Source organism: Chrysemys picta, chromosome 12 (genome assembly GCF_011386835.1).
Source record: "Chrysemys picta bellii isolate R12L10 chromosome 12, ASM1138683v2, whole genome shotgun sequence".
Lineage (NCBI taxonomy): Eukaryota > Metazoa > Chordata > Testudines > Emydidae > Chrysemys > Chrysemys picta.
Window position 1 is genome coordinate 6934519 of NC_088802.1, and position 70222 is coordinate 7004740.

Below are 70222 nucleotides of genomic sequence, written 5' to 3' on the forward strand. Positions count from 1 at the left end.
CAGTAACTTCCAGTTGAGTGGGCGTTATAACCATTTGCTTAAATGTAGCTCTGCAAAACTTTCTGCGGTTTACTTCTTTTCAACTAACGGAAATGCAGGGTGTCAACAATACAACTGTACACTTCAACATGCAGTACCTCAAGCTCCTCAGCTCAGCTGCCTTTTTATAAAGACACCTTAACACTGGTCAGTTCAGTGGAATAGACTTGTTTATGTACTACTACTAAAAGCCTGTGTGGCCATGCATACCTGTGTTACCACTTGTTAACCACTAATATTGCACATTTCTTTGCTGCCTGCCTCTAAGCAACCAGAGCGCTTGCTGCTAGCTGTTCTGCCCAGTCGCTCAAAATCTTTCCACAGAGCTTATGGTTTTGTTTAAAAATGCACAGTTGCTTCCAGCTATATGCTGTTCTGTTGTTCATTTTAAAGCTTTGGTTTTCAAACTGTTAGGGTGTGTCCTCCTGGGTTATCAAGCAAGTGTGAGGACCTGACTGGTTAACAATGCTGAGGCTCCTACTCTACCTCTTGCTGCTGCTGCCAGGCAGGAAGAAGGAGGCGGAACGAGGAACAAATATAGCACCTATATTTAAGAGAGGGGCAGAAGCAAGCCAGGAAACTAAAGGCCCATTAGTTTGACCTCAATTGTATGCAATATCTTAGAACAAATTTTGGGAGAGTAATTAAGACAGAGGTAAATGGCAATTGGGATAAAATACAACACGGTTTTACAGAAGGTAGATGTGCCAGACAGCCAGACCAACCTGATCCGTCTTTGAGAAGATAACCAGTGTTCTAAACAAAGAAAATGCAGGTGATCTAATCTGCCTGGAGTTCAGTAAAGCATTTGATTCAATTCCACATGGGAAATCAGTAGTTAAATTGGAGAAGGTGGGGATTAACAGGAAAATCAAAAGGTGGATAATGGAACTGGATAAAGGGTAGACGGCACTGGGTCATAGTAATGGGTGAACTGTCAGGCTGGAGGGAGGTTATTAGTGGAGTTCCTCAAGGATCAGTTTTAGGACCAATTGTATTTAACATGTTCATTAATGACGTTGGCACACAAAGTGGGAGTGTGCTCATAAAATTTACAAACGACACAAAGTGGGGAAGTATTGCCAACATGCAGGAATGGAATATCATATAAGAGGTGGGTGACCTTGAAAACTGGAGTAATAGAAATGGGATGAAATTTTATAGTGCGGAGTGCAAGGTTGTGCATTTAGGGAATGAAGCGACAGAAAAGGAGAGAGACCTGGGCGTATTGGTCAATCACAAGATGACTGAGCTGCCAATGTGATGCAGCTATGAAAAAGGCCACTTCAGTCCTTGGATGTGTCAGGCAAGGCACTTCCAGTAGAGATAAGGAACTTGGGAAGTGTTATTATCATTGTACAAGCCACTGACGAGACCTTATCCTGGAGTACTGGGTGCAATTCTAGCCTCCCATGTTTAACAAAGATGATTTCAAACTGGAACAGGTGCAGAGAGAGGCTGCTAGGATGATCAGAGGAATGGAGAAACTCTTACAAGAAGAGACTTAAGGATTTTTGGCTTGTTTAGCCTAATAAAATGAAGGCTGAGGGGAGGTATGATTGCTCTCCAACAGAGGAATGAATTCTGGAACAGCCTTCTAAGGGAAGTAGTGGGCATAAGTGCCAGCTTCGTCCAGATCCAGGGGCTGCTCAACCCTAGGCTCTGCCCCCTTCCCCCAAGTCCCCACCCCCACCCTGCCTTGTCCTGCCCAGTTCTGCCCCCTTCCCTGAGCCTGCCCGGTCACTGCTCCTTCCTGCCCTCCCCACCCCACCCTCGGTCTCCTGCATGGCATCAGTTCTGGGTCTGGTTCTTTTCAATTTCTTCATCAATGATTTAGATGATGGCATAGAGAGTACCCTTATAAAGTTTGCAGATGATATGAAGCTGGGAGAGGTTGCAAGTGCTTTGGAGGATAGGATGAGAATTTAAAAATGATCTGCACAAACTTGAGAAATGGTCTGAGGAAAATAGGATGAAATTCAATAAGGACAAATGCAATGTACTCTACTTAGGAAGGAACAATCAGTTACACACATACAAAATGGGAAATGACTGCCTAGGAAGGAGTACCGCAGAAAGGGATCTAGGGGTCATAGTGGACCACAAGCTAAATATGAGTCAACAGTGTAACGCTGTTGCAAAAAAAGCAAACATCGTTCTGGGATGTATTAGCAGGAGTGTTGTAAGCGAGACACGAGAAATTATTCTCCCGCTCTACTCCACGCTGATTAGGCCTCAACTAGAGTATTGTGTCCAGTTCTGGGCACCACATTTCAGGAAGGATGTGGACAAATTGGAGAAAGTCCAGAGAAGAGCAACAAAAATAACTAAATGTCTAGAAAACATGACCTATGAGGAAAGATTGAAAGAACTGGGTTTGTTTAGTCTGGAGAAGAGAAGGCTGAGAGGGGACATGATAACAGTCTTCAAGTATCTGAAAGGGTGTTACAAGGAAGAAGGAGAAACATTAGTCTCCTTAACCTCGGTAATAGGACAAGAAGCAATGGGCTTAAACTGCAGCAAGGCAGGTTTAGGTTGGACATTAGGAAAAACTTCCTAACTGTCAGGGTGGGTAAGCACTGGAATAAATTGCCTAGGGAGCTTGTGGCATCTCCATCATTGGATATCTTTAAGGGCAGGTTAGACCAATGCCTGTCAGGAATGGTCTAGATGGTGCTTGGTACTGCCACCAATGCAGGGGACTGGACTAGATGACATCTCCAGGTCCCTTCCAGTCCTATGATTCTATGCTGCGAAACAGCTGATTATGGTTGGCAGTAGGCACTGGGAGGGAGGGGAAGGAATTGATGGGCAGGGCCACTAGCAGACAGGAGGCACTGGGGGGCAGGGAGGGAGCTGGATTGCTGCCAGTGGAAGCTAATTTTATTCCATGGGTTCTCCAGTCCTGGAACACTCATGGAGTCAGCACCTATGGTAATGGGGGCAAAAAGCCTACCTTGTTTTAGGATTGAGCTTGATATGTTTATGGAGCAGGTGATATGATGAGGTTGCAAATAGCCTATCCATTACTGCAGTTAGCAAATACCTTCAATGGCTGGTGATGATGGGACACTAGATAGGAAGGATTACCCATGAGTTACCCATGGGAAAGAATTCTCTGTAGTCTGGCTGTTGGGTCTTAATTTAAAATTTCCATTGATGGAGACCACGACCCTTTGTAAACTGTTCCAATGGTTAATTACGCTCACTGTTTAAAAATCTTTTATATAAACATGTAAGAGGAAGCACATTCATTCCCCACTGTGCCTGGGGGTGATTAGATTATGGAATTGGTGCAGTCATCATCTAGTATCTCTTAACAACAATTCACTTCCCAGGCCTGTAGTATACACTGGCAAAAACCTTTGAGCAGACACTTGTTACCAGACTACGAGTGGACAATCAGACTCCATGGTTTCCACAATTTTCAGAGTCTGCGGTCGTCCATCAGACCTGTTTGAGACAAACACGTGTCAAACTTTCTGTTCCCGAGCCAAGCGCAGCACAGGATCCCTCTCAGATTTATTCCTTATTCAGTGGTCCCACCACGTTTATGTATGCACCCACTCATTTGATGAGGTGCCAGGATTTGATGAGGTTATTTTAATGTCCTCCCCAAAGGTCTTACCTGTAATCCCAGACTTGATATCCCAGAAGGATGGGATCACATTGCATTTGAATCCATCCTCCCTCCATCTCACAGCATGACTTCTGGATGGGTGTCTAGGGAGATCATGAACTTCACAAGTCCAGAACATTTTGATAATAATAGGAAAGATTCCACCAGCCAAACCTATGCAGCTAAATAAGAGATTTACAGTTTGGTGAGAAAAACACCAATTCTGTGCCATGAAGACTATTTACTGTCCGAAGACCTCTGGACTTTCCACTGGTTCAGTTAAGATATGCCTGGCAGCCATCAGTGCGTACCACCCTCCTTAGGAGACAATACAATTTACCCCACTAGCTCTAGGTTCTTTAAGGCCTAATTCGGATGTTTCCACTAATAAGAGAACTTGGTCCCCTCCCTCCTGACCTTAAAATAGTGTTGTCAAGATTGATGGGTCCACTTTTGAATCCCTAGCAATATGTTCTTTGTAACACTTAACCATTAAAACCTTCTTTCTAGAAGCTATTACTTCATCTAGGAGAATTGGGGAGATACACTCATGGCAGGACCTCCATATCCAGCCTTTCATACTGATAAGGTGTGTCTCAGACCACACCCAAAATTCCTACCAAAAATATCTGATTCCATTTGAATCAGACTATTTATCTAGCAGTATTTTTTCCCAAACCACATTCTAATAATGGAGGATCAAGATTACACACATTTGATGGTCAGAGGGCCCTGGTTTTTTACTTGCAAAGAACTAAACCCTTTAGAGCGTCTCCAAGGTTATCTTTGTCTTTTGCTGAGAAGATGAAGGCCAACCAGTTTCTGCCCAAAGACTGTTAAAATCGATTTTGGGGTGCATTATACTCGGTTACGAGTCAGCTAGATTACATCCTCCAGATCATATTGGAACCCATTCCACTAGGGCACAAGCAACCTCTGCTGCTTCCTTGAGAAGCATTCCCATTCTAGACATCTGCAAAGCAGACCCTTGGGTGGCCATACGCACCTTTTCCAAGCACTACTTCTTGGTGGAAGCATCCAGAGCAGATGCTTCCTTTGGAGAGCTGTATTGCAATCTCTTTTTAGATAGAGTCTGAGCACCCAACTTCTTATTTTAGATCAGTGAGTTGCCAAGAGTGGAATATACATAAGGACAAGTACTTGAAGAAGAGAGAAGTTACTTACTTGGAGAGTAGTTGGAGTTTGTCAAGATGTATTGCTCATATTTATATTCTATGACTTGTCCTATTTCCCCCTTACTTTGGAGTCCTACTACATACCTGGATTCTGTGGTGAAGAAGGAACTGAGTGGCAATTGCGACCACACTGCCCTTTATAGTTTTGATACAGGAGCAGGAGGGCAACCAGGGCACACGTGTGGCCCAAACAAACAACGCTGGCCAAAACACCCAAGTCTCAAGCACATGGGGTGCACGCACACCAAGAGTGGAATATACAGATAGACAACAACTCTCAAACTCCAGTTACTGTACAAGTAACTTTTCTATAACATGTTAATGATGGTTTTAAGGCTGGACTAGCTGGGGATTGGTGTGGTGGTTGAAGTATGCTGGCAGAACTGTGTAGACTACACAGCACAAGTCTGTACAATATTTGGATGTGGACAGCACTCTCATGAGAATCTGTTCCACTGGGAAATCGTAAATAGTTGCATGCAGGTCTCAAAGTCTATTTTTGTATCTGTTTTCTAAGATATTTCAATTCCCTTGTGGTAGGATTTTGGTCCCCTTCAGTGATTCTCAAGAAGATGCAGGGGAAGAGGCTCTTCACAAGTGTGAAATGCAGAGCACGTTCTGACACCTGAGATCACACAGGAAAGAAGCACAAAGTAAACCATTGCTTAGGCAGGATCCTGTCACTGTTGAAGCTTCTGTAGTAGATAATTTCCACTACGATAGTGGAGCAGACAGGGGGAAAAAAACATGAAATAAAAGTAACTTGAAGCCAGAGTTTGAGGTAATATTTGCCTACCAGGGAAGCGGGGCAAATTGCATGATATTGTTGCATTCCATTTCAGTGTAAGTGTAGGTAGCTAAGTCGTAAGAGTCCCAGTCTCCTTGTCCCTACAGAACACTAATAATCTCTAGCTCTATTACATTTTGTTAATAAACTGTGTTAATAGAATATTATGGTTGCAAAGTCAAGCACTCCAATTAAGAAATGCTAGAATTGAAGTTGCCTGTGCTTGACACCCCCCCTTCCGCCCCAGGCTCCGCCCCTACTCCACCCCTTCCCACCCCTGCCCCGTCCCCATTCCACCCCTTCCCCCAAGCCACCGCCCTGCCTCTTCCCCGCCTTCTCCCCCAAGTGCGCCCCATCCCCGCTCCTCCCCCTCCCTCCTGGAGCTTCCTGAATGCCACAAATCAGCTGTTTGTGGCACTGGGGAAGGGCTGGGAGGGTGGGGGAGGAGTTGGTACACTCAGTGCTCATGACTGTTACTGAAGCTGGGGGAGGAGCTGTGCTTTGAACATATAAAGTGCTATAAAAATGCTAAATATTCTGAAAAAACAGTCATAGACATCTCTAGTTGAGCACCCATAATTACTGTACACTTTTGACAATTTTGACCTTAATCTCCCTATGCCTCATACCCCATCTGTAAAATGGGAATAATAATACCACTTTGTCACTCAAGGGTGTTGCAAAGATCAATTCATTAATATTTGTGATGCATTCTGATACTGTGGTGAGAGAACCGTAACTTCCAGTACAAAATTAATTATATTCAGTGCAGTGTTCAGATGGTGTAAAGTAAACCAGGCCTGGGGCTACATCTTGATTAAGCAGTATACAATGAAATATTGAATAACTACCCATTCACAGAATGAGTCATGAGTCCTGTGGAAAGATGTGTGTGATCATATCATAGTCCGTCCGCCCAAGGGGGGAAAGTTAAGGTTTCATGGGCAACCTTAACACAGGCATTTCCTACCATTTGAATGCTTGACTTTACAATCGTAACCTTCTTCTAGAATAGGTTTTTAATGTAATTTACTATTTTTTTTAACTGAAAACAGAAATTCCATCACATGGACTCATATTGATCCACACCTTGAGTTATCAACAGCATCTGGACTGTTTGGGGCTACCTCCCTCTCCTTCCTTCTGGATGGTAGCCATGTCCTCTGGTTCCGCCTGCTACCCTCCTGGTCCATCCTGGTACTGACTTACTTGGCACTCAGGTAAGTAGTTAATAAATTCTTTATTATAGACTAGAGGTGACAGACACTGAAGCTGTGCATCGAGCAGACTCATAGTAAGGTAATCTGACCAGCAGATAGCTCCAAAAAACTGGTAACAACATACAATATATATATTGGCAATTGACCAATCAATACAGAGCTGCATGAGGGAACTGTTGTTAGGTAAACAGCTTAACCAATCAGCAGAGAGCCTTATCTGTTGTTAGGACAACTAATCAACAAATCAAAAAGTGTAAGGTAAACAGGTACCTTTCACATGAATCATAACCATAAGCAAGATTCTGAGACCTGCGCACCTCAGGCCAGAAGTCCTTTCTGGGCATGTGCAGACTCTCAAAGATCATCCAACGAATGGACACCTTGACTGACAGCCCCTAGGTTGCACTCGCTCTGCTGGCCATATCCTGTTAGCACAGCCTACATGGCCTTTTATACCCACAGCACAGATCTCTGCCACTTGAGCTGACAGAGTGCCTGGTAGCAGTCATAGACTGTTATCTTCTGTATGAATCAGGCACTAGAGGAAAATGAGACACATACTTTGCCAGTGTGTTTCATAGCAATTTGCTGACTGCAGAGGAATGTAGAAAATTCAGTACTCCTGGGTTCATTGTGGGGTCGTGTGCACAGACCTTTCAGCCTCTGCCTTTGCCTTGCCTCTATTATCAAGCCTTCCCTGGCTCTTGCTGCTTTCCCCTCCTGCCAGCTACTGTCTCTCTTCTTCCCGCCCCCATTCTGCTTCCCATCCTCCTTAATTCCTGCAAACATTCCCCACACCCATTCTTCACCCCTCTGTATTTCAAATCAGGCTGCTTCCTCCTTCTCCTTTCTGCCTGGATGCCCTCAGGGTGAGCACTGAGAGCACAGAAAATAATCATTCCATATCTGACCTCTCAGTACTCATCCTCAAAGGAAACCTGCACACCACCTAGGAGCTTAAATTCATAACTTTGCTAGACAGCAAAAAAATCAACGACTTAAGATACTGGGTTTATATCTCTTTACAACAATCTGTAGCCCACAAATTCTCCTTTGCCCTATGACTGCTGGTCTTAATGGCCCATTTAATTTTGAATGGTCCCTTGTAATGTGCTAACTCCTATGCTTAACAATCTGTTCCACCTTGCATTTTGCTCTTATTACCTTTCCCAGACCTGAAGAAGAGCTCTGTGTAGCACAGAAGCTTGTCTCTGTCTCTTCCATTAATTGAAACTGGTCCAATAAAATATTCTCTCACTTACTTTGTCTCTCTCGTATCCTGGGACCAATACAACTACAACAACACTGCAAATCTCCCTGAACTCGGTTCTGATGCCTGACTCCTCAGTGTTCCTGAGCAGGATGGCCCCAGGATTGAGCACGCTCAGTTGCTTTCTGGGATGGCACATGTGAAGTCCTGTCACATATAGGGCCGGGTTGTGATGGGATGGAGCATGCTCAGTGAGTTGGGGGTTTAGCAGTGGAGCTCTAACAAGTCTCTACTGAAACTGTGCAAAGTGCAATTTGTTAAAGGCTCATAACTTGGCCAAATTTGGGTGGCTTTTCATGGGAACAGCTAAAGCCATTCCCAGATACCAGGGTGATTTCTCCCAACACCCTCCCCCCTGCAATGTCAAATTGAGGTCCCTGCTCCAAAGCCTGGAGGTGCTAGAGTGTCTGAAGAAAATTCTCATAACCAGGTCATTAACATGGGTAGAACAATATGTTTTTCCCTAATCTCACTCTGAAATGGCTGAACTCCCTAGTACGGCTAGGAGACATAAGTACTTCTTACTTTTTAAATGCCTGAGAGCTCTTCCGCTGCTCTCCCTCAGGATTGTTGATGTAACTTTAGCTTGTGGGTTCGTTCAACCTGAACATTTATGGATGTTTAATGTGCCTTGTTTTGCATTGCACTCAGCTGCCTTACCTATAAATTAAGACAAATTTTGTGGGGGGGAGTTATTTCCTTGTTGTACATAAGATGCTGGGTTTGAGACATTATAGTTGTATCGTCAGCCTGCTAGTTAACGAATAGAGAGTGGTAGTGAGTGTTGTAGGAGATGCAGGGTACCAGCATATGACCAGTGCCATCCAACTCTATTTCCCACTTGACATGACACTGTGGGCTTGTCTACACTACGCAGCTTTGAGTGTGTGTAAACGCTCTTTGTCAGTATTTTGTCGGCACTTTTGTGGATAAAATACTCGAGCCCCACAAGCGGTTTTAGCTTTGTCGGCAGGAGAGCACTCCTGCTGACAAAGCCGCAGTCACACTGCCACGTGAGTAAGCAAAACTTTTGTCTTTTGCAGGGGGACATTTTTAAGTTCCCGTGAAAGACAAAAGTTTTGTTGACAACGTTGCAGTGTAGACAAGCCCTGTGTGAATGCAAGCTTAACAATTTTACTGTGTGCTCAAATTCTATTGAACTAGTTCAGTGTTGTGAACTCTCAGGATTTTTTCATGAGTTTCAGGATAATTATTCTTTTCCTTAAAGCCCCAGCTCCTGGAGTCAAGTGAAGATGTGATGATTTCAGCCTTCATTCTCAAAAAAATAAGTTTCTAGCCCTTATGGCTGTGAAGAAAGCTCCCAAATGTGACCCCGGTGGACCCTAAAGGTTCAAAAAGCAGAAGGCAAATAAAAAGAATACCAAATCTATGATTTTTACATAATCTCATGATTTTAAAACCAATCTCATGATTTTGGTGAGCCTGACTCCCGATTTTTAAACATTTGAGGTTGGCAGTACTGCAGTCTATTGAACTGACTCTGGCATTATCAGACATGGAGTCCTATCCTGAGGAGAGGTGCTGAGTGCCCTGGCCTCCCATTGACTGCAGTGGGAGCTGAGGTTGCACCACAACTCCTGCATTCAGGTCCTGATACAGGAGAGCCCCCTTTCCCTGGAGAAGACAGTTCAGCTACCACATGCAAAAGAGTTTTTCACTAGCACAAGGGTTGAGTCCCCAACAACACAGAGAGAACTAGCATGAAGGGCTTACATTGAAGATGGCTGCTCCATTGAAAGGCTAGGGGAATGCCAATTGACTATTTATCTCTTTTATGCTACGAGAAGACTTTCTTGCCATGTGAATTTTGAGTGATGTCATGCTTAATTCGTCAGGGATCAGATTACTTGTAGTACTGAAAAATAATTGTCCATCTGCTTGCATCCGAAGAAGTGGGCTGTAGTCCACGAAAGCTTATGCTCTAATAAATTTGTTAGTCTCTAAGGTGCCACAAAAATAATTGTGTATTTGAAATCCTGAACACCCTACTGCAAAACAGCTCCTCTGTCCTGAGTGTTTTCAAGCACAACTCAGCCTGGTTACTAGCACATAGGCATTAATTTATTAGCCTGGGCGCATGGACTTCTCAAATGACCAGGGGAAAAGGAAGTACAAAAGCTTCAGAGAGATGACAGACACTTCCTGAGTTTGGATACATTAGCTCATATATAAATGAAGCTGCTCTTAGACTCCATCCTCTTCTGTACGTGCTCTCCCTCCTCTGCGCTTATCATGGCAGGTGAAATAGTTTATGCTGATTTAAACATTTTGGGAGCCTCTTCCAACCCATTGCATCCACCTCGGCACCTCAGTAAGTCTTTAATTTCTTAGTTTTGTACTAGTATGATCTCTCTTTTCGATTAGAAAAATGGAATCCTAATGTACTTTATTATCTGAATTGCAGCACAGATAGCTTAGAGATAAAGTCTTTAGAACCAAGGAGCAGCTCTATATCCCATGTTCATAGCATGGGACTTCTGAGAATGTGAAATCTCCTACTATTGTCAGAACTGGATACAGAATTTCTTTAAAACATTATTATAGTGTGCATTATGTTAGTGCTAGTAATACAGCCACAACACTACAAAAGTAGCCACTGGCAGCCTAAGTATATACAATTACAGGTGCATTACAATACATTATTGTATGCCATCTTTCATGGATTGATGTAAACTAATGAATCTACAATTCTTACTATAGTGGGATAAGTTAGCAGGTAAGGAGCAGGGCATTGGTCAAGTCTTAGGAAGAGGGTTTGAACAGAGCAGAAGGAACCTGGAAGTCTCCAAGGACAGGAAAGATTTCATTGTCTCATTAGAGAGGATTAGAAGAAAAGAGGTGGGGAGCTATTTAGGTACACTGTGTCATGGAGCCTGTCATTAATAGGCGCAGAGTGAAGAAAAGGATTTATTAGCCTCTGGTTAAAGATCCAGTGTTCATTTGAGGAGGTTAGGAACTGGGACTGGAGAAAAAGGAGAATTTGGCTAATAGAGAAAATTATCAGGCAACCATGGGATTTTACACAGGATTCTGAAATGGGAACACATGATTCCCAACTTCCGATCTGTCTCTGAGGGCAGAAGAGGAGTAGACATGTTTCATGCCAAATGAATTTTGAAAAGTTGTAACTTAAAGGAGACTCTCAAGGAGGAACATAGTAGCAAGGATGAGAGGAGAGAGGGAAAATGAATATCTGAATAATGAAGAAATAAGGAACTGAGCTAAATGTTAACTTAAGGCAGGGGTTCTCAAGCTTTTCCATACTGTGACTCCATGTTACTACAAGTTTTAGGGCATCTATCCATGTATCCAAAAAGAAAGGGAGTGTGGTCCTGACCCCCTGAAACCTGCTTATGCCCCAGAGAGGCTAAGAATCCTTGACTTAAAGGGTGCAAAATGTAAGCATAAAAATTATAGTGAAATTTTTAAAGGATTTGCCAGAAAATTAGTGTTATTTGAAACTTTAAAATCTTGATGATGCTCTTTTAGAACTGATAAAATAGTATAGAAGTTAAGTATCATTTTTCAGGGTAGTATTGGGTGGACAGATAACCCAATCAAACTGGCAATTAGCCTTTTAAGAGGAGTATTAAACCTTTAGTTTTAAGAAATGATTTCAAAGTGGCATTGAACAAAACACATCTTCAAAAAGAGGAAAAAGGAAGACCCAGGAAATTATAGACCAGTCAATCTAACTTTGATACCCAGAAAGATACTGGAACAAATTATCAAATAATGAATTTTCATAGATTCATAGATTCTAGGACTGGAAGGGACCTCGAGAGGTCATCGAGTCCAGTCCCCTGCACACATGGCAGGACCAAATACTGTCTAGACCATCCCTGATAGACATTTATCTAACCTAATCTAATTTGTTCAGACCTAGAGGATAATAAGGTGATAATTAATAGTAACATGGATATGTCAAGTACAAATCATACCAAACCAATCTAACCTCCTTCTTTGACAAGGTTAACTGGCCTAGTGGACGGCAGGAAGCAGTAGACATGATATATCTGGATTTTAGCAAGGCTTTTGACACAGTCCTCCATGACAGTCTCATAAGCAAACAAGGGAAATGTGGCTTAGATGAATTTACTATAAGATGAGTGAACAACTGGTTCAAAGACCATACTCAGACAGTAGTTAACAATGCTTCACTGTCAAACTGGGAGATCGTATCAAGTGGAGTTCCATGGGTGGCTTTCCTGGGTCCAATACTATTCAATATTTTCATTAATGACTTACATGATGGAGTGGAGACTACACTAATATAATTTGTGAATTACAGTTTCTAGCTAGGAGGGGTGCAAGCATTTTAAAGGACAGGGTTAGAATTCAAAACAACCTTGATAAATGGAGAATTGGTCTGAAATCAACAAGATGAAATTCAATAAAGACATGTGCAAAGCACTACACTTAGGAAGGAAAAATCAAATGCACACCTCCAAAATGGCGAATAGCTGGCTAGGCACTGGTACTGCAGAAAAGGATTTGGCAGTTATAGTGGATCACACATTGAACACAAGTCAACAGTGTGATACTGCTGCAAAAAAGGGCTAATGTCATTCTGGTTTGTATGAACAGGAGTGTCGTATGTGTGGGCTTGTCTACTTGGGAACTTTACAAGCCCTTGTGCGCGTTAATTTAGGGTATGACTACGGAGCACCAGCTTGTCACACACTAATGTCACGTCTGGATGCAGTTTGTCTGTTCTGAAAGTTCTGGAGTGTGGTTTGGCTTAGTGTTCTTCCAAACGCCTGTCAGGGATGGTCTAGGACTTGATATACTTAATCCTGCCTCAGCACAGCTGATAGACTAGATGATTTGTTGAGGTCCCTTCCATCCCTACATTTCTGTGATAAACACAGATTAATACCATCTCCAATTATCACAAAAAAATAAAATTAAGGGGGGTGTATTACCTTTTTTCAGAGCTTTTTTGCAACAAATCTGACTTTCTGAACTTTTTGTTTTGTGTTTTTGCCTTGCATATTACTTTCCATATGGCAATTGAATTAGTACAATAACAATTTTAAATGTCTACTTCTGAGCTTAATGTTTTCTTTAAATAGTTGGTGTTAAAGACAAAACAAGAACCCTGGAGTCTGATACTGATAATTCAATGCTTTTTGGCACACAAGTTCGGAAGACACTCTGTTAGCGGCATAGGAGTTGTTCCCACAGAGGATTTTAGGAGTTAAGATGACACATTGTTTCAGACATAGCATTACTGTCCCAGAGGGTTTTCAGCAAAGGATTCACAGGACATGCCTCTTACATGAAGAAACTGACACATTCAACTGTCACACAATCCTCACTTGTATAATGTTTTTCTACCACAATATTGGAGAGGTCCCTGCGTCCTAATGCAGGGCCGCCTTTGCCTTACCTGTCCTGATAGCTTGACAGGCTCCCTATGCTGGGTCACAAGGGGAGCTGATGGGTTGAATACAGATACAATCCAGTTTCTCCCCTTACAGAAGGGCGGGGGAGGTCTCCAAGGGGATGCCGACAATAGCATTGAGCTGTGGGAGGGCATCCTGAAACAGCTGTATAGTATGTGACACAGTCGGAAATTGTGAGTGTTGCTGAGGAAGAAGGGGGCTATTTGGTGATCAGGTTAGGGGGCATCTCTTCCCCTGTCATTGCTCCACATGTACGAGGCTCAGACTGGCTGCTTTATTTTTAAACTGCATTTAAAAATAATACACTTGACAAAGTATAATTAGAAGTTAATGTGGACATAAAGACAATGAGACACAGACACCATTATATGGTTCAATGTGGAGGCTGAAGCTTTATTTAAAACTATTACATAACTAGGGTAACTGCCCAGAAAGGTTGTCCCAGTGCGGATCTCAGTTGGCACGAATGGCCGTGGTGTACTACAGACTAGAGGGTAAAAGTGACAGTCATGCCCCCTCTCCACCCTCACCCTGACTGTAAGCCAGAGTCCCAACGCTTCCTCCATGCTAGAGACAGGAGAGACAAGATGAGGTGCGCCACAAGCTGCATGAGACACAGGGTATGTCTGCAGTTCGAGCTGGGGGTGAGATACCCAGAGTGAGGAGACAAACCCTGCACTAGTTCTGATCTAGCTAATGTGCTAAAACTAGAGGGTATTTTAAAAGCGAGCATGTGAAGCTCGAGCAGCAGGACGGGCTCACCACCCTCAGTACATCAGTACGAACCCAGCCGAGACCACAGGCACTCAGAGTGGCTAACACCCCTCCTGCCTGTCACGCTGCTGCAGCTACATTCTGTTTTTAGGGCACTAGCTCAATCAGAGTTAGCACAGGGAACTGCTCCCCCAGCTCAAAGCGCAGGCAAACCCCCTCACCAGGCAATACTGGGCTCAGGACCATGGCCCCGGCAGCCCACTGGGTTCTGGGAACCTCAAAACAAACCCTTTCTAATCTACCAACCACATGGGAACCTGTCAAAGTTGCAACAAGTATAATCTAAACCCAGATCAGCTCAATGCTGAATGGAAGGTGGAAAAAACCCACACAGCAGTTTGCCAGTTCCGCCATATGGCAAATATCCCTTCCAGTCTCCAAACTGGTGATCAGCCGAACCCCCCCACATCACCAGCAACCCACCAATTATATTAAAGGTGCAACAGAGAGCTCACAATAGTTACCCCACATAGGTAACTCGAAGCACACACAGGTAGTTTAGACACTGGTTTTCTAGCAACAAAGGACAGGTCTGTGTTCTATGCACCATGCATCTGGCAGGACTTAGCTAACCTGAATCCTTTACCACTCCTGGAGCTGGATACTAAATTTCTTTAATGCCTTGTGGTGCACTTTACTGCAGTGTAAATACAAACTGTCTCAGAAAATGGCATAGTCAGTGACCGGCTCTACATACAAATACAAGGGCCATGCTGGTATATTTTGATGACCCTCTTCTTCAAATTCCTCAAGTCCGATCTCTGTTGTGATGCCTACAAAAAATCAGGCAATTGATGGTGCCTAAGTTGAGTGATAGTTTGGGGTAAATGATTTAACTTTCCCAAAGGAGGAAACAAATTTCAAATTAATTAATTAATTAATTAAATTTAGATTTAAAATAACAAAGATTCTTACCCAAGAATCCAGGTATCCTAACATAATTATACAATTAAATTCCCATCAAACTGTGCACAGAGCTAATCTCTGTAATGTCTGATCTTATAACTGTTCTCCTCAGCCTCTCTCCCATTGTATCCTGTACTCAGTGAGAGCGGCCCTGGCATGAGAAGATTATGATACAGTCTCTTAGGGCAGGTCTATGCTTAAAACGCTGCAGTGGTGCAACTGCCGCATTGCAACTGTAGCACTTCAGTGCAGATGCTACCTATGCTGACAGGAGGGCTTCTCCCATCAGTGTACGTGCTCCACCTCCCCGAGAGGCAGTAGCTATGTCAGTGGCAGAAAGCCCTGCCAGCAACACAGCACAGTCTGTACCAGGGCTTAGGTTGGTGTAACTGCATCACGCGGGGTGTTGATTTTTCACTCCCCTGAGCGACATAGTTATACCGACCCAATTTCCTAGTGTAGATCTGGCCTAAGTAAGCGTATAGGTGACTGCTCCAGACTGGAACTTTTGGGTGCGACCACAATACAAATAAATCATATATTTCATATATTTCATAAACCTGGTTGGAGGATGCAAATGAACTATTGCAGTTACCATTTGACTTGCCCTAAGTATATATTGTAAGAGCCAGTAAATTTGGTGCGTCTTGAGAGGAATGTCTGGGCAGAAGGGATCTGGCAGGACTTCATTGTTCTATTAGGAGAGGTGTGGGAGTCTCACAGTCCAAGGAGGAATGATGGGATCTGAAAATAGTTGGGGAGCCAATTCAGTGCAGAGGGTTGTGGAGCCTGTGCCACTCGATGGGCGAAGTGTGGAGAGGGACGAGCCTACTAGTGTCTGTGCAGACAAGAATAAAGTCTATTATCTGAGAAATACAGGAAAAGGCGACTGGAGAAAAGGAGGAAATGCGGGAAGCCTGGTCCAGGGGGAATGATGAAGGCACAAAGCGATATCTTCTCCTGGATTCTGAAATGGACAGGGATGAGGTGTTCACATTTCCTGAGTGCAGAGAGAAGCTATATGACTCTGTATTTGTGGTCAGTCAAAGTTTGGGAGGTTGTGACTTAGAACAAACAGGGTCAGTGGTAAGGATGAGAGGAGACGGGGGTGGGAGGGGTAGTGAATATGTGTCAGTATTTCTAAAATGAGGAAATAAGAAATCATGAATTAAATTTTAACAAAGGATGGACACTTTTTTTTTTAAAAGAATTCCCTTGAAAATGACTGGTTGTGTTTGAAATGTAACTATACAAGTTATTTTACAAAACCGATATCTTTAGAGTGTAACTTGTATAGGTACAATGAGATTACTGAGATAGGTGAAGAAATTTTAGATGATTATGTTGTCAGCCTCTATTTTTATTCTATTAACATTGCAGTTGCTAAATAAACATTAATATCCCAACTATGCTGTTACATGGGGCATATGGAACAAATTAATGTTGTACTGTAATTGGCCAAGCTGGCAAGGCCTTACGCTCAACTAGGTGGCATTTTTCTGTCTGTCTGTAACACAATAACTGTAGAGTGCCACTGTCACACCGCCTGGTAAGGGACACAGCTCAGCCCAGACTGCCAAACTACAGGGCAAGTACCCCAGCCTGGTGGTACATTCTATATTAAGATTTAACCAATCCAGTGACAAGTGTGTGCTTCTAAATTACTATATTAGTTATCATGAAGCCACAGACAGTCCCTTTAGGCTCTCCAGCCCGTTTACCACCCAGGCAAACTGGACTTTATGATAAAAGATTATTAAAACCAAAAATCACATACATTGGGTTCTTCCAGTCCCAAAGGATCACTTACCCCAAGTAACAGGATGCTTGAGATTTTACCAAAATACAATGCTGGTAGCCAATCCTTAGCAAACTAACAAAAGATTTATTAATAAAAAAGAAAAGAGAGTTGGTAAAAGTTAAAGCAGATAAGATACATTACTGTTGCATCAGAATATATGAGTCCAGTTGTTAGCAGAGGTATAATGTCAGCTAATCCTCTATCAGTCTCTTAGAGACCTTTCAGGAATCTTTCAGGGCATCCCGCTGGGGATCTCAGTCGAATAGCTTAAGCTCCCCCTGCTCCAGAGCTCAGCAGATCAGAGATAGCAGCAGGGCCATGCCCAAGGTCCAGTATTTCTAGCTCTCAGGCAGGCTGACAGGCCTGTTCACAGAAACTGTCCCAGCAAGAGTTTTCCTCAGATGAAGACTAGGCAACACAGACAGTTTGTGAACCACTATTATTAAACCAGGGACCCTTGCTTTGAAGTTAACCCTCTATTTTCCTTGCATGCATAAATAATCCCGTTACATTGATTTACATAATGTAATTACTGGCCAGCCATTGCAACAGGGACAGGTAATTGAAGACCATACAGGTAACATTATTAGTTTCATGCAGTATACACACATCTTTGATCTTAAGGTTGACTGAGCACAGGACACATACCTAATGTAAAGAGACATGAAAAAGATTTAGCTACTACAAGCTTAAATTTGGTTACATCTAACAGGACGGAGGTAACTACAGACAAATGCAGTTTGCATCTACTCTTGATTCTTACTAACACAAGTGAATGGGCCAATGTTTACGAGCACAATTAACATTCTTTTGTTACTTAGGCCTTGGCTACACTGGCGCTGTATAGTGCTGCAACTTGCTGTGGTCAGGGGTGTGAAAAAACACCCCCTGAGTGCAGCGAGTGCAACGCTGTAACGCGCCAGTGTAATCAGAGCCTGCAGTACTACACGCTCGCTCGCAGCGCTGCAAGCTACTCCCCTCGGAGAGGTGGAGTACATACACCGCGGCAGCGCTGAGAAGTCCCGAGTGTAGCCAAGGCCTTACACACAGTAACAATCTTCGAGGTCCTGCCCTGAACTGGCAAGCTGTCAGTGCCACAGCCCCAGCCAATCAATTCTAATAGTTCAGGGAATGGCTAGACATCAGTGTGCAGAACCCTATTACGTTTGGGCAAAATCGATAAACCATACGGGGAAGGAGGGGAAAAATCGGGGACATGGAGCCCCTATCATCTCTTTAGCACAGCCGCAGCCTCTAGCATTTTTGCAATTGTCTATAGATCAAAGAACTGGTTGATGACATGGCACCATTAACACCTCTCCGCATAATACCTCTAAGTTCTGCCCATCCTCCCAATGGAATTCAGCATGCTGATCTCTGCATGACTCATGGCCCAGACAGAGAGAACAAGGCCTTATGACAAGGGACATCCCTTATTTTTTCAGCTCTGTACAACAAGATCAGGAGTTGCTGAGTGCTGCAAAAAGCAGCAAGAAAAACCCCTGGTGAATGCGGTTGAGTGCTGATTATAGTTGTTGTTGTTTATTAATAATAATAATAATGATAATGATAATATTGGGAGGAGGGGTGGGGCAGAGGTGCTACAAAAACAGTGCCTTATTTTTTAAATATAATTTTGGCAACCCTAGACAGAAGAGAGATAATGATGGTTGGAGGGGAGTGTGAAGGGAACAATGGAGAGGCATGGGGGAAGGACAGGTGCACACAGCTTCTGGCATGGGAGGAAAATGGGAGACTTTTGTATGGGGCACAGGGGGGACGGGGTGCAGACCGAGCCCCTGCCATAGAGGGGAGAATGTGGGAAAGGGGGGAAATGGTGGCACATGTAGAGTCCTACATGGAGGGAAATGGGGGTTGCTGGTGTGGGAGGAGAGGGAAAGGGGGTGCACACAGAACCCCTGGCAGAGGTGGGAGATTGGGGGAACATGAGTGGAGAAGTGGGGAAGTGGAAGGAGGACAGAGCCCGTGGCATGGATGGAAGTAGGAGGAAGGGGGCATGCGGGTGCACATAGCATCCCTGTCATGAGGGGAGAATGGGGGACCTGGAATGGGGAGGAGGGAGGAATGAGGGGAACACAGAACTGCTGACATGGGGGGAATGGGGGACCCTGGTGTGGAAGGGGGACAGCATGGGGGAAAGAAAAGGGGACACTGGTATGGGAGATGGGGGAATGGAGGGCACAGATCTCCTGGCAGGGGGCGATTGAAGGAGTTGCAGGGAATCCCTGCAGTGCAGGGAGGTGGAAGGGGGAACCCAGGGAGCTTGTGGGGGGAATGCAGGGATGGAAGGAGCCCCTGGCGTGTGCAATGAGCTCGGCTGACAGACGCTATGAAGTGTGTGACCCTCTGGTTATATTCAGCTGTTCTGTCACTATGGAAATGTGCAACTAGTTGGTATTGATCCAGTGACTCTGACTTCCTTGATATTGTTGCTGTTTAGCCAAGAGTTAGCAGACTTTGGGCCTGGCAGGTCAGTTTCCCATTGGAGGTGAAATTAGTGATCTGGTCTCAAGCTATTTTCTTAGTGGAACGTGTTTATATACAAATCACCTGGCTGTCCTTGAACAGAGGTGGTAACAGAATGAACACGGGTAACTCCTCTTTGCAGAAAGTGGGGGAAGGACGTGGAGGTCTACAAGGCTGGATGGGCTCAGCGAGCTGCTCCAGGCGTTGTGACCTGCTGCACAGAGGCACAGCACCACTCAGGCTTGGCCCAGCCTCTCCTCTGTCATGATGACAGGGCTGATGAGGCCAAATTTGCGTGAGTGGCACTCCAAGCCTGTGTGCCAGGGCACAATGCCACTCACACAAATTTGGCCCAGCTGCCCCCCATCAGGGAGGCCAGATCAAAACTGAGCAGCACTGTGACCTTGGAAGCCACAACACCCAGAGTGGGGAGCCGAGCCCAGCCAGCCCCGAGACAGGAGCCACAGACGCTGCTGCTCTGGTATGTATGGGTTACTATTTAGTACTTGGTACACTAATGTGTATATAATATGACGTGGGTACGATATTTAAGGCATGTGTGTTTTGCACTAATGCTATTTACTAGGTCGTGACAGGCCATCGAGGTTTACAAATGTGTCCTGACCCCAGAAAGGTTAAGAACCACTGTCTGGGTCAACAAAAGGCCTGAGGGGGCTGACGCACAGACTCACCCTATAGCATGATCAAATATGCACCATTGTCAGTGGGCTAGAACCGTGTTGTTAAATAATTGACAGTTGGGATTTGTTAGTTTCGTCTTCACGTTTGCAGTATTTTGCTCTGTTTCGTCACAGAGGTGCCCTCAGAGTGACGTGGCCCTTAACTGAGACATTTAAAACTATTCCTGGTATTATGTGAGGAGGAACATAACCCCCATTGGAGGATGCTGCACAGGCTCCACAGGAACGTCCGTTATTAGTTCTTGCACTATGTGCTGAACGTGTTTCACTAAACACTGCTTCTTCCAGATCACCCTCAGTGTCCCCGCTGGTATCGGCTTGCCGCAGGCCTTGGAGCAGCTGGGGTCCTCATCCTGGTGGGAGCTGTGATAGCGATGGGCGTTTGGGGTAAGCAGTTCAAAATTAATTCGTGCAAAATCCCTGAAATTTCCTCTCCCCCAACATTTCGGATTCCAACGCTCTTGTGAATAATATCCTGGACACTTCATTAGCACCTCAAAGGGAAAAATATTCCATAAACAAGGTGGTGTTAGAGCTTGATACATGAGCACCATGTGATCCCGCTCTCACAATTTCACTGTGCAGGGAAAACTGGAAGATACCTTACAATGTGTTAAAAAAAAAAAGATTTTCTCTCTTTTTCTCTGTCATGTTCTGTCTCTCTGCCCCGATTCTGAATTTGATAGCGACAGTATGTAATGACTTGAACGCACCCTCATTCCCAGTTTGCTAATCCCTACGTAGTAGTTGCTGTTCATGCTCATGCTCGTGCTGTTCTGAAGTCTTTCAGCTCAAAGGATCTCTGAATTCACGGGAGAACAACAGTACCCGGGAGAGAATCATCCATCAATGCAACTGCAGCACTGGCCTAAAAGATTTCCATTTCCACTTGAAACAATTTGTGTGTGAATCATCTCACAACAACTCAGCAGGTAACCTGAGCTCCTTCTCTCTCAGCAGCTTCCTGCATTGCAGCGCCATCTAGTGGTCCGTTAGGGTAATGACACAAACCACTTCAATAAGTGTAATAAATATCCTATTGCTTTACAAACTACTTATAGGGCAGCTGGCAGCAACTCCTATGTTTAGGGTCCCTAACGCTTCCACTGTAAAAGAGTCTTGTGGTATATTTGAGGAGCTCTCACACTTCCCTTGTTCAAAGCAGGCCTTTGAAATAAGGGGCAAGGGGAGCCCTTGGATAAATATTTTCTTTTGTCTATGAAATTTCATCCAGGTTTTGCTGAGATGGGAACATTGGAAGAGTTCCATTTCCCACCTTGCATGTGAGCCTCAGGGAAACTCTGTAGTGTGACAAAACAACAGTCAAAGTGCTGGGCTCACCTGCCACAGCAGCACACCCAGCACTGGGAGCTACCTGAGCAGGTGGGGAGGGGGTGAGAGCTGGGCCAGGCTCCCCCTCACCCATTGTTCCCAGGAACCCCACATGGGGTAGAAGCTCCTCCTGGAGAGGAGGAGAGAGCTGGCTGGGCTCCCTTTGATAGGGTTACCATATCTCATAAATAAAAAAAGAGGACCCTCCACGGGCCATGGCCCCGCCCATTTCCCCACCCCTAGCCCCGCCCCTTCCCCCACCCTAACTCCGCCCCCTCCTCCCTCCCACTCCCAGCCAGGGGGAAAGGGCCCCAGTGCTACCAGCATCATGGTTTCCCGGGCAGCCCCCAGACCCTGCGCCCCCAGCCGGCGCTTCCCCAGCGCAGCTGGTGCCAGGGAGGGGAAGCGCCCAGCCGGGGGCGCAGGGTCTGGAGGCTGCCCAGCAAACCGTGAAGCCGGTAGCGCTCGGGCTTTGGGCAGCCCCTATGCCTCCGGACCCTGTGCCCCCAGCCGGGCACTTCCCCTCCGGGGCTCCGGCGGCTCTGCGTAACTTACACTGTATAAGTTACACAGAGCCGAAGAGGAGCAGAGCCTCCGCAGCTGGAGGCTCTGCTCCTCTTAGGCTCTGTTTAAGAGCCGGGCTGCCCCAGCGCTACCGGCTTTGGGCAGCCCCCGTGCCTCCGGACCCTGCGCCGCCGGAGCCCGGGAGGGGAAGTGCCCGGCTGGGGGCGCAGGGTCCGGAGGCAAGGGGGCTGCCCGAAGCCGGTAGCTCTCGGGCAGCCCGGTTCTTAAACAGAGCCTCCAGCGGCTGGGGCTCTGTGTAACTGACACTGGGTCAGTTACACAGAGCCCCGTGGGCTGGAGGCTTTGCTCCTCTTTGGCTCTGTGTAACTGACACAGTGTCAGTTACACAGAGCCCCGGCGGCTGGAGGCTCCAGCCGCCCCCGCTCTGTTTAAGAGCCGGGCTGCCCAAGCGCTACCGGCTTCGGGCAGCCCCCGTGCCTCCAGACCCTGCGCCCCCAGCCGGGCACTTCCCCTCCCAGGCTCCGGCGGCGCAGGGTCTCCAGGCACGGGGCTGCCCAAAGCCGGTAGCTCTCGGGCAGCCCGGCTCTTAAACAGAGCCTCCAGCGGCTGGGGCTCTGTGTAACTGACACTGTATCAGTTACACACAGCCCCGGCGGCTGGAGGCTCCAGCCCCCGCGGCTCTATTTAAGAGCCGGGCTGCCCGAGCGCTACCGGCTTCGGGCAGCCCCGTGCCTCCAGACCCTTCGCCCCCAGCCGGGCACTTCCCCTCCCGGGCTCCGGCGGCGCAGGGTCTCCAGGCACGGGGCTGCCCAAAGCCGGTAGCGCTCGGGCAGCCCGGATCTTAAACAGAGCCGCCATTTTCCTGGACATGTTCCGCTTTTTGGCAATTCCCCCCGGACGGGGGTTTGACTGCCGAAAAGCCGGACATGTCCAGGAAAAAGAGGACGTATGGTAACCCTACCTGTGATGACCCAGCCCTATTCCCTGCCTCCATCTCTCAGAAAAACAGACTTTTCCTGTTACCAGAGGGCAGTTACTCCTGTTGCTGGAGTGGTAGCAGAGTGGTGAGGTACTGAAGATGCAGGGTCCAAAGCCTGCTGCTGATTCAGGATGGGAAAGTTGTTCCAGTTGCATGTAATAGAATTGTTTTATATATATTTTTAAAAATAGGACATTAAGAGAACAGGAAGGTTACAAAGCCAAGATCCCAAAACTTAGGAAATGCCAAATTTACAATTACCCACACAACTTAATTCCGCCCCCATTTGTGTTTGCATTATGATACGCTCTTTATTGCATAATAACCTACTATTTTTTCCTCAGGGCTGCTGCCTCATTCGGTGTGCAGGCCTCTTTTGTTCCCATGTCCATGATGGATCTCCAGACATTCAGGGTACAGGATGAACTCACAGTCAGGCTGAATTACAGTTGCATGGGCAACCATGAATGGGGCATTTCCCACTTTGACTTTGCAACCTAAATAAAGTTATTTTATAGGTAGTATAATCTGCCCCAACTGGCATGCAGCCATCTCTAAGTGGAAACGTAATGGCTGTTAAGCAGTGCACACAGGAATGCTACAGTAGCTGAGGGGAGGAAGTGAAGGAGGATTCCAGTTGAGCCTGACCTGCATTACCCTGTCCTATTTTAGGACTGAGGTACTCACAGGTACTGAGGTACTTCACCAATACCCCTCCCTCCCAGCCTGCAGCACCTGTGGCTACTAACTGAATATTGGACTCGTCCTCAGACAAAGACAAGGCAATAGCTCTACTGGAAATGTTGAGGCTGGAGGCCTGAGCATGAGTGTGATGCAGTTCAGAACCTTCAGCTCCATTAAGCATTTCATTTTCCCCTTCAGAAGGATCAGGGTGTAAGCTCTGCCCCCCAAACTGGCTGCTGCACAGGGACAAGTGCTACTGGGTGTCAAAAGAAAAAAATCCCTGGAACAAGAGCCGCGATGACTGTTCAAGGAGGAGCTCTCGGCTGCTGGTGATCCGGGACCAGGATGAGATGGTAAATAAAACTTGTCCTGGAGATATGTGCATAGACTCATAGACTTTAAGGTCAGAAGGGACCATTATGATCATCTGGTCTGACCCCCTGCATGCTGCAGGCCATAAAACCGTCCCTACCCCTTCCCTGGACTCTGCTGCTGAAGTCCCCAATCCTGTTATTAGTGACTTCAATCGGCAGAGACCCTCCTGCTAGAGATCCCTGCCCCATGCTGCGGAGGAAGGCGAAAAACCTCCAGAGGCTCAGCCAATCTGCCCTGGAGGAAAATTCCTTCCCGACCCCAAATATGGCGATCAGTAAGACCCCGAGCATATAGGCAAGAGTCTCCATCCTGACCCCTTTTAGCCATTATGCTATTTACCTACCATTGCTTGGTTTTCCTTGACTACTATGTTTTACCATTAAACCATTCCCTCCATAAACTTATCTAACTTAATCTTAAAACCAGACAAGTCCCTCGCCCCCACCGTTTCCCTCGGAAGGCCGTTCCAATATTTCACCCCTCTAACGGTCAGAAACCTTCGTCTAATTTCAAGCCTGAACTTCCCCACGGCCAGTTTATATCCATTCGTTCTTGTATCCACGTTAGTACTAAGCTGGAATAATTCTTCTCCCTCCCTTGTATTAATCCCTCTAATATATTTAAAGATAGCAATCATATCCCCGCTCAGCCTTCGCTTTGTCAGACTAAACAACCCAAGCTCCTCTAGTCTCCTTTCATACGACAGGTTTTCCATTCCTCTGATCATCCTAGTGGCCCTTCTCTGCACCCGTTCCAGTTTGAGTTCATCTTTTTTAAACATGGGAGACCAGAACTGCACACAGTACTCCAAATGAGGTCTCACCAGCGCCTTGTCCTGGAGATATGTGCATAGACTCATAGACTTTAAGGTCAGAAGGGACCATTGTGCATCTGTCAGGGTTGCTCTATACATACCCACACATGCTAAAAAGCAAGGAAATGAAAAGTTCAGGCGAGCAACAGTCCATAACCTGTGCCCTGCCTCCCAGTGGTGACACCTCATTGATAGCATGACCCTCACATACCACAAGGACTGTACCAAGGCCTTAATTCTGCCCCAGTCAGGACAGAAACTAAACAACTGGCGCATGGTCCCAGAGGGAGTCTGGGGAATTGAACCGAGTTCCCAGAGTCTCTAGCTAGCACCTTAACCCCCAGCCCCTCCTTCCCCATCACATCATTCTTACATGTCATTTACAGACTTTCATTCAAAATACTTCCAAAGATGCAAACCAGATCTGGCTTGGACTCACTGTTACACCCCCTGCAAGGAATTGGACTTGGGTGGACGGCTCCCTGTTCAATCAAACACTGTGAGTGGTTTTATCCTCTGAGTGCATGTAAGATGTGCAGCAGGGGGCACAGGGCTGCTGCTTCCAGCATCGGTGTAAGCAGAGGCTACATGTGGGCGCAAGGGATGTTAAGTGCTGGGCACAACACTCTGCACAGAGAGAGGAGTCCTGAGCCTCATTCGATGGCTTCCATAGCAGTTGGGCTAATCCTGAGGGCTGGGTTTTGTAATATGGACAAGTGTTTTCCAGAAATAGACCAAGACCAACCAGCTGCTATGACAGGATCATGGGCTAGGAAGTGTTTTATCAGCTAAGGCTCTGTAGGAACAATTCAGTGGTTAAGGAAGAAATTCGAGAGGTGTCAGAATGAGACAAAGCTGCTAAAAATCTTGTTCAAAAATTCTACAGTGATTGTTTGTTGTGTTTTCCAGGTTCAAGGTAGTGGATCCTGCTAAAGGGAACAGCTGCGGGATGATAAAAGCAGATGGGATTAATTTTGAAGCCTGCAGTGCTCCATCTAAATGGATTTGTGAAAAAGATGCTCTCCAGCTATAAACAGACACATTAATTATCTATGTGTGAACGAGAAATCTTTAGTTTCAGTCTGTCCCATGAACGATGAATATTGAAGGTGAACTTCAAAGGGAAAAATTGGGCTTGTGCCCTTCCCTGCTTTTATAATGAGGATGAAGAGGACACAAAAGTCTTTTATTGCATTTGAAATTCAGGTCCTGTCTGGGCTGAAAGATTATGGTGATGGGAGAACTAGTGAAATGACATCACAAGTAGAGCTGGGGGAAATTTTCCACTGAATAGTTTATTTGCAAAAAAATGCAATTTTGAGTCAAGGTAGACTATTCACAAACGGATATTGAATTCACTGAGTAGTTTCAGCCAAAATAAAATAATAATAAAATTCAGGCTAGGGTCACAGAGGACTGGAGGAGGAGACAGCAGCTAACCAGAGCCAAGTGGTTAGTGCACCAGGTTTGAATCCCAGCTCTGGAACAGTGTGAAGCAAGCTTACACAGTTCAGACACCTTCCAGAATCTAATGCGGCAGAGAAGGCACAGAACTCAAGTAGCAACTATCTACCCTCTGAAATTTGGAATAATTACCAGTTGTTTAATGAGCAGCCTGGACATTCTAGCACTACACATTTTTGCACTGCAGTTTCTAAAAAAAGACATGTAGGAAAGTCAGTGCCTTGAAGAAATCTATCCCTGAAGTGCAGTCTGCAGCTGTGAAAATTGGCACTCAGTGACCAGGCGCAGCACAAAAGTTAAAATAAAATAAAGGCATGTCAAGCTCTCTCTAGGACCACATTTTCACAAAAGGAGGCTCCCAGGCCCAGATTCAGAGGCTGGGTTTGCATGAAGACACCCACACTCTGTATCTCACAGGTGTGACATTCTGTATCTTGGGGGAACACCCTGCACCCCCATGCTCATCCTTATGATTGTGTGGTAACCAATGCAAAGTTTGTCATGTCAGGTGTCTTCAGAAGGTTCTTGATGCATTGAGCATTGTTGTTATAGGGATGTTATAGGTTGTAATTTCATGTATATAGTCATGAGGCTAAAAATGTGTCCTCATGGCTTAAAACAAGCCCAGGCAAAACTCTCCAAGAGCACAGAGGGGCAGTTCACACCTCATCAGGGCATGTATGGGACAAACCCAGCCCAGCCTCACAGGAACAAAGGACACCGGCCTAGGCAGCAACAAAGTATCTGTTGGACTCTTGAGTGAGTCACCCCCCTTCCCTTGGTCAGTCAGAGACTACGATGAGGTAATGCTCACCTGATCCTGAAGCGGGGTGGGAGGCAAAGCCAGGAGGGAAGAAAGAACATGATAAAATTTGGTGGTGATGGGAGACTTCAACTATCCAGATAAATGTTGGGAAAATAACACAGTGAGGCACAGTCTATCCAATAAGTTCTTGGACTGCATTGCAGACAACTTTTTATTTCAGAAGGTTGAAAAAGCTACTAGGGGGAAGCTGTTCTAGACTTGATTTTAAGAAATAGGGAGGAACTCGTTGAGAATTTGAAAGTGGAAGGCAGCCTGGGTGAAAGTGATCATGAAATCATAGAGTTTGCAATTCTAAGGAAGAGTAGAAGGGAGAACAGCAAAATAGAGACAATGGATTTCAGGAAGGCGGATTTTGGTAAGCTCAGAGAGCTGATAGGTAAGGTCCCATGGGAATCAAGACTGAGGGGAAAAACAACTGAGGAGAGTTGGCAGTTTTTCAAAGGGACACTGTTAAGGGCCCAAAAGCTAGCTACTCCACTGGGTAGGAAAGATAGAAAATGTGGCAAAAGACCAGCTTGGCTTAACCACGAGATCTTGCATGATCTAAAAAATAAAAAGGAGTCATATCAAAAATGGAAACTAGGACAAATTACAAAGGATGAATATAGGCAAACAACACAGGAATGCAGGATTAGAAGAGATTAGAAAGGCAAAGACTCAAAATGAGCTCCAACTAGCTACAGGAATAAAGGGAAACAAGAAGACTTTTTATCAGTACATTAGAAGCAAGAGGAAGACCAAAGACAGGGTAAGCCCACTGCTCAGTGAGGAGGGAGAAACAGTAACAGGAAACTTGGAAATGGCAGAAATGCTTAATTACTTCTTTGTTTCAGTCTTCACCAAGAAATCTGAAGGAATGCCTAACATGGGGAATGCTAATGGGAAGGGGGTAGGTTTAGCAGATAAAATAAAAAAAGAACAAGTTAAAAATCACTTAGAAAAGTTAGATGCCTGCAAGTCACCAGGGCCTGATGAAATGCATCCTAGAATACTCAAGGAGCTAATAGAGGAGGTATCTGAGCCTCTAGCTATTATCTTTGGAAAATCATGGGAGACGGGAGAGATTCCAGAAGACTGGAAAAGGGCAAATATAGTGCCCATCTATAAAAAGGGAAATAAAAAACAACCCAGGAAACTACAGACCAGTTAGTTTAACTTCTGTGCCAGGGAAGATAATGGAGCAAGTAATTAAGGAAATCATCTGCAAACACTTGGAAGGTGGTAAGGTGATAGGGAATAGCCAGCATGGATTTGTAAAGAACAAATCGTGTCAAACCAATCTGATAGCTTTCTTTGATAGGATAACGAGTCTTGTGGATAAGGGAGAAGCTGTGGATGTGGTATACCTAGACTTTAGTAAGACATTTGATATGGTCTCACATGATATTCTTATTGATAAACTAGGCAAATACAATTTAGATGGGGCTACTATAAGGTGGGTGCATAACTGGCTGGATAACCGTACTCAGAGAGTAGGTATTAATGGTTCCCAATCCTGCTGGAAAGGTATGACAAGTGAGGTTCTGCAGGGGTCTGTTCAATATCTTCATCAACAACTTAGATATTGGCATAGAAAGTAAGCTTATTAAATTTGCAGATGATACCAAACTGGGAGAAATTGGAGAAATGGTCTGAGGTAAACAGGATGAAGTTTAATAAAGACAAATGCAAAGTGCTCCACTTAGGAAGGAACAATCAGTTTCACACATACAGAATGGGAAGAGACTGTCTAGGAAGGAAGTATCAGGGGGTAGCTGTGTTAGTCTAGATCTACAAAAACAACAAGGAGTCTGGTGGCACCTTAAAGACTAACAGATTTATTTGGGCATAAGCTTTGGTGGGTAAAAACCTCACTTCTTCAGATGCATAGAGTGAAAGTTACAGATGCAGGCATTATATACTGACACGTGGAGAGCAGGGAGTTACTTCACAAGTGGAGAACCAGTGTTGACAGAGCCAATTCAATCAGGGTGGATGTAGTCCGCTCCCAATAATAGATGAGGAGGTGTCAATTCCAGGAGAGGAAAAGCTGCTTCTGTAATGAGCCAGCCACTCCCAGTCCCTATTCAAGCCCAGATTAATGGTGTTAAATTTGCAAATGAATTTTACTTCTGCTGTTTCTCTTTGAAGTCTGTTTCTGAAGTTTTTTTGTTCAATGATAGTGACTTTTAAATCTGTAATAGAATGAGCAAGAAGATTGAAGTGTTCACTTACTGGCTTTTGTATGTTACCATTCCTGATGTCAGATTTGTGTCCATTTATTCTTTTGCGGAGGGACTGTCCGGTTTGGCCAATGTACATGGCAGAGGGGCATTGCTGGCACATAATGGCATATATAACATTAGTAGATGTGCAGGTGAATGAGCCCTTGATGGTGTGGCTGATGTGGTTGGGTCCTCTGATGGTGTCGCCAGAGTAGATAAGGGGACAGAGTAGGCAACGAGGTTTGCTACTGGGATTGGTGTTTCTGTGGTGTGGTGTGTAGTTGCTGGTGAGTATTTGCTACAGGTTGGGGGGTTGTCTGTAAGCGAGGACTGGCCTGCCTCCCAAGGTCTGTGAGAGTGAGGGATCATTTTCCAGGATAGGTTGTATATCGTGGATAATGCGCTGGAGAGGTTTTAGCTGGGGGCCAGTGGTGTTCTGTTATTGTCCTTGTTGGGCCTGTCCTGTAGTAGGTGATTTCTGGGTACCCGTCTTGCTCTGTCAATCTGTTTCCTCACTTCCCCAGGTGGGTATTGTAGTTTTAAGAATGCTTGATAAAGATCTTGCAGGTGTTTGTCTCTGTCTGAGGGGTTGGAGCAAATTCGGTTGTATCTTAGGGCTTGGCTGTAGACAATGGATCGTGTGATGTGTCTTGGATGGAAGCTGGAGGCATGTAGGTACGTATAGCGATCAGTAGGTTTCCGGTATAGGATGGTGTTTATGTGACCATCACTTATTTGCACTGTAGTGTCCAGGAAGTGGATCTCTTGTGTGGACTGGTCCAGGCTGAGGTTGATGGTGGGGTGGAAACTGTTGAAGTCCAGGTGGAATTCTTCAAGGGCCTCCTTTCCGTGGGTCCATATGATGAAGATGTCATCAATGTAGTGCAAGTAGAGAAGGGGCACTAGGGGACGAGAGCTGAGGAAGCGTTGTTCTAAGTCAGCCATAAAAATGTTGGCATACTGTGGGGCCATGCGGGTACCCATAGCAGTGCCACTGACTTGAAGGTATAAGTTGTCCCCAAATCTGAAGTGGTTGTGGGTGAGGACAAAGTCACAAAGCTCAGCCACCAGGCGTGCTGTGGCCTCATCAGGGATACTGTTCCTGACAGCTTGTAGTCCATCCTCATGTGGAATATTGGTGTAAAGTGCTTCTACATCCATGGTGGCCAGGATGGTGTTTTCAGGAAGAACACCAATGCATTGTAGTTTCCTCAGGAAGTCGGTGGTGTCTCGAAGATAGCTGGGAGTGCTGGTAGCATAGGGTCTGAGGAGAGAGTCCAAACAGCCAGATAATCCTGCTGTAAGAATGCCAATGCCCGAGATGATGGGGCGTCCAGGGTTTCCGGATCTTGGGTAGCAGATAGAATACCCCTGGTGAGGGTTCTGGGGGTGTGTCCATGTAGATTTGTTCCCGTACTGTAGCTGGGAATTTCTTGAGCAGATGGTGTTGTTTCTTTTGGTATTCCTCAGTGGGATCAGAGGATAGTGGCTTGTAGAATGTGGTCTTGGAGAGTTGCCTGGCAGCCTCCTGTTCATAATCCGACCTGTTCATTATGACTACAGCACCTCCTTTGTCAGCCCCTTTGATGATAATGTCAAAGTTGTTTCTGAGGCTGTGGATGGCATTGCGTTCCGTACGGCTGAAGTTATGGGACAAGTGATGTTGTTTGTCCACAATTTCAGCCTGTGCACGTCTGCGGAAGCACTCTATGTAGAGGCCCAGTCTGTCATTTCGACCGTCTGGAGGAGTCCACGCAGAGTTCTTCTTCTTGTAGTGTGGGCAGGAGGGTTCCTGTGGGTCAGTGCACTGTTCAGTGGTGCGTTGAAAATATTCCTTGAGTCGGAGACGACGAAAGTAGGCTTCCAGATCACTGCAGAACTGTATCGTGTTCGTGGGGACGGTGGGACAGAAAGAGAGTCCCCGAGGTAGGACAGACTCTTCTGCTGTCCTATCCTTGGGGACTCTCTGGTTCAGCTGCAACCTGCTGGCAGCTGACAACCTGGATAGTTCTCTCCCTTGAGAACATGACCTATGAAGGAAGACTGAAAGAATTGGGTTTGTTTAGTTTGGAAAAGAGAAGACAGAGGGGACATGATAGCAGATTCAGGTATCTAAAAGGGTGTCATAAGGAGGAGGGAGAAAACTTGTTCACCTTAGCCTCTAAGGATAGAACAAGAAGCAATGGGCTTAAACTGCAGCAAGGGAGGTCTAGGTTGGACATTAGGAAAAAGTTCCTAACTGTCAGGGTGGTTAAACACTGGAACAAATTGCCTAGGGAGGTTGTGGAATCTCCATCTCTGGAGAGATTTAAGAGTAGGTTAGATAAATATCTATCAGGGATGGTCTAGACAGTATTTGGTCCTGCCATGAGGGCAGGGGACTGGACTCGATGACCTCTCGAGGTCCCTTCCAGTCCTAGAATCTATGAATCTTCAGCACCCAGACACCCAGTTCCCAATGGGATCCACACCACAAATAAATCCATTTTACTCTGTATAAAGCTTATACAGGGTAAACTCATAAATTGTCCGCCCTCTATAACACTGAGATATGCACAGCTGTTTGCTCCCCCAGATATTAATCACTTAGCAGGGGGTTGGACTAGATGACCTCCTGAGGTTCCTTCCATCCCTAATAATCTATAATCTATGATTTTTTTTAAATAAGTGATTTTATTAAGTATAAAAAGTAGGATTTGGTTTCAAGTAATGACAGAACAAGGTAAGTCACCAAGCAAAATAAAACAAATACATTAAGAAATTGAATACAGGTAAATCTCACCCTGAGAGATGTTCCAATAAGCTTCTTTCACAGATTAGACTCCTTCCTAGTGTGGGCCCAATCCTTTCCCCTGGTCCAGTCCTTGTTAATTCCAGCAGGTATCTTAGGTGAAAAGCAGGGGCTCTCTCATGACTGGGACCCCCTTTGTCCTGTTCCACCCCCTTTTATAGCTTTGGAACATGGCAGGAATCTTGTCTCTCTCTGGGTCCCCACCCCTCCTTCTAAATGGAGAAGTACCAGATTTAAGATGGATTCTGTTACCCGAAATTGGGCCAGCTAGTAAGCTTAGGGAGGACTAATGACCCACCAGAGTTTGGCAGAAAGCAGCACGTTTATTATACTGATAGCTAAGCTCAAAAGAAAGGGGGGGGGATGTCACACTCACACTCACAGGACAGGCACAGCATTGGAGATGTCAGGATCCTGTTAGGTAAAAAGCAAGTCCTTACTCACCTCTCCAGCACCCGAGTTCGTGCGGAGTTGGTATGGGGCTCACAATCTGTCAGAGACCAGACACCAATTCGTTGATCAACGGGCTCACACTATCCTTAGCTTGAAAAGCTTCAGAGTAAGTGTGGCAAGTTTATTAGGGGTGAGCATCAATATTTATACACAGAAGTAAACAAAGTGATTAACAGATCATAATGGTCATGTATAATCAATCAAGATTCTACAGGATAAAACAGGTTAAAATGTAAATTCAGAAAGAGAAAAGGGGAGATGGCTACTTAAGGGGAGGGGGGTGTCATGAGTAGTTCGCAGGTCAGAGCTTTGATTAAAAGTTCAGACAGAGACATCAAGTCTGGGTTAAGTTTAAGCTCATCAAAAGTTCAGACTCAACAATCCTTCAAGGTAAGTGTCCCACAGCACAGCGATGGACGGTGCGATGAGGTAAGTCTTCCCAAGGCACGATGGAATGCAACGCGGCGAACCGCTGGCCAGGCGGTGCAGGCAAAGGGCCTTCACAGTAGGTACAAGCTTGTGAGTGCATTCCCGAGCACATGGCTCCTTCCCCTTTTAAGGACCTGCTCCTCATGGCCTGCAACTAGAGATGACTTGGCCACGTCTGGTTGGTCACACTCCACCTTGGGCACTGTCCATGCAGTGTCCATGCATTGGGTGTGTGAGCGCTGCCTAATCAGAGTCCCAGACACTTGTGTCTACCTGGGAGCTCTTCTGATCTTCCAGCTGTTCAAGCAGCCCATTCATCCCACAAGCATTCCAGGAGGAAGGGGTGGGGGAAAGCCACTTCAGAGAGGGAGAGGAGATAAGAGGGTGGTGGGAGGTATAACAAACCTTTTGAGCATACAGGTTATACAGATCACTGCTGCTCCTACAACAGATTCCAGTATCATGTGACCTGGTCACATGTCCTGGGGGACCTCATTCTTCATTACCCACATCAAGTACACAGGAAGGTTTGCAAGTAAACAGAGCCATTTACAACCAATTGTTCTAGTCAATGGGAGCCATCAAGATTCTAAACCACCATTAATAGCCCACACTTGGCATAATTCCAATAGAACCTCAGAGTTATACTTCATATTTCTAGCTTCAGATACAAGGATGATACAAACTGAATATATTTCTCCTATTTGTATGTAGGTTATAACCTTTGTTATAACTTACAAGAGACCTTTTGCATAAAGCATATTCTAGTTACATCATATTAACACTCAAACATATTTCCATAAAACATTGTGGAGTGCAACATCACAGGAAAGCTGTAGGGAAAAGGTGCATCTGATGGAAGGATAAACACACCTAGCTCACAGATCACAGTCCTCTAGGGAAAAGGGGCAGGGAAGGACTCAGTGCTAGGAGGGGGAAACACCAGGTAACCCCAAAAAGGGAACTGGATTTTCTGTATATGTACAGTCCTGGGGTTGGGAGACTGATCCCCAAAGGGCCAGCCAATGTACAGGATGCCCCTAAACACCTATCTTGCCAGACCCTGAGGCACCAAAATTCCAGAAACATGATTAAGGGCTGACACAACGGGGAACACTGGAGGGGAAGAAAATCCAGTGACTGACTGACTCTCTCCCACATAAAGGACACCATGCGTAATGAACAAACTAACCTCAAACTACACTATTTGAACAGAGGGTGTGGTATTATAAAGATACTTGTAAACACACATCTGTGATCAAAATGTTGGTATTACTGTTAAGTTTTGGGGATAAGAATTTTGACATGGATGTTAAACCTTATGATAACACTACTTTTCAATTAATACCTGTAAACAGGTTTAAAGCTTACCACAGCAGAGAAACCATAACAAACCTGGTTTGTTGGGTAAGGGGGAAACTGAGGCATGCTGACTCATGGCCTTAATGGCTGGATGCCAAGAGAATTATAACACAAACTATCTTCAAGATAGTCAGTAACTAACCCTCTTGCAGTAAACTAAGGGAGGAGCTGACACATTCTGTACCTCAGGGGAACACCCTACACCCCCATGCTCATCCTTAAAAAATGATTGTGTGGTACCCAATGCAAAGTGTGTCATGTCGGGTGTCTTCGGAAGGCTCATGATGCACTGAGCATGGTTGTTATAGTAAGGTAATAGGTTATAATTTCATGTATATAGTTATGAGGCTGAAAATGTGTCCTCATGGCTTAAAATAAGCCCAGGCAAAACTCTCCAGGAACAGAGGGGCAGTTCACACCTCATCAAGGCACATATGGGACAAACCCAGCCCAGCCTCACAGGAACAAAGGACACTGGCCTAGGCAACAACAAAGAATCTGTTGGACTCTTGAGTGAGTCATCCCCCTTCCCTTGGTCAGTCAGGGACTACGATGAGGTAATGCTCACCTGACTCTGAAGGGGGGGGCAAAGCCAAGAGGGAAGAAAGAACATGATAAAAGGGAGAGACATTTGCCATGCTCTTCCTCTCTCTTCCACCTCCACCTAAAGACACAGCCACCAAGCGACTGACGCGCTGATCAAATGGGAAAGCCTGGCTGAAGGGCAACCAGCCATCCTGTGGTGAGAAGCATCTAAGTTTGTAAGGGCATTGAAAGTGTTAAGAGCAGCTTAGAATGTGTCTTGCTTTTATTTCATTTGACCAAATCTGACTTCTTGTGCTTTGATTTATAATCACTTAAAATCTATCTTTGTAGTTAATAAAGCTGTGTGTTTATTCTACCTGAAACAACGCATTTGGTTTGAAGCATGTCAGAGACACCCCTTGGAATAACAAGCCTGGTGCATATCAATTTCTTTGTTAAATTGACAAACTCATATCAGCTTGCAGTGTCAGGCATAACTGGACACCGCAAGATGGAGGTTCCTAGGGTTATGCCTAGGACTGGAAATATTGGCTATTGTCATTCGGTTGCACAATCCAAGCATTAGGGTAACTGACAATTAGGACCGGACAAAACCCTGGAGGCAGACTAAGAAAAAAGGAACCAGACTGCAGTGTGTGGGGCCATGGAGGGGATGAGAACCAGGCTTTGCCACGTCTGGTCTCCACCTCCCTTGAGCTTACAAGTCCCCTCCCACTACACACTTCCCTACTGTTAGGTCCAAGGAAAATGGAGTATAAGAATAGGCTGTTGGGCCAGCTTAGCCAAAGTTAGGCTAACTGTGGTTGCTGGGCCTTTCCTGTCTCTCTGTGAAACCTGAGGGCATGCTTGCTTAAACTGCATAAGATAAGATAGGAGGTGGGGACCACATTCTTGTACCAGATGTGCTAGGAACAGTTTGTTTGAACAGATGAAGACTTGCTGTCTCCACTCCCTGTTTCTGTTCTTTATCTGTACTCAACTCCCTCTTTACTCCCAGCTTCTGGTGCATGACGAAAAAGCTGATAAGAAGCTGCTGAAGCATCATGAACTGGTTGTACTGTCAAAGAAGATAGATATGTATGAATGTTAGAAGCTTTTAACTAGTAAAGGTGGGGAGGATTGGATTGCTTTAGCCATGACGCGACAGAACTGTCTATATAATCTCACTAGTTATTGTAATCGTGGCTGGTTCTCAGTGGAGACGGGCCGCTCTCTATTGTTGTGTGCACTCTTCAATAAACACCTTGCTGGTGTTGCCTGTCTCTCTGCAGTCAGACAACGAACCGTGCCATCTGGGTTCGAGTCCCCGACACTTCCTACGTAGGGGTATCAGGTCTACTGCAGATCCATTTTCTTGGTGTGCTGCAGCTTGACGTGCTGACTGTGAGGTCTTCATCCAGGTACGCACAGTCTGCTCCTTCTTGTATTTTAAACCTGTAACCCAGAGACAATTGGAGCTAGAGTCAGTGTGTGCCAGGCACAGACCGGGGGAGACACCCCAAGTCAGGAGGGGAGCTGCTGCACTCAGCCCCTCAGGATCCCCCTCCCTGCACCAGCCCCAGGCCCCGCTCCCGGCAGGAGGGGAAGTTAAAGCAGCCAGTGGGGCATTTCCATCGCATCTGACCAATGCAGAGAAAAAGAGACTCACCGATGGTCAAACTCGGTCCCATTGACCCACTTCCAGACCTGGCCTGTGTCCTTCCGGAGGCCGATCCAGTGGTCCAGTTTGCCTTTGTAGGGCAGCAGGGAACCCTTACAAATGCAATAAACGCAATCAGCTGTGTTAGACCTGGACTCTGTGCTGCTCCCCACCTTGGGCAGCAGAGGATTTCTAGAGGCCTCTTCCATTGTTATTGGGTAGGGTTACCATTCATCCGGATTCCCCCGGACATGTCTGGCTTTTTGAGCTAAAAATAGCATCCGGGGGGAATTTGTAAATGTCTGGACTTCCCCCCCCCCCCCCCAATGCAGAGCGCGCACGGCTTACAGGGCAGCCGGCCGGATGGTGCCACTTACATGGGGCTCCGACAGCCGGAGAGAGCCCCTCCTCCTCTCCCCTGCAGCAGAGATCACTCCCTCCCTCCCTCCCTGCATTCGCAGATCGCCTCCGGCAGTCTGGAGCTCCTCCCCCGCTCCCCAGCATGCCGGGACGAGCGGCCCAGGCCGTTCCTGACCAAGTTCACAGAGATGTTAGGTGAAGGCCAACAACAAGGGGGCCAGGGGGTCAGAGAAGGGGCAGGAAGGTCCTGGAGGGAGCAGTCAAGAGACGGGGGTGGGGGGGTGGGTCGGGAGTTCGAGGGGGGCTTTCTGGGGGTGGGGGTGTGAATAAGGTTTTGGGCAGTCAGGGTACTGGTAGGGGATAGGGTGCTGGGGGGCATTTGGGGGGGCTCTTAGGAGGGGGCAGTTAGGGGACAAGGAACAGGGAGGCTTAGGTAGGGGGTGGGGTTCTGGAGGGTAGTTAGGAGCAGGGGTCCCAGGAGGGGGCAGTCAGGGGACAAGGAGCGGAGGGGGTGTTTGGGAGTTCTGGGGGAGGGGGGGCTGTCAGGGGGCAGGGAGCAGAAGGGTTTAGATGGGTCGGGAGTTCTGGGGGGGGTGTCAGGGGGTGGGGAGTGGTTGGATGGGGGGTGGGAGTCCCAGGGGTCTATCTGGGGGTGGGGGTGTGGATAAGGGTTGGGGCAGTCAGGGGACAAGAGGCAGGGAGGCTTAGGTACGGGGTGGAGTCCTGGGGGGCAGTTAGGGGCAGGGATCCCAGGAGGGGGCAGTCAGGGGACAAGGAGCGGGGGGAGGGTTGGGGGTTCTGAGGGGGGGAAGTGGGAGGGGCAGGGCTAGGGCAGGACGGGGCGGGGCTCCTCCCGTCCTCTTTTTTGCTTGCTGAAATATGGTAACCCTATTATTGGGTGAAGGGATCAGATAAGTATTAACCCTTCACCCTCCCCCGTCCTCTTTCTTGGGACTGTGGCACCTACTGGGTGAAGCAGGAATTGAGCTGCAAGGTCACTGTCCACCCAGCAGCCCCTTCTCAGAGCACAGCAGGGCCAGGAGGGAGAGGGAGCTGCAGCGGGAGGGCAGACAGACCCGCCACCAGGTCAGGGCAATTGAGGGAAGCAGGCACAGAGCAGGCCTCACCTTCAGCTAGATTCCCCCACCTCACCCATGCGAGAACCCTGGGGCTGGGGAGGCAGGTTCTCACCCCCTCCAGCCCCCTGGCAGCCCATTGGCTGGGAGCTGACTGAGCCGGCCTAGCCCTGCACAGGGGGAGTCTCCCTTTAGGGCTATGACCAGATGCAGGGTCAGGGCTCCAGCCAGGATTCAGCTGCCAGAACCGCACTGACTCTGGCCGCCCAGCCTGGGAGGCACCCGGGCTCCTCTGCCCTACAGGGGCTGAGCCCAGCCTGACTCCAGCCCTGTCTGTGGTGCCAGCGATCGCTGGGCTTGGCACAAAGCATCTATCCGGGCTTCTCACCAGCTCCTGCAGATTATCAATCCCAGCCAGGGAGGCACCGTGTGAAGAGCAGAAGCTCTGGCTGTAGGTCCAGTTCCCTGGAGCATTAGAAAAATAGTAGAATTTCCCCTGGATCCCGATCCAGCCGTCCGGACACCGGGAAGCAGCAGAGGGGTATTGAGAAGAGTGCTTAGATTTTTCCACTAAAAAAATAAGAGAGAGAGAGCGCCCAGGGTGAGAGATCGTCCCTCCCCTAGTATCTGTGGAGAATAAGCAGCAACAGAAACACAGGAACTGCCAGACTGGATCAGACTAGTTGGGGAGACGGCTGATCTCTGAGAGCTGCCAACACTACCTGCTTCAGAGGGAAGGCAAGACACCTAGTGGGCAGTGGTGGGATAGCCGGCCCCAGAGAACATTTCCCCCAAATGCAGTCAGCAAGTGCGTAGGCCCCAAAGCAGGAAGGTTCATATTCCTTCTATTTGTATCTGGATTCAGAGAGAATAACCTGCATGGAGGGGTCAGGAGGACACTTCTGTCTGTCAGTGGCTGGCTCACGGCCTGAAGCAGGAGAGTTCATACCCCCTAGACACTGAACCCTCTCCAGGATAACTCTGGATGGTCCCATTACCCACATCAAGGGCCAGTCCTTTTATGAATCCTGCTGAGTTCAGTAACATCTTGTGGCAGCGAGTTACCCTGGGCACAAGGCTGCTAGTTACATATTTAATGCAACAGGAGACAGAAAAAAAGTTTAACAGTGGTGTGGTATTTCAATCAATTACACGGAATGGCCACTAGGGGGAATCAGACCCCAATGAGTGGGAGTGATCTGCTGCATTTTCTTGCTCCCAAAGACCATTTCAATCTTAAATCTACTAGAATTCTTTGAGGGTCAACAAGTATGTGGACAAGGGGATATAGTGTACTTAGATTTTCAAAAAGCCCTTGACAAGGTCCTTCACCAAAGGCTCTTAAGCAAAGTAAGCTGTCATGGGATGAGAGAGAAGGTCCTCTCATGGATCAGTAACAGGTTAAAAGATAGGAAACAAAGGGTAGGTATAAATGGTCAGTTTTCAGACTGGAGAGAAGTAAATAGTGGTGCCCCCCAAGATTCTGTACCGGGATCAGAACTGTTTAATAAATTCATCAATTATTTGGAAAATGGGGTAAACAGTGAGGTGGCAAATTTTGCAGATGATACAAAATTACTCAAGATTAGAGTGACCAGACAGCAACTGTGAAAAAATGGGACGGGGGCGGGGGGGTGTAATAGGCGCCTATATAAGAAAAAGTCCCAAAAAGCGGGACTGTCCCTTTAAAAACTGGACATCTGGTCACCCTACTCAAGATAGTTAAGTCCAAATCTGACTGTGAAGGGTTACAAAGGGATGTCACAAAACTGGGTGACTGGGCAACAAAATGGCAGATGAAATTCACTGTTGATAAATGCAAAGTAATGCACAGTGGGAAACATAACCCCAACTATGCATATAAAATAACGGTGTCTAAATTAGCTGTTACCACTCAAAGATCTTGGAGTCATTGTGAATAGTTCTCTGAAAACATCCACTCAATGTGCAGCAGCAGTCAAAAAAGCAAACAATGTTGGAAATCATTAGGAAAGGGATAGCTAATAAGACAGAAAATATCATATTGCCTCTATGTAAATCCATGGTATGCCCACATCTTGAATACTGTGTGTAGATGTTGTGACAATGCGGTTCTGGCGGAATCCAACTGAGAGTGCCAACTCAGGACAAATTGCTCAAATAGGGCAGTTACAGCCCAAGGCTGGGGGTTTTTCCACTTCTAAGGCAAACCAAACCAGCCAGACTAGGAGGACTTCGGTCTCACCCCACTGGCTAACCGCAAGTCTCACAAGCAATCTCCTTAGACACTCCAGTTTCCCAGTATTACCACCAGTGCCACTCGTTATGGGGACAAATGGTTATGAAAACCAATACCCCAGTAAAAGAAAAAGGTTCTCCTGATCCCAAAGGACCAAGCCCCAGACCCAGGTCAATATACAAATCAGATCTTATCCACAAATCACGCTGTTGCCAATCCTTCAGAATCTAAAATCTAAAGGTTTATTCATAAAAGGAAAAAGATAGAGATGAGAGTTAGGATTGGTTAAATGGAATCAATTACATACAGTAATGGCAAAGTTCTTGGTTCAGGCTTGCAGCAGCGATGGAATAAACTGCAGGTTCAAATCAAGTCTCTGGAATACATCCCCCGCTGGGATGGGTCCTCAGTCCTTTGTTCAAAGCTTCAGCTTGTAGCAAAGTTCCTCCAGAGGTAAGAAGCAGGATTGAAGACAAGATGGAGATGAGGCATCAGCCTTATATAGTTTTTTCCAGGTGTAAGAACACCTCTTTGTTCTTACTGTGGAAAATTACAGCAAAATGGAGTCTGGAGTCACATGGGCAAGTTCCTGCATACTTTGCTGAGTCTCAAGGCATATTTGTCTTCTCTCAATGGGTCCATTGTATAGCTGATGGTCCTTAATGGGCCATCAAGCAGGCTCGGCAGAGCTAACACCAGTTTGTCTGGGATGTCACCCAGCAGCATAGCATAAGTTTGAAATACAGACAGTATAGAGCCAATATTCATAACTTCAACTACAAAAGTAATACACACATTTAGACAGCATAATCATACCCAGTAAACCATAATCTTGTCTTAGACACCCCATTTGACCCCCTTTATACAAGATTTGCGTGCCACTACAGGACCTCGGTTGCAACAATGATCTATATGGTCCCAGATTATATCAATAACGTCACAGATGTGGTTGCCCCATCTCAAAAAAGATATATTGGAAGTGAAAAAGGTACAGAAAAGGGCAACAAAAATGATTAAAGGTATGGAACAGTTTCCATATGAGGAGAGATTAAGACGACTGGGACTTTTCAGCTTGGAAAAGAGATGATTAAGGGGGGGATATGATAGAAGTCTATAAAATCATTACTGGTATGGAGAAAGTAAATAAAGTGTTATTTACTCCAGCTCATAACACAAGAACTAGGGGGTCACCAAATTAAATTAATAGGCAGCAGGTTTAAAACAAATAAAAAGGAAGTATTCCTTCACACAGTGCACAGTCAAACTGTGGAACTCTTTGCCATGGGATGTAGTGAAGGCCAAGACACTAACAGGGTTAAAAAAAGAACTAGAGAAGTTAATAGGACAGGTCCATCAATGGCTATTATCCAGGATGGGCAGGGATGATGTCCCCAGCCTGTGTTTGCCAGAGGCTGGGAATAGGTGACAGGGGATGGATCACTTGGTGATCACCTGTTCTGTTCATTCCCTCTGGGGCACCTGGCACTGGCCACTGTCAGAAGACAGGACACTGGGCTAGATGGACCTTTGGTCTGACCCAGTATGGCCGTTCTTATGTTGATTCAGGTTTTTTCCTCCAGGTAAAGAATACTCTTGTGGGAAATTCTGCGCCACTGCATGCGCACAGAATTCTTTGCTTCCCTGCAGAAAAATGACTGTCTGATGGGGAAGCAAAGGGAAGCTGCAAGAGCGGTCACGTGCCCCTCCCCAGCAGCGTGGGTGTGTTATTTGGGGCACACGGAGCAGGAAGCAGAGAGGGAAATTGTCAGGTGGGCGAAGAGGACTGGAGACGCCCCGGCTGGAGGCTCCTACCCTGTGTTGGGCTCAGCTCCTCTTCCCCTGCAAGGAGCAGCCAGGGCTGGGTCAGACCTGCCCCAGAAACTGCCCCCAGCTGCAGGAAGCTCTGCACCCCCCATGCTTAGTGCCCCCATTGCTCCTCAGCTGTGGGGGGAGGGGTCACTGTACATATAGCTGCTCCCCCGTCTGCCCAACCCCTGTGCATCCAGACTCCTCCCACATCCAGACCACCCCTGCTGAGCCTCAGCGTCCCCCCTTGCACCCAGAACCTTTCCACCAAGACCCCCGCACCCAGAACCCCAACCCCTCTTGCCTCTGGACCCCTCCCACACCCTCACCCCACAGAGCCCCAACCAGCTGCACCTGGACCCCCATCCCACAAGCCCCACTCCTCCAGCAACCGGACAACCCTGCTAAGCCTCCCACACCAAGCCGCGATCACCTTTACCTGGACCCCCCCGGAGTCCCATTGCCCCTGAACCCAGAACACCCTGAACAAGCCCCTGTGCATCCAGCTCCCCCACACACACACCTCCCCCCCCGCACCCAGACTGACCCACACAGAACCCTCTCACCCTGCACCTGGATCCCCCACATTAGGCCGCTCCACCCTTGAATCCTGCCAGGCTGAGCCGTCTATCCCCACCTGGTGCGCCTGACACAGAGGGGCAGAGCCCCAGGGTGTTTCTGGGGCAGGCCAGGCCCTTGTGCTGTGTCAGGGTGGGGTGTGGCCTTACCATTGAGTCCCTGTCCTGGGGGGCTGCAGAGATCTCCCACCTCCGTGCAGCCAGTGGTCTGGGCTCCCCCTGCCATGCTGGAGCCTCCACATTTATTGACAAAATTTGCAGAATTTTAAAATATTGTCTGAATTTTTAATTGGTTGGAGCAGCATTCCCTCCGGAGTACAAGCAGCAGGGAGAGGGTTAAACAAAACCACTTGAAGTCCCTCCCTGAAACTTAACCCCTTCGCTGCAAAGAAAGTCACCTCTGAGCAATCCCTGGAAATGTTTAGAGTTCCTGGGTTGGGGGAAGGGGTCTATTTCTGCAAGAGTCAAAGGGCAGGTTTCTGGTTTAACACTTGTTTTATATAATCCATGAGGAAGAGGAACTAGGTGAGGATCTGGGGAAATGTGAGGAAGTTACTTGGGCTGGTGGGGCACGTCCTGATGGAATCTCAACCCACCACATGTGTTTGTGTTAATTTTAAGATACATGGCGGTAGTCCCAGACGCCAACCAGGTCACAGCCCCCACCAAGCTAGGTGATGTACAAGGTGTTCAGTGAAGGGAACAAGACAGGTGGGCACAAGGGAAGGGTATGCCCGGCCCATCCATTCCCTTACAGCCTGGGTAACTGCACTTTCATGTGCGACTACAGAAGGCAAGAGGCACATCTATGGAGCGGGGAACCTCAGTCCAGAAGGCAGCGCAGCGCGAATATTGAGTGCGTCACGTCTGTTACTGATTTTGTGGGAGCAGGTACATTAGGCAGAGGCACAAGCAGAGAGGCTGCCAGACCTGCTGGGCTCTGCCAATGCCGCCTTGAAGACAAGGGGCACTCTGATCCATTCAGTTCTGACAGCCCCTCTGAGCGCGTTTCCCTCCTCACCCATCTCATGTATCAAAGCAGCAGATCCCCTGGAATGCAGCCTGACCCCAGAGCTCCCTACACTGGAGTGGGACGTGGGAGCGGTGAGCGCCGCTTCTAATAACCCCGGCAAGCACCACTCGGACTCCGCTCCCAGCTGTTAGATCCTCCTGCACCCCACTGATCCCCTGCAGCGACGTGTGGGGCTGTACATTAGAGTGAGGCTCACACTGAACGGAACTAGTTTGTAATCGCACATACTGGACATTGGCCAAGTTTAACGTCCCTGGGGAGCCTTCCCTTTGGAGATTCCTGAGCCCTGGGTTAAATTCTCAGTAACACCACTGCAGTGATGGGGGCTTCCCCCCACAGCACCTCCCCACAGCTGAATAAAGCTCGTCCCAGCGATGCTGTAGCCCCTGCCAGCCTTGCTGTGGGGACAACCAGGGGGAGGAGAGGCAGGAAGGCCAGACCGGTAACCTCAGAGCACTGAGCTGCAGACAAGTTACGGTGAAGCTTAGACACGGGATCAGTGTCAGTCCATCAACCCAAACGGGTGTGAAGAGAGTCCCCGAGTATTAAAAAGCAGCAACACAGGGGGGTTGGAATCCAGAAAAGAGCGATTGTCGTGTTCACTGCCCTGGACAACAGGGACTCAGGAGATCTGGATTCAATTCCAAGCTCTGCCAGACTCCCTGTCTGACCATGGGCGAGCCACTTGGGCCTGGATCCACAAAGGGACGGAGGTGTTTGAGGTTCAGCGTCGCAAAATCGAACTTTTACACATCTAGGAAATCACTGGAACAACAACGGGACCCACAGGCCTGAGCTGGGTGCCCGGGCGCCCCACGCAGTGAATGGGGAGGGAGAGGTGCCTAAGAACGGGATCCACAACAGCCAGCGCGCTAGACAGGGGCTGCCCAAGCCAGCCAATAGGAGACAGTGACCAGGCCTGTGCCCTAAGCCCCGCCCCTCTCAGAGCTCAGCACCTCAGCCCTGGCTGCAGGGAGGGGCCCAGCCCTGCTAACAACCTGCAGCGGGGACCCCCCGCCCTACGTCACATCTTGTGAGAGCGAGTGCAGCAAGTGCATAAATCCACTGAAAATGGCTGGGGGGGGGGAGGTGGGCGGAGGGGCACGGGGGAAGAGAAGACGACCTCCCAGATACCCTAACCAGTGAGTTAAAAGTTTCTAACCCTGGATGTGAGACCCTGCTTCAGTCCCCCTCTCCCTGGTGAGCAGGGATTTGAGAGCAGGGGGGTCCCACCTCTCAGGTGGATGACCTAATCATGAGATTACAGAGGGATTCTAACTCTCTGACCCAATTAACATTTAATTAAATAATCACAGTGGAACAACTTCAACTGGAAATATTGAGGGATTCCATCCATCAGACTGTCCCAGAGATCAGTGGCTGGGCTCTCACCTGGGAAGTGGGAGACCCCTGTTCAGATCCTGTCTCACTTCAGAAAGAGGGGGGGACCGGAACCTGGGTCTCTCACATCCCAGGGGGGTGCCCTAACCACTGGGGCAGGGTTAAGGGTGGGGAGTCTCCTTGCCAAAATCCTGTTTCACAGAGGCAGGCAGCCTAAGCACACCTGCCAGATCCTGCCCCACGGATACGACAGGCCTCTGGGTGCCGAGAGCCAAGCAGCGGCACACGCCCAGACGCAGGAACGGAAGCACGGAGGGAACTTCTACAGCAAAAGCATCGTCCTCGGGTGATCTCGGGTACCCCCAGGCTCAGCGGCAGCCGGACAGGGATTTGGAGGATCACAGGGGTTTCTGACAGGGGGACTTCGACCCTTTAGTGCCCTTTGTGGAACTGGGCCACGGTGCCTTGGCTCCCGCCACCATAAAATGGGGACAAGGACACATCCCTGCCTCACAGGGGTGTGAGCAGAAATTTGTTAGCATCTGTGATGCTCTCAGGTACGAGAGTGATGGGGGGAGGCATGAAAGATACTAGAGAGACTCCTGTCTGACCTGACTGCTAAAGCAGAGAGGCCAGGGAGAGAGGACGTGGAGCTGTGAGCCACAAAGGGAAAAACTCCCCCACACCCAGAGACTGAATCAACAGGGGGCAGGAACTTACCTCCCAAAGCTGCTGCTAAAGCAATGATGATCACCACCAAGACCCCGACTATGGCAATGAACACAGCTCGGCCTTTAGATATAGCAGCTTTCCTGAAGTTACAGTTAGCTGGAGCATCTGAAAGATAAAAACCCGTTTATGCTCCTGGGGCTACGGAGACCAGAATTGTTGCTATCAGGCTCTGATCTGACACACACCAGATATTTATTTTGATTTCTAAAATGGTTCTGGCCCTGATCTGGACACAAATATTAACTAGAACTCCCATCCAGACCGCGAAGGAGAACATCACCATCCAAATCACTAGTGTGTGGTTAATTAGCTCAATTAATCCCCAGAAAGGACCCTGCAGAATTCAGGGGGATTCAGAGGAGGGTGGAGGATGATCAAGGGCCTGGAAAATCCATGACAAGAGTCTGAAAAGCCTGGGATTGTTCGCCATGGAGAGGAGGTGAATGAGGGGGGACAGGATGAACAGTCTATACAGTAACAGATAGGACAGAAGGCAGACTGGAAGCTTTTGTTGGTAAAGCTGTGGCAGTCCCTGCACACCCCCTTGTGGCCTGGTGTGATACTGTGGGTGCACCTCTCCTTAATTTCCCTTGATTGGCAGCAGTACATTTGCTTTAACAGCCCAAGGCAAGAAGGCGGCAACACTAATTAACATAACAGCACGTCCCTTTTTAATAAGGCTTCAGGACAGGAGCAATTTCAACCAACAGTTCATATGCTCTTCACCTCAGGACCTGGGTCAGGGATCCCAAAGTTAACATCCATAAAACCAAGTCTCAGGCTGATTAGGTTGGTCTTCTAGAGCCTGCGAGAAACCATCACCTGCTGCAGCCTGCCTGGCTTCTACTCCCCTCTCTCCTTCAGCTCCCTCTTCAAATAGCCCAGGCCTATGGTGTGGCAGGGCTGCCTTGATTACACCTGTGCCAGATGTAGCCTCCTGCCTGTCCCTTAAAGAGGTAGTTATCCCCTTCCCATTGTTCTCCTTGTCTCATAACACAAGAACAAGGGGATATTCAATGAGATTAAAAAGGTGGGAAAGGAACTATTTTGTCCAGCCAATGTATAATTGGACTGTGGAACTCACTGCCACAGGAAATTGGTAAAAAGAATTTAGGAAAGTTAAAAAAGGGATTGAGCATTTATATGGTTAACATGAATATCCAGAGTTGTCATAATTAACAACCAAAGGTTGGCAGGAATGTTGGAAGAGCATCTCCATCCCAGGGAGAGTAAATCCAGGAAACTCCCCCTGGAATTCAATCTTCACAAATCCTCTTCCCTAGTGCCCCAAGCCACATCTGAGGGTATGATACATGCACTGGCAAAACACAAATGAATGTGCTGTGGCCACAGGCAGCTACACCTGCTCCTGGCCATGCACGAAGGCAGGGCTCTGCATGGGTTATGAGTGCAAACACCTCAACTCACACACTGGAAGGACAAACAAACAGAAGGCAAGAGCAGTGACAGGAGCGACCCAGGGAGATGGGAGCCAAACGTTTTCAAGGGGATAGAACACGTACAGTACTAAAAACCATATGTGCACCTGCCACACAAGAGAGCATGTGCAGCACGAGCTGAGTCCATTGGAGCAATACAGCCTCTGCTGCACGGGGCGGGGGAGGAGAGGCAGCATCTCTCTCAGCATCTCTAGGCAGGGAAGCTCCAGTTACCTCGTTCTCCTCCACTCTTCAAGTCTCTGGAGCTGTTAAGAGGCTGTTCAGGGGGATCTGCTTCCACTCCCTCCTGCATCTCATTGCAGTGAGGCAGCCGTGGGTGCTGGACTCTGATCAACTTGGAGCCAGCTGCAGGAAATGGCTCTACGCAGCCACGGCAGAGTCAGTTCCAGTCAGCTGCAGTGTCCCTGGCTTTGGCTCCTCTCCCGGCTGCCCTAGAATGTGCAATGACAGAGTCAGGACAGTACAGGGGTCGGTGGGTTTGTTTGTGGTGTCCCATCCTCCATTCATCAGAACAAAAGCCCAGAGTTTGAATAGTGCAGTAATCAACCCCCTCCTGTGTCATCAGGCCCCTCATTGAAGATTCCCCATTTCCTCTCACTCCTCAATTGGGAGTTGGGCAGGAGAGGGACACACGGACGCTGCGTGTGGGGTGAAAGCCAGGGATGTGCACATGCCTTTTATGTCTGGAGTGTCCGGGCACACAATGCAGAACTGCACAGGCACTGGCAACTCTGGGAAGTTGGGGGGGGGGGGTGAATTTGAGATGCAGCTTTGGGAGGGGCACAGACACAGCACCTTGGAAGGACTCTAAGGCACACAGTCTCCCCCTCCCCCCAGTTGGATAAAAATCCGTGGTTTAAAATTTGATTTTTTTCTTTAAATAAATACGGTTTTAAAATTAAACTTGAAATAATGACCTAAACCTAAACCTACTATAATCCATTAAAATCATTTACGTTAAATGAAAAGGAATAATATTCCAGCAGAACATGTTTGCTGATGACGTCTTGAAGAAAATCAGGCCACTGAAGTGGTGCCAGTCACTGGCTAAGCAGCAGTGACAGAGGTTGTTAGAGCAGCTTTGCACAGCAGTAGCCTCTTGCACAGGTGCAGAGACTATTCTCTTCATTTCAGTTTATTCAAAGAAACCGACTGGGAGTTGCAAAAGCAAGAAACCGTGGTTCTCAACCTGCGGCCCAATCAGCACACAGCTGCGGCCCATGTGACACCTCAGGGTCACACTTGCCGTGGGGAAGTTCAGGCTAGAAATTAGACGAAGGTTTCTGACCGTGAGAGGGGTGAAATATTGGAACGGCCTTCCGAGGGAAACGGTGGGGGCGAGGGACCTGTCTGGTTTTAAGATTAAGTTAGATAAGTTTATGGAGGGAATGGTTTAATGGTAAAACATAGTAGTCAAGGAAAACCAAGCAATGGTAGGTAAATAGCATAATGGCTAAAAGGGGTCAGGATGGAGACTCTTGCCTATATGCTCGGGGTCTTGCTGATCGCCATATTTGGGGTCGGGAAGGAATTTTCCTCCAGGGCAGATTGGCTGAGCCTCTGGAGGTTTTTCGCCTTCCTCCGCAGCATGGGGCAGGGATCTCTAGCAGGAGGGTCTCTGCCGATTGAAGTCACTAATAACAGGATTGGGGACTTCAGCAGCAGAGTCCAGGGAAGGGGTGGGGACGGTTTTATGGCCTGCAGCATGCAGGGGGTCAGACCAGATGATCATAATGGTCCCTTCTGACCTTAAAGTCTATGAGGTAGTATTGGATGCAACCCACAATGGAACATAGGTTGAGAGCCACTGCTCGAAATTCCTAACCAATATGGAGCGGGAGCAACAAAGGACTCAAGCATTGCATCACAGCTCCTAGCTTTTAGGTGGCGAAAAAATCCAAGGAACACCATTGTGATCCACAAAGCTGATTTAGGTACATAGGCTCCTATAAAATGAATGGGGAGCCAACACATTAGGTGGGGAGCCACCTGCCAACCAATGGGAGATATTGACCAGTGGGGTGTGTCCTAAACCCTGCCCCTCTCTCAGCAATAGGCACCTAAATCCAGACCACAGGGAGGCTATTGACCACTAAAGCCTGAGAAAGGGGCGATGCCACATTATAGCTTCTAGTCCAGTGATTAGGTCACCAACTGGGACGTCCAGATGACTCACATGAGGCAGCAGTGCATATCCTCAAAGGTTAAAACAGACACCTAGAGAACTTTTACTCTCATAAACTTAGGTGCCAAGGGAGTTTAGCGGCCTATTGGGTTCCTCAGAGTTTTGTGGATTGCAGTGGAGCCGAAACTGGGATTTAGGCATCTAAGTACTTTTGCTGATCCCACCCATGGTGACTAAAAACAATCAGTTCAATTCACTAACTACAGGTAATTATTACCTTGTTATTTATTGATATCATCATAGCAGCTAGGATCCCTGGTCATGGCCAGGATACATGACTTTAAGTAATCAGTTTTAAATGTAAAGCATGTTCTGATAACCTTTTTTCCCTTATGAATCCAGCATATTTAAGGTATTTTTATTTAAAAATTTTAAATGCTGAATTTTCAAATAATTGAATTCTGATTTCCATCCAAATAAAGCTTGACCAAAAAATCAGCCTCCCTTTAGGAAAAGTAACTAAAAAGTAAAAATGTCAAACTAGATGAAAAGTGGCAGTTTAAGTGGAGGTACCTGCTTGCTGCTTTAAATCATGCTGAACAGTGGAAATTTATCCCTCCTCCCACCCATATACGGACAGCTCTGAGGGGTGGGGATCTGGATGCGGATGGCGCGGAGGGGGGGGTTACTTCCCCCCATGTACTGACACCTCTAGGGGCCAGGGGCAGCAGAGGGCTCTGCATGGGGATGGGGGAGTTGGGGCCAGGGTGGCGCGTTATGTTTGGGCACCTGGTTACGTAGCCCCCTCAGGCTACAGCTGCACGTGCTGCCCCGGGCTGGGCTCCCCACGGCCGCCGCACAGGTCGCTGGGCCGGGTCCGTGTTCCCCGCGGGCTGCTCGGGGCGGTTCCCTCCCGCACCAAGGGCCGCCATTGCTGCGCCCCGTAGAGAGCCCGATACCGCTTTCCTCCTCCTCCTCCCGCCCCCCCTCCCGCCCCACTGCCGCCATGATGTGCGGGGGCAACAGCCCCACCCCCCTCCAGCCAGCGCGTCCCTGACCCGGCTCAGACACGCGCTGCCCGGCCCTCACCTGAGACCCAAACCTGACGCCTGGCAGATCCGGAGCCTGCGCGCGCAGCCCCCAAGGAAGTGACTGGATCCAAAGCGAGGCCAGACCCTCCCACCCCTTTCTGATTGGCTCGGCTCTGACGTGGAGCCCATCAGCGCTCGTAGGGAGACCCCGTGCCTAGGAAGGACGTCCCGCCGTCGCTTCCTACGAGGGAGAACCTGACCCGGGGACAAGCCAGGGCCCGCACTGCCGGATGCCCGTGCAGAACCTGCCTTCCCCGCCCCCAGCCCTCTGAGCACGCTGAGGAAAAGGAGGCAGGTTGGAAAACAATCCCAACTGCACATATCTAATGATGGGGGGTAAATTAGCTGTTACTGCTCAAGAAAGAACTTGGAGTCACTGAGCGGATGTTTTTAGAGAACTAGCCACGATGTGCAGCGCAGTCAAACCAGCTAACAGCCTGTTAGGAACCATTAGGAAAGGAACAGGAGAAATATTTTCTGTCTTATCATAATGCCACTATATAAATCCAGGACTCACCCACACCTTCCGTACTGCATGTCATCCTGGCAGCCCCATCTCACAAGCAGAGACTGAGAAAGGTCCAGGTGCAGTAGTGCCCAACCACATTCTCCAACAAACAGAGGGGGAGGCCTGTAACAAGAATCAGAGGGGTAGCTGTGTTAGTCTGAATCTGTAAAAAGCAACAGAGGGTCCTGTGGCACCTTTGAGACTAACAGAAGTATTGGGAGCATAAGCTTTCGTGGGTAAGAACCTCACTTCTTCAGATGCAAGTAATCTGACAGCATCAGATCAGGATTAAACAAAGACTGTGAATGGCTATCCAACTACAGAAACAATTTCTCCTCCCTCTGCGTTCACACCTCAACTGCTAGCAGAGCACCTCACCCTCCCTGATTGAACTAACCTCGTTATCTCCACACTGATATATACCTGCCTCTGGAGATTTCCATTACTTGCATCTGAAGAAGTGAGGTTCTTACCCACGAAAGCTTATGCTCCCAGTACTTTTGTTAGTCTCAAAGGTGCCACAGGACCCTCTGTTGCTTTGTAACAAGAATGACACTCAACACGGACCGCCCCCAAATAACCGAACAAAACTCTGAAACGTGCCAACCCACCAGTTCAAAAAAGTGAAAACAACCTACCCCATGCAGAGCTTTTACTCAAACGGTAAGAGTGCTGGAGACTTCCTGAAGACCATAAGGGGCTTCACAGTTACTATTGATTTTACATGGGAGGCACCAGATCCTATGATGGGGGACAAACCTTCCTTTCCACCATTACAAGAATGACACTCAGAGCATGAATCCCTCCATCTGCCATACTGCCCCCAACTTCAAAAAGACCCTGACACAAGCCAGACAACCAGCCCCCAAACTCTGAACACCTTACTCCAAGCAGAGCTTTTACCCCATAAAAGGAAGACTTGCCAGAGACTCCATGAAGACCACTAGGAGCTTAGCTATTGATTGTACATGCAAGGTACATAGATACCACAGAGAAAAAGGAAAACATTCTGATTTACATGGTGTAGCCAATAGATCTCGATCTAATAGAAAATTCAACTTGGACCTCTCTCACCATGGCAGAGTCTGTTCCAGTCAGCTGCAGTGTCCCCGGCATTGGCTCCTCTCCCAGCTGACCTAGAATGTGAAATGACAGAGTCAGGACATCGTAAGGGTTTGTTTGTGGGTCCCATCTCCTCACTTCTTGTGAGAATGAGTTCAGCAGATGTCTAAATCAAAGTGGAACAACTTCCACAGGAAATATTGAGGGATCCCCCTCATCAGACTGTCCCACAGCTCAGTGGCTGGGCACTCCCCTGAGAGGCGGGAGACCTCTGTTCAGATCCTGTCTCCCCCTCAGACAAATGTGGAGTGGAACCAGGTGGGTACCCTAACCACTGGGGCAGAAATCTGTTAGTGTCTGTGATGCTCTCAGGTACGACAGTGATGGGAGGTGGGGACATGAAAAAACCTAGAGCAGTGGTTCCCAAACTAGGGGCGCGGCTTGTTCAGTGTAAGCCCTTGGTGGGCTGGGCCGGTTTCTTTACCTGCTGCGTCCGCAGGTTCGGCCGATCGCAGCTCCCAGTGGCCGTGGTTCGCCGCTCCAGGTCAACGGGGGCTGCGGGAAGCGGCGGCCAGCACATCCCTCGGCCCACGCAGCTTTCTGCAGCTCCCATTGCCCGAGAACGGCAAACCGCGTCCACTGGGAGCTGCGATCGGCCGAACCTGCAGACGCGGCAGGTAAACAAACCGGCCCAGCCCACCAGGGGCTTACACTGAACAAGCTGCGCCCCTAGTTTGGGAACCACTGATCTAGAGAGATTCCTGTCTGACCTGACTACTAAAGCAGAGAGGCCAGGGAGAGAGGATGTGGAGCTGTGAGCCGTGAAGGGAAAAACTCCCCCACACCCAGAGCCTGGACCATCAGGGGATGGGAACTTACCTCCCAAAGCTGCTGCTACAACAATGGTGATTACCACCAAGCCCACGACTATGGCAATGAATACAGTTCAACCTTCAGATACAGCCGCTTTCCTGAAGTTACAGTTAGCTGGATCATCTGGAAGATAAAAACCCGTTAATGCTCCTGGGGCTAGAGAGACCAGAATTCTTGCCATCAGGCTCTGATCTGACACACACCAGATATTTATTTTGATTTCTAAAATGGTTCTGGCCCCGCTCTGGACACAAATATTAACTAGAACTCCCATCCAGATGCCTATGGAGAACATCACTCCCCAAATCACCACTGTGTGGTTAATTAGCTCAATTAATCCCCAGAAAGGACCCTGCAGATATCAGAGGAATTCGGTGGAGGATGATCAAGGGCCTAGAAAATCCATGACAAGAGATTGACAAGCCTGGGATGGTTTGCCTTGGAGAGGAGGTGAATGAGAGGGGACAGGATAAACAGTCTATGCAATAACAGATGGGACAGAAGGCAGACTGGGAGCTTTTGTTGGTAAAGGTGGGGGCTGTCCCTGCACGCCCCCTTGTGGCCTGGTGTGGCATTGTGGGTGCAGCCCTCTGTAATTTCCCTTGATTGGCAACAGTAGGTTTTAAAAGCCCAGGACAAAGAGAAGCCAACACTAATTAACAAAACAGCACGTCTCTTGTTAATAAGGCTTCAGGACAGGAGCAATTACAACAAACAGTTCAGCTGTCCCAGCTGTAGCCTCCTGCCTGTCCCTTAAAGGGGTAGTTATCCCCTTCCCGATGTCCTTCTTGTCTCATAAGAGGGATGATCAATGAGATTAAAAAGGTGGGAAAGGAACTATGTTTCCAGACAATGTACAATAGACTGTGGAACTCACTGCCAGGGAAGTGAGAACAAGAACTCAGGAAAGTTAAAAAAGGGATTGAGCATTGATATGGTTAACATGAATATCCAGAGTTGTCATAAGTAACAACCAAAGTTGGCAGGAACATTGAAAGAGCCTCCTCCATCCCAGGAAGAGTGAATACAGGAAACCCCTGCTGGAGTTCAATCTTAGCAAATCCTCTTCTCTAGCGCCCAAAGCCACATCTGAGGACACGATATGTGCACTGGCAAAACACAAATGAATGCGCTGTGGCCACACAGGCAGCTACACCTGCTCCTGGCCATGCACAGAGGCAGGGCTCTGTGTATGTTAGGAGTGTGTATGCCTCAGCCTGCCTGCTGCTCACACACTGGAGGGAGGATCTGACCCTTACAAACAAGCAGAAGGAAAGAGCAATGACAGGAGCGAACAAGGGAGACGTGAGCCAAACGTTCTCACAGGGAAGGGATAGAACATGTGCAGTCCTAAAAACACACGTGCAACGGCCACACAAGAGAGCAGCTGTAGGTATGAGTTGAGTCCATTAAAGCAATATGGCTGCCACTGCACAGGTCGGGGTGAGGGGCAGTTTTACCTACCACCGAAAGGCTGCATCTCAGCATCTCTCTCCAGCCTGTTCCTAGGCAAGGAAGCTCCGATTACTGGTTCTCCTCCGCTCCTCAAGTCTCTGGAGCCGTTAAGAGGCTGCTCAAGGGGATCTGCTTCCACTTCCTCCCCCATCTCTCCTCTCACTGACGCAGTGGCAGGTGCTGGGCTCTGATCAATTTGGACCCTTCTCATCAGCTGCAGGAAATGGCTCTATGCAGCCGTGGCAGAATCAGTTCCAGTCAGCTGCAGTGTCCCTGGCTTTGGCGCCTCTCCCAGCTGCCCTAGAATCTGCAATGACAGAGTCAGGACAGCATAAGGGTCAGTGGGGTTTGTCTGTGGTGTCCCATCCCCCATTCATCAGAACAAACCCATCAGACAGCACAAGCACACAACACAGAACTGAGTGTAGTGTCTCCCCCTGCACCCGCAACTCTGGAGAGGTGGAAGGGGGTGAGTTTAAAATTGCATATTTGGGAGGGGCACAGACACAGCATCTTAGAAAGACTTGAAGAGACTCAGTCTCCCCCACCCCCAGGTTGAACAAAAATCAGTGGTTTAAAATTTGATATTTTTATTTAAATAGTGTTTTAAAATAAACCAATTTAAAGTTACACTTGAAATAATGACAATCTATGTCAAGGCCTAAAGTTACTATAATCCATTAAAATCATTTACATTAAATGAAAAAGAATAATATTCCAGCAGAACATGTTTGCTGATGACGTCTTGAAGAAAGTGAAGCCACTGAAGTGGTGCCAGTCACTGGCTAAGCACCGGTCACAGAGTTTGTTAAATCAGCTTTGGACAGCAGTAGCCTCTTGCGCAGGGGCAGAGACTATTCTCTTCATTTCAGTTTATTCAAAGTTAAGAAGCCGATTGGGAGTTGAAAAAGCAGCAAAGCTTGTTTTGCTCGTCCAATCTATGGATGAAAACTAGGCGTGAGAAGCTGAGCTCTATAGCCGTGGTTCTCAACCTGCGGCCCAATCAGCACACGGCTGCGGCCCATGTGACATCTTCTGGGCCATACAGGTAGTATTGGATGTGGCCCATAATGGTAAATAGGTTGAGAACCACTGCTCGGAAGTCCTAATGAACATGGAGCGGGAGTCACAAAGGACTCAAGCATTGCATCACAGCTCCTAGCTTTTAGGCGGCTAGAAAATCCAAGAAACACCATTGTGATCCACAAAGCTGATTTAGGTCCATAGGCTCCTATAAAATGAATGGGGAGCCAGCACTTAGGTGGGGAGCCACCTAAGCCAACCAATGGTAGATGTTGACCAGTGGGGTGTGTCCTAAACCCTGCCCCTCTCTCTGAGATAGGCACCTAAATCCAGACCACAGGGAGGCTACTGATCACAAAAGCCTGAGAAAGGGGCAATGCCACATTATAACTTTTAGTCCAGTGGTTAGGTCACCACCTGGGACGTCCAGATGACTCACATGAGGCAGCAGTGCGTATCCTCAAAGGCTAAAACAGACACCTAGAGAACTTTTACTCTCATAAACTTAGGTGCCAAGGGAGTTTAGGGGCCTATCGGGTTCCTCAGAGTTTTGTGGATTTCAACTGAACCAAAACTGGGATTTAGGCATCTAAGTACTTTTGCTGATCCCACCCATGGTGACTAGAAACAATCAGTTCAATTCACTAACTACAGGTAATTATTACCTTGTTATTTATTGATATCATCATAGCAGCTAGGATCCCTGGTCATGGCCAGGATACATGACTTTAAGTAATCAGTTTTAAACACAAAGCATGTTTTGATAACCTTTTTTCCCCTAACGTATCCAGCATATTTACGGTATTTTTATTTAAAAATTTTAAATGCTGAATTTTCAAATGTAATTGAATTCTGATTTCCATCCAAATAAAGCTTGACCAAAATAATAATAATAATCACAGAAATTAAAAGTTGAAAATCTGAATAGCTGTACATGTAGCTATATTATTTAAGCAATTAATGTGTATAAATATAGTGTATCCTCCTGGTTAAGAAAAAGTACTAAATTTATTGTAAAAGCTTTATTTAGATGTAGACCTCCATGTTTCAATGGTTATCAGTTTATAAGAGTCAGCCTCCCTTTAGGAAAAATAACTAAAAAGTAAAAATGTCAAACTAGATGAAAAGTGGCAGTTTAAGTGGAGGTACCTGCTTGCTGCTTTAAATCATGCTGAACAGTGGAAATTTATCCCTCCTCCCACCCATATACGGACAGCTCTGAGGGGTGGGGATCTGCATGGGGCTGGGGGGTTTCACTCCCCCCATGCCCAGACAACTCTGGAAGGGGGCTGGGAGGGGCTCTGCATAGGGCAGGGATGGTCCATTATTTTTTGTCAAGGTCCACATTTCTTGGTCAAGGTATAGTAAAGATCCAAACGCCAGAGAAAATAATACCAAAAAACCCCACAAAACAATAATGATAATAAGTAAATAAAAAGATTTCACGGCCCATTCAAAAGTATCTGGTGGTCCGGATTTGGCCTGTGGTTCACCTATTGACTACCCCGGTGTAGGACTTGGAGGGACGTCAGCCCACCCCTATGGGTGATGACTGACAGCTCTGGGGGCTAGGTGTGTGTGGGGGGGCAGACTCCCTCTCCCCACACTGAGACCTCTGGGACCGGGCGGGGGGGTGGGTGTTTGGGCTCCCGATTACGCACACCCAGGGCTACAGCTGCACGTGCTGCCCCGTGCTCACCTGCTCCTCCCCCAGTCCGGGCTGGGCTCCCCGTGGCCGCAGCAGAGGTCACTGGGCCGGGTCCGTGTTCCTCCGCGGGCGGATCGGGCGGTTCCCCTCCTGCACCAAGGGCCGCCATTGCTCTGAAGTTCCGGTGCCCGCGCAGAGCTAGCTTCCGCTTCCCTTCTCCCCTTCCGGCCCCTCCCCTCGCCAACTGCCGCCATGACGGGGGGTGGGGGAATAGACCCCCACCCCCCTCCAGCCTCCCCTTTTCCCATCTCCGGCTGGGCCCTGCTCCCGGCCCCCCATGGGGAAACCGGCACCTGTGGCGTATGCCACAGCTCCACCTCCGCTATCTCCGTCCGACTGCGCCGCCTCCCCCAAGACCGCGGCTTCCTGGCTCGCAGAAACGTGCTGCCCGGCCCCCACCTGAGACGCGAGCCGGCGGCCTGAGACCTGGCAGACCCGGAGCCCTGCGCAGTACAACAACCGCCTCCTACGCGCAGCGCCCAAGGAAGTGACTGGATCCAAAGCGAGGCCAGACCCTCCCACCTCCCGTCCCGCCGTCGCTTCCTACAAGGGAGATCACCTGACCCGGGGACAAACCAGGGCCCACACTGCTGGATGCAGGTGTGGAACCCGCCGTGCCCGCCCTCTGAGCACGCTGAGGAAAAGGAGGCAGGTTGGAAAACAATCCCAGCTACACATATCTAATGATGGGGTGTAAATTAGCTGTTACCACTCAAGAAAGATCCTGGAGTCACTGAGTGGATGTTTTTAGAGAACTAGCCAGGATGTGCAGCAGCCGTCAAACCAGCTAACAGACTGTTAGGAACCATTAGGAAAGAGGGAGATATTTTCTGTCTTCTTATCATAATGCCACTATATAAATCCAGGGCTCACCCACACCTTCCATACTGCATGTCATCCTGGCAGCCCCATCTCACAAGCAGAGACTGAGAACAGTCCATGTGCAGTAGTGCTCAACCACAGATTCCCCAACAAACAGAGGGGAAGCCCTGTAATGACGACGACACTCAACATGGACACCCCCCCAAATAACTGAACAAAACTCTGAAACGAGCCAACCCACCAGTTCAAAAAAGTGAAAACAACCTACCCCATGCAGAGTTTTTACCTCAAATGGTAAGAGTGCTGGAGACTCCATGAAGACCATAAGGGGCTTCACAATTACTATTGATTTTACATGGGAGGCACCCAGATCCTATGATGGGGACCAAACCTTCCTTTTCAAAAAAGCCTTTCCACCATTACAAGAATGACACTCAGAGCATGAACTCCTCCATCTGTCATACTGCCCCCAACTTCAAAAAGACCCTGACACAAGCCAGCCAACCAGCCCCCAAACCCTGAACACCTTACTCCAAGCAGAGCTTTTACCCCATAAAAGGAAGATGTGCCAGAGACTCCACGAAGACCACTAGGGGCTTAGCTATTGATTGTACATGCAAGGTACATAGATACCACAATGAAGAGTGTCAGTATAGAACACTAAAGTAAAACAGGCAGTTCTCCTTCTGGGGAGAGGACCAGAGACAAAGGAAAGCGCTCTGGTTTACATGGTGTAGCCCACAGGGCTAGCTTGCCTTTATTATATTCACAGCTTTGCATTATAGTCAGTAGTAATGCAAGGAACTTACAGGCCTGTATGCTTCAGCACGTTAGTACAAGGCTTGAGGCCTATGAACAGATAAACAGATCAATGGAAAACTCCAAGTTACTGGAAATCTGAAAATCAAGTGTTTAAGGGGAATTTCTGACCACAGGAACATGGCCCAGCCACAAGAGGGCCATGGTAACAGCTTGAAATCACTGATATACTAACCTACAGGAGACGGACACGCCAACATTAGTAAGATGAGGATATACAAATAAGGAAAAGGGAGAAAAACCCTGACTGAATATGCATCAAACATAGGGACGCCAGCGTATCATATTATAAAAGTGGCATCGCAGCCTAGGGGCAGTAGGAGAAAGAGGTGTAGTCCTTGGGAGGTGCTAGAATGGTGGCCCCTGATGATGAGGGGGGGAAATGATGGTCATGAGCAGGGCCGGCTCTAGGCACCAGCGCTCCAAGCATGTGCTTGGGGCGGCACTTTCCAAGGGGCGGCACTCCAGCCCCCAGCCCTCCCCCCCCTCTTTTTTTTTTTCCCCTTGGGGCGCAAAAAGCCGGGAGCCAGCCCTGAACCAAGAGGTTCCCTGTCAGCTGAGGCTTTCAGGCTGCGCTGGAACTGACGCTGCAGTTCTGGCCGCAGTCACTAGATGGCGCTCATGGCAGCCGGAGTCGCACAGGCTGGACGGCAGTTCAGGCTGCCCGGCCTGCAGCCCAGCCTGGGGGTGAGGAGCCGGGGAGGGGGGAGGGGTCCTGCTGCTGCTCTGAGTCTCCCCAGGGGGCGGATCCCGGCTCGCGCGCTGACAGGGCGAGTGGCTGGGCAGCCCGAGCTGCCAGGGAGCTGCTGCCGCTGCCCCCTCCTGCCCCCGGACCCAGCCCGCCGCGCACCTACCCCGCCTTAGCCCCGCGCTGCCTGCCCTGGGTGGGGAGAGGCAGAGCCCGGCTCCGAGCGGGGCAGCGGGGGATACTGCCCCGTTGGGGGATCCCCGCGGCTCAGGCACCTGGGGGTCAGTGTCTGTCCTCTCGGCTCTACCTGCACGGGGCTGGGGAAGCAGCTGTCAGCACGTGCCCCTCTCAGCCCTTGCACCCCCCCATCCCGCTCGCAGCCCCTCCACTTATACTTCCCCCCATCGCTCCTTGGCCGCACCCCTGCCCCTTGTACTCTCCCTTCACCCGCACCTCTCCCCTTGTGCCCTCCCCCAGCCCTCTCCTCCCGCACCTACCCCTTCCCCTGCACCTCTTCTCCCACAACCCTCCTGATACCTCCTCTCCTCCTCCACCCTCCTCCGCGAGTATATCACACCCTGCCTCTCTGCCAGTGTAGAGCCCCAAAGCGCCCCCACATCCGCTCCTCTGCCTGAACCCTCTTTATTAGCTCCCCATCCTTTTCCAGGTACAAGGTTTGAGGGTTAGTCTCTATGCCTTCCATGTGCATTTGGAGCACTAAAGATGGGGTTGCGGGGACGAGATTTATACTACAGTGAAATAAAAATAGGAGAAATGGTTTGATCCCCACTGCAAGTGTAAATGGGGATTGCCGTGGTGAACAAGGAGGTCACGTTTGGGGAGGGGGAGCCCAGGGCTGGAGTGGCAGGGGGTATGGGTGGGGGAGGGCACTGGTAGGCAGGGAGAGCCCAGGCTGGGGTGGGGGCAGCCAAAATTTTTTTTGCTTGGGGCGGCAAAAAACCTAGAGCCTGCCCTGGTCATGAGGAAGATGATGGCTAATATTTCAGGTTGTTCTACAAGGGATGGTGTGAGTATATGGGATCTCTGCAGTACCTCTATCTACCTTACTGAGTTGGGGTGTTTGTGACTGTGCTAAATGTATTTATAAGCTACTTGTAAATAGAGAAGATTCCTATAGTGTGAGTGTTGCAACTGTGCACATCGGGGTTCCCAAATATACAATAATTTTAATAATACTGGGCCTGATCTTGGGATAAGAACCTGTCAACCCTCAAAGTGATGACTGGGGATTCTTAAGTAATCTATCTAGCTACCTGTAGATTGGGCTACAGTGGAGGACACGCAGATATTGTGGGGGATGGGCAGCAATACAAACCCCTAAAACAGAACCATGCACGACTGATGCTAGTCACACCACTAGAGCACTGGACAGCACTCAGATACCACGGGGATGGTGTGGTATAAACTTGAATAACCACAAATGAAATCAGAGCTTCATGCTACAAATAGCTTTAGGTAACAAAAAACACCACTACCACCTTCCAAAGCAACATAAAACTGTGCATCAAAAACTCCAAACAGCCACTAGTTACCAAAGAATGGGTTCTCTAAGAGGCCCTTACCTTGTCTGGCATCCAGTGAGTCTGTTCCTCAGTTTAACTTGGGCCATGCCTCAGTTTCCCCTCAGCAGTTGGGTAGAAAATTCAGTATAGATCTCCACAGTCACCATGCCAACAAATGTCCTCCCTCCTCTTCCAGGGTAAGCGAGAATCCAAACAAAATAACACAAGCCCTTCGCCCTTCCTGGGCCACAGTCCTCTTCCCAGCGTCCCCCCCTTGGTTGCAGAGTTCACAGAAGTCCACAATTCCCACTCCAGGGTCTTCATGCCACCTTTTTCCCTGAAGATGCAGGGGAGCGAAGGGGGCAAGGAGATGGTGCGGGGCTGGTGTCTTTATTTGGAGGGGGGCAGAGGAACTGGGCCCACTGCACTCTTCTTCCATTCTATGCATCCGAAGAAGTGGGCTGTAGCCCACGAAAGCTTATGCTGAAATAAATTTGTTAGTCTCTAAGGTGCCACAAGTACTCCTGTTCTTTTTGCAGATACAGACTAACACGGCTGCTACTCTGAGACCAGAACTGTGTTTTGTGTGACTCCCAGCAGTTCCAAGGACTTTGCAAACATTAATGGATTATCAATTCTTTGCTTTTATACAGAACCAATTATCCAAGGGTCACAAGGTGCTTTGGGTGAGCATGTTTACACCCATTTCAGAGAGGATGAAATTAAGGCAGAGGCAATAACCAACACCCTGCCAGGCTCACATAGTCAGTAGCAGTGCTAAGCACAGAACCCAGGCATCCTGACTCAATCCTCTATTTTAACCATTAGACAACTTTCTCCCAGGGCTGGGTTTAAAATGTGTGCTGTGACCACTAGACCTCACTCCCCCACATCTGGGAAAAGAACTCAGGTATCCTGAAGACCAGGCTTCTTTTAGGCTATGTCTACACAGTGCACCTTACAGCGCTACCAGGGCTGCCCAGAGGATTCAGGGGGCCTGGGGCAAAGCGGGGGAGCTGCGGCGCTTGTACTCACCTGCCGGCGGTCCAGGTCTTCGGCGGCATTTCGGCGGCGGGGGGCCCTTCAGTTACTCTGCGTCTTCGGCAGCACTGAAGGGCTCCCCGCCGCCGAAATGCCGCCGAAGACCTGGACCGCCGCCGGGCCAGGGCTCGCGGGGCCTGGGGCAAATTGCCCCACTTGCCTCCCATCTGGGTGGCCCTGAGCGCTGCAGCCGCAGTGCTGTGTAGCTGTACTTTATCACCACGAGCGAGCTCTCCCGGCGATAAAACAAAACCACCCTGAACGATAAAGCGCTGTCTATACTGGCGCTTTTCAGCACTAAAACTTTTGTCACTCGGGAGGGGGGGGAGGGGAGGGAGGGAGGTTCACACCTCTGAACGACAAAAGTGTTAGCGCTGAAATTGCCAGTATAGACAGCGCTTTATCATTCCCCACCGCAATATACAAACCAGCAACCACTTCAGTAGAAATCAAATTCTCGGTTTGCTCTCAGGATCCTGGTGGGCACTTTACCCCTGCACCTGGGGAAGAGGGAGAGAAACATACTGCTCCTGCCGGCTTATCTTCCCCACTCCCCTCATCCCCGGGGAAATTGAATTTCAAAGTGATTGCCCTCTTCAGAAAGCTAAATCCCTGTGAAAAAAAGGGGTTGAGCAGGGATGTTTTTGCCACTAGTAAGTCTACACTGCCACTTTCAGCGCTAAAACTTTTGTCGTTCAGGGATGTGAAAGCTATTGGGGTGGGAGGGGTTATTGTCAGGAGAGCTCTCCCCCGGCGATAAAGCGTGTCTACACTGTCCACATCACAGCGCTGCCACGGCCATGTTGTAACATGGGTAGTGTAGACATACCCTAAGAAGCATGACAAAGGAAGAGATGCAGGTCTACAGACCCACCTCTGCTCAAAAAAATATTCTTCTCATGAAGATAATGGGGAAGGGGGTGTCAGAAAGCACAGCTGTTTAAAGGAAAGGTGTGTCCAAAACTCAATTTCAGTTACAGAAAGACGAGTGCACAACAGGGCCCTAAGCTCTGCCCCCAGCTCTCAGGGCAAGCAGCTACAGGAGAATCTCAGCTTCTGTTTAAAACAAAGCTACGTTTCCAAGCCTTGGGGATGCAGAGAAAAGCTCAAAAAGATGTGACCTGATTCTACCCTAAAGGCTCAACAACCAGGGCCTGGCTCTCTTTCCCCTCCTCCCCCTCCAGGGCCATGTCTCCTCCTCCCCTCCCACTCCCCCTCTGGGGCCACGTCTCTTTACCCCTCTTCCCCCCCCCAGTGTCCGGGTGTCCCACCCCCGACACAAGGGCCACTCACCCGCCTCTGGGCGGCGAGGAAGAACACACAGCAGCAGCAGACGGCGGCGCAGCTCTGCGGAGCTTTTTATACAGCCCTGAAGTCGCCCGCGATTGGCTGACAGCCCCGAGCCCTGACCCGTAGGTGACAATACCAGTCTCCGGTTCCCTGTCCCAGCACTTGGTAACGGCGTGAGGGCTGCACTCAGAGCGCGCAGCAGTGTAATAACAGGAAACAATTTGGTGGGTAGGGAAGCGGCGTGTTTCTGAGAACTGAGTGAGCCACTCAGCACTTCAGATCCATCCGGTTCTACTGGGGTCTGCACAGGGCTGGCTCTAGATTTTTTGCTGCCCCAAGCAAAAAAATTTTTGGCTATCCCCCCCCCCCCACCACCACCACCACTACCACTACCACTGCATCCTCCTGCCGCCCCAGCCCCAGCCCTGGGCTCTCCCCCCGCCCCCTGCCGCCCCAGCTCTGGGCTCCCTCATTCCTCCCCACCATTGCCCCACACACACACACCTCCTGCCGCCCCAGCCCTGGGCTCTCTCCCCTCCCCACCTGCACCTTCCTTCTGCCACAGCCCTGAGTCACTGGTAACTCGCTCCCAGGGTGGGTCATTCAGCAGGAATTTTAGGTGTGCACAGAACACAGACAGGATTGGTTCCCATATGGTTACAGAACTGCAGTAAAGTGGAACAATTTTCAGCTTGTGTGATTGGAGGATATCTGGATGCATATTATAAGACTGTCCTCCATAAATGAGGAAAAGTTGAGGTGCCTTTATTATTCTTTTGTTCCATTCTTTCTTTCTATGGGGAATTTGCCAATGCGATATCACTGTCTTCCTTTTAAACAAACAAAACTAAAACTTAAAATAATAATAATAATAAAAAAAGCAATGGCTGTTGAAAATAGCAATTCCAGTCCTAATAACCACTGGGAAGCATTTCTTGCTCAATTTATTCTACTTTTTCTACAGCAAGTTACAGTGGATCAGTAGATTTGATTTGGGAGAAATGAAGTAACAGCTGCCCAAATTGAGCTTGAGCACTCCTGAATTTTGAGGGTGTTCAAATCTGGAAGGCAGGTGCTAGATTCCCTTTCTGAATATTAGCTAAATCTGGAAAAGAAAAGTCAATTTCTGCTTCCATGGCTCAGAAGTGGAAATCCTCCTACGTGCCTGGTACTGTATCTAAAGCTGCCCAGTCTAGCAGAGCCTCCCCTCCCTTACTTTTCATTTTAAATGCTAGTGAGATCCACATACCTGCCTTGCTAGGCTTCAGATAGAGAGGGGCATTGTCCATTTAGTCCACCCAATTCTTTCTTTCGGGGAGCGCCCAGGGCTGGGGCAGCAGGAGGTGCAGGTGGGGGCCAGAACTGGGGCAGCAGGGAGTGCGGGTGCAGGGGGGGGGGAGAGAAGAGTCCAGGACTGGGGCGGCAGAAGGTGCGTGCGGGGGGGGAGAAGAGCCCAGGGCTGGGGCGGCAGGAGGTGCGGGGGCGGGGGAAGAGCCCAGGGCTGGGGCGGCAGGAGGTGCGGGGGCGGGGGAAGAGCCCAGGGCTGGGGCAGCAGGAGGTGCGGGGGCGGGGGAAGAGCCCAGGGCTGGGGCGGCAGGAGGTGCGGGGGGGGGGAAGAGCCCAGGGCTGGGGCGGCAGGAGGTGTGGGTGTGGGGGGGGGAGAAGAGCCCAGGGCTGGGGCGGCAGGAGGTGTGGGTGTGGGGGGGGGAGAAGAGCCCAGGGCTGGGGCGGCAGGAGGTGCGGGGGGGGGGGGAGAAGAGCCCAGGTCTGGGGCGGCAGGAGGTACGTGGGGGCGGGATGAGCCCAGGACTGGGGCGGCAGAAGGTGCGTGGGTGGGGGGAGAAGAGCCCAGGGCTGGGGCGGCAGGAGGTGCGGGGGCGGGGGAAGAGCCCAGGGCTGGGGCGGCAGGAGGTGTGGGTGTGGGGGGGGGAGAAGAGCCCAGGTCTGGGGCGGCAGGAGGTACGTGGGGGGGGGGGATGAGCCCAGGACTGGGGCGGCAGGAGGTGCCTGGGGGGGGGGGGGAAGAGCCCAGGGCTGGGGCGGCAGGAGGTGCAGGGGGGGGGGAAGAGCCCAGGGCAGGGGGGTGCAGGTGGGGGACAGAGCTGGGGCAGCAGGGGAGAGCACAGGGCTGGGGTGGCAGGAGATGCGGGTGAGGGGAAGAGCCCAGGGCTGGGTGGCAGGAGATGCGGGTGAGGGGAAGAGCCCAGGGCTGGGGTGGGGGGCAGTAAAAAACCTAGAGCTGGCTCCCTCCCTACCATTCAGAGCAAGCTCCAGCATGAGGTTCCAGTTCCACACACCTTCCCCCTCCCTTTCCTGTTAATTGCCGCCGAGGGAATGCTGGGAAATGTAGTTCTTTCCCTGCTCCAGGGCTGGCTCTATAGGCAGGGAGCTAACTAAGGAACTACAGCTCCCAGGGCCCCCTGTTGATTCTCAGCTCCCAAGCTGGATTCTTGCGCCCCTGCAAATTTGCCGCCCCAAACACCTGCTTGCTTTGCTGGTGCCTAGAGCCGGCCTTGGGTCTGCATCCGCCCTGCTCGCTCTGAGCATCCCGGGGAGACTCTGGCTGGTCCTTGTGCGGCGTTCAGTCACAGCACCCTGCTTTGTAAGGCCTGCCCCCTGCCCCACCCCCCACACCCATTACAGTAGGACCTCAGAGTTGCGAACACCTCAGGAATGGAGGTGGTTTGTCACTCTGAACAAAACGTTACGGAGGTTCTTTCAAAAGTTTACCCCTGAACATTGAATTAATATAGCTTTGAAACGTTACTGTGCAGAAGCAAAATGCTGCTTTCCCTTTGTTTTTTGGTTGTGTACGTTTAGCACAGCACTGTACTGTTCTGTATGTGCTTGGTTTTGTTGTTTTTCTCTGCTGCTGAGGTGTGTGGTTAACGGCTCCGTGTGTAACTCTGGTGTTCGTAACGCTGAGGTTCTACCGTACTCTGACTCGGGTCAGCCCTTGCAGCTTGGTGGGTGGACGCTCTTATTTCAGTTTAAATCTCACTTGAATGTTTTAGCTTGTGCCAGTAAAGGGTACAGGCCGCCCCTTGTGGGACTAGCTACCCCAGTACAAGCCTAAACCTAGGCCTGCCAATTTTAATAGGCCATATTCCTGGAGCTTTCATCACATGACATAATCTTTAATTAAAGATTAATCGTCAATTCCTGAAGACTCTAAGCCAATCCTGGAGGGCTGGCAACCCTACTAAGCACCTTTTATACTGGCGTAACCCGTCCAGACTAGGGGGTGGTACGGCTTTAACTATCCCAGGGGAGCTAAACCCTTCCGTTTCTGTGTGCAGATAAATCCAAAGGGAGTAGTGGTGGGAGGGGAACCAGGAGGAGGCTGCAGGCTGGAAATGCCCCAGAGTCTGGTTTGGGGGGCAGGAATAGATGAATGGAGCAGCAGGATCTCTGCCCCTCCTCCCTGTGCACCATGGAGGGGGTTTCCAGTGGCAGTAAGTGATGCAGGGGCCTGCAGCCAGCATTCCCCTGCTCACACACTGGCTGCAAATGAGAATCAGTTCTAGAAACAGAAACTGCATCATCAGGAACAAACAGGACCTTTAGCTTCAGTTGGGTCCCACCGACACTTTCATGGGTGGCAGCGTTACATGCCTGTGGCTGAAAGGCAGCTGTCGGAACCGGGGCAGGCCAAGCCCAATGGGTCAAATGTGGGTCACAGAGACCTGAATCTCTCTGTCCAATTCCCGCTTCCCCCTTCCTGGGTGGCTGCAGGGCTGGTCACTTTCTCCAACTGCCTCCTCCAAATCTCCCACTCAGGCCCTATGTCACAGAGCCACAGGGTCTGGGCTACGCCCCAGCTTTTGAACAGTCTCTTGCAGGACCCCGGTCAGTGGGCCAGGCCCCAGGGCGTCTCACTCTCCCTTCTGGGCAGGCTCCTGGATTGGGAGTTCAGGGGGATCCGGTAGGTATGGAGGCTCCTGCATTGGGGATTCAGAGGGGATCTGGGCAGGGGGAGGCTCCTCCATCAGGGGGTCAGGACAGGACCCAGGTGTGTGTGGGGGGTCCCTCCATTAGTGGTGTTCAGGGGGGATCCGGGCATCCTACACACTCTGTTTTGGGGGCCTCTCCAACTTCATCCTCTCGCCCCAGCATGAAACCCCAAGTGAATCGTGCTGGGCTGGGCTGGGCACTGCCGGGGGCCCCAGAGGTGGGGCAGGATTTATTCCCTGCAGGAAGAGGGGAGCTGTGGTGGTCAGAGATCACACTGGCTCAGATCCACAGAGGCTCCCATTTTGGAAGTGAAGCACCTAAATACCTTTGGGGATCTTGGCCTTGGTGCTTGCAAGAGCAAAGCTTTATTCTGGGTCTGAGGCCTGGCCATGCGGAGCCACCAGAGCTGCCCAGCACCCTGCCCAGACTCCGTCTGGGAAGCTCAGCCCTTAAAGGCATTGTCCTCAATGCCACAGGAGGAACGGGGAGGGATCTCTGCTCCACAGCTCTGCGCCAGCAACTCTGAGCCACAGTGACTGCAACGAGGCTCCTTTTCCCCAGTTCTGGGTACCACACAAATGTGTTGCCTATGTCACACAGACAGTGAAATATTTTCCATCCACCCACCACAGGAAGCCAAAGCAGCTCTGTGCTAACCATGCTGGGACCAGGGCCTTCCTGTGCAGTTTGCTCTGCAGTCACCCTACGTGCAGTTCATACCCACTGAGTTATTATCGCTTCATTGTTCCTGGGGGCGTGTGAGGGGAACCCAAGCAAGGTGGGAGGTTCTTCTGCTTGGTGGGCAGGGGGAGATCTGGAGAGTGGGGAAGGGAGGATCCTCTATTGTGTGTGGGGGATGGGGTAGGGAGGGGATTCTTGCAACACACTGTAGCTGGGAAGGAACATGAAAGTCCCCCAGACCAGGGCAGTCCAGACCCCTGAGCTCCCCAGGAAAAGGGAGCCCATCAGCCCCTGGAAACCTTCAAGCCGCTCCAGGACTGGGACCAGGCGACTCTTGAGGGGGTCCCTCTCCCTGGGTATCTCTAGGGCTAAATCTCTCCTCTCAGCCCCTCCTCTCTCTGTACCCCAAACCCCTGCCCTGGGGGTGTCTATAGGGCTGACTCCTCCTTTTAACTCCTTCAGCCTCAGCTCTCCTCTCACCTTTGCCCCCTGGGTGTCTATAGGGTCAGGTCTCTCCTCTTCCCTAGGCCCCCATTTCCTCCCCGCAGCACTTCTCCCTCCCCTGCCCTCCTGGGCTGAGTCTCCTCTGACCCCCAGTGTAAAGCCTCCCCCAAAGCAACATGGTCAGTGCAGACACAGGGAGAAATCAAACCCACATTGTTCATCACTCCCTCAGAAAACTGGGGACAGAAAGTCGACTGCCTCAGGCTAGGTCTACACTATGGGGGGGGGGTCAACCTAAGATACGCAACTTCAGCTACGTGAATAGTGTAGCTGAAGTTGCGTATTTTAGGTCGACTTACCTGGCTGTGAGGACGGCAGCGAGTCGACCGCTGCCGCGCCGCCATCGACTCTGCTTCCACCTCTTGCCGCGGTGGATTTCCGGAGTCGACGGCAGAGCCATCGGGGATCGATTTTATCACGTCTTCACTAGACGCGATAAGTCGATCCCCAATAGATCGATTGCTACCCGCCAATCCGGCGGGTAGTGAAGAAGTGCCCTCAGTCTTCGCACCAGCTCTCTGGTGCGGTTGTTACTTTGGTGACCCCCTAATGGCGACCCATCACCGTGTTCTTGGTGCCCCCAGACATGTCTGTCTGTCCGGTGCTGATACTCCTGCCCCAGCTCTGTGCTGCACTGCCAGCTCCCACCACCCGGGGGCACTTCCACAGTGATTGTCCACCATGAAGACCAGGATGGGGCCATTCCCCCGGATGAAGTCCCACCTGATGTGGATGTATTCCCAGTCGGGATGCGCAAAGCAGCTGGAGATGAGCAGCAGGGTCGTCCCATTGGCCGTGGTGTGGACGGGGGCCACAGTGTTGCTATAAAGGAAGTGGCTGAGGCATGAGAGTGGGAGAGACGAGTGGGAAGGGGGCAGATTTGGAGAGGGAATGGAAGCCACTGTGTCTGTCCCCCCCCCCCCCCGCCCCGAATGGGGATACCCTGGCCAGTGGCAGGGCTAGGACCTCACTGCACACACAGAGTCCTACACCCCAGACCCATATACACCACAGCCCTGCCCCTACAGGGATCCCTCTCTGGGTCAGAGCGGAGCTGGGGCTCCACGGCCCATTCACCCCCTAGCCACTCTGCTGGGCCAGTTAGTGCCAAAGGGGAAGGGTGGGTTTGGGACCAAGATGCCTGCCTTGTTGGTAAATGGACGGAGACCTAACAAACTCATTTCACACATTGAACAGCTGTCAGTTTTATCACCTAGTGATCTGGGTCCAGATCAGAGCCCCATGTCCCATTCCCCACGAGCCATCCAGCCAGGTCCCCGGATCCTGGGGCCAGATCAGAGCTAGTGCCCCATGTGGGGGGCAAGGGCCCATATCCACTACCCACCCCACACCCAGTTCTCCTATCATTGTTATTCTTTAGTTGTATTACCATAGTCCCCTAACAAATGTAGTTCATGGGGATATGGATGTAGGATTTCTGGTGCCCTCATCTGTCTTCTCCCACCCCCCACCCACCTTTTACTGTCCTGGCCCAATCACAGCCCGGCTGCCCCCCACAGGGCAGCTTCTCTGCAGTCAGAGGCTGGCCAGCTCCTCAACGGTACTGAGGTGCCTAATGCTGATTCAAACCAATGGAGTTAGGTGCCTATGCACCTTTTGAGGGTCTGGGCCCCCTGCCTCAGTTTCCCCCTGCTGGTCCCTTGGTGCTGCTCCCAGGCTGGCGCTGGGCACTCAGGTTCCTCAGACTCTGGGGAGAGGCAGCTTCTGAGTATGGCCAGCTCTGCTCTGTGATGTCAACAGAGGGCCCAGCTCCCTCAGAGCCGAAACCTTGGCCTGCC

At 49.1% G+C, this 70222-nt stretch overlaps 1 protein-coding gene and 1 long non-coding RNA gene across 2 annotated transcripts; one reads left to right on the plus strand and one right to left on the minus strand.

Moving 5' to 3' along the window:
* The first annotated feature begins 20980 nt into the window (after positions 1 to 20980).
* On the plus strand, positions 20981 to 25439 carry LOC122173450 (uncharacterized). The gene is made up of 3 exons (XR_010591993.1): positions 20981 to 21161; positions 23948 to 24102; positions 25325 to 25439. It is a non-coding gene; the product is annotated as an uncharacterized LOC122173450 (long non-coding RNA).
* A 7337-nt stretch (positions 25440 to 32776) lies between these two features.
* On the minus strand, positions 32777 to 50598 carry LOC135972095 (C-type lectin domain family 2 member D-like). Its single transcript, XM_065564266.1, has 6 exons — positions 50471 to 50598; positions 47470 to 47687; positions 45785 to 45901; positions 38477 to 38658; positions 36662 to 36765; positions 32777 to 36447 (listed from the first exon to the last, which is right to left on the minus strand). Exons 2-6 carry the CDS (start codon positions 47546 to 47548, stop codon positions 36330 to 36332), a joined length of 600 nt encoding a protein of 199 aa, XP_065420338.1. The 5' UTR covers positions 47549 to 47687; positions 50471 to 50598; the 3' UTR covers positions 32777 to 36329.
* Positions 50599 to 70222: the final 19624 nt, after the last annotated feature.

Bases quoted from the DNA above. Each gene is read 5' to 3' on its own strand.
- LOC135972095 (XM_065564266.1), bottom strand. From the start codon at position 47,548: ATGCAGGAGGGAGTGGAAGCAGATCCCCCTGAACAGCCTCTTAACAGC. The intron at 36,766-38,476 runs GTGAGAAGCCCG...TGCATTTGTAAG, and splicing joins TTGATAATCTGCAGGAGCTG to GGTTCCCTGCTGCCCTACAA. The intron at 36,448-36,661 runs GTGAGTCTCTTT...TCTGGGTTACAG, and splicing joins GGGACCGAGTTTGACCATCG to GTTTAAAATACAAGAAGGAG.